This window comes from Anolis sagrei, chromosome 11 (assembly GCF_037176765.1).
Source record: "Anolis sagrei isolate rAnoSag1 chromosome 11, rAnoSag1.mat, whole genome shotgun sequence".
NCBI lineage: Eukaryota > Metazoa > Chordata > Lepidosauria > Squamata > Dactyloidae > Anolis > Anolis sagrei.
In genome coordinates, this window is record NC_090031.1 from 13,764,469 (window position 1) to 13,836,557 (window position 72,089).

The window sequence follows — 72,089 nt, forward strand, 5'->3', positions numbered from 1 at the left end:
TCTGAGTGATACAACAATTGTCCTGAATCAATCTGTCAACCTTTTGCTTGTGAAATTTAGTGGTTGCTGTCACAGGACCTCCAATTTATTTATTTACAGCTTTTATATTCCACCCTTCTCACCCCGCAAGGGACTCAGGGCGGATTACAGTGTACACATATATGGCCAACATTCAATGCCAATTTTTGACATACAAATATATACAGACATAGACAGAGGCTATTTAACTTTTTCTGGCCACCAGGGGAGCTGTCGCTTTCATCGTCCATCTGCGATGCTGATGAAGCACTTCCACATTCCCCGCATGCTTCCCCACTGGAATGCTTTGCTGGAGTCTTCTTTATGGCCTCATAAATCAGTTAATTTAGCCTCCCCACACTTTAAGGTGATACCTAATTTTCCTACTTGACAGATGCAACTGTCTTTCGGGTTGCAAAGGTCGACAACAGGCTACACACAATTGGTTGGAAACCCACTCCAACCCGGGCTGCCTTCGAACTCATGACCTTTTGGTCAGAGTAATCTTAATGCAGCTGACACTCAGCCAGCTGCACCACAATCCCAACTCTTTGTTTGTCACGCAAATCAGATGTTCCGACCTCAACATCTTTAAACTTTCTCGCCCAACAACACACAGTAGTCACATCAACACAATCACCATAAACAGTTTGCATTCTCTGATGGATCTCCTTTGGGGTAACACCTTCTGCTGTCAAGAATTCAATGATTCCATGTTGCTTAAGTCGCACTGGCCAACCGTCTGTGCAGGGTTCCATACTTCGCACTTTAACAACACAACCATTCAATGCTAAGGCTTCCCGCCAAAATGGAACTGTAGAGGAGAGTGTACTGGACAAACTAGTACCTGCCACATACCAGTACTGCCATCTGTTGAGGGGTTACGAAGGTGGAAACAATACCTTTCATTCAACCCTCGTATGTCATGCACCAGGAACTAAGCTGATGTGTAGGCTAGGCATATATGGTCATAGTCTCCAGAAATTTCATCGATCCTCAGGCTCTCTCCATCATTTATTTGAGTTGTTCACCATTGTATATAATAAGTATCAGGATGTTAGTATCGTCGAAGGCTTTCATGTCTGGAATCACTGGGTTGTTGTAGGTATTTCAGGCTATATGGCCATGTTCTAGAGCAGATCTTACCTCATTTGGGAGTGTGTGCCATAGGTGGGGGGCCACAGCCGAGAAGGCCCTGTCTCTCATCCCTGCCAGACACATCTGTGCTGTTGATGGGAGTGAGAGCAGGGCCTCCCTGGATGATCTTAAATTGTGAGGTGGAATGTAGGGATGGATGCATTGACCTTGAGTTTGGGAGTTGTAGTTCACCTACATCCAGAGAGCACTGTGGACTCAAACAATGATGAATCTGGACACTTGGCACAAATCTGGACACTTGGCACTTGGCACAAATACTCCATATGCCAAACACAGATAGAGTTTGTGGGAAATTTACCGTGACATTTGGGAGTTGTAGTTACTGGCATTTACAGTTCACCTACAATCAAAGAGCATCCTGAACCCCACCAATGACAGAATTGGGGCACATTTTCCACACTCAACCCCCATGACTAACAGAAAATAATTAAGGCAATCCAACTCCCTTCATCAGGGCAATAAAACATAATCAAAGCCCTCCTGACAAAGAGCCATCCAGCCATAGATATAGATAGATAGATATGATTCACACAGAGAGAGATATAGTATCATAGGTTTGCAAGGGACACCTAAAGAATGACAATTATATTGTCGAAGGCTTTCATGGCCGGAATCACTGGGTTGTTGTAGGTTTTTCAGGGCTATATGGCCATGTTCTAGAGGCATTCTCTCCTGATGTTTCGCCTGCATCTCTGGCAAGCATCCTCAGAGGTAGTGAGGTCCTCACTACCTCTGAGGATGCTTGCCATAGATGCAGGCGAAACGTCAGGAGAGAATGCCTCTAGAACATAGCCATATAGCCCAAAAAACCTACAACAACCCGATGTTAGTATTCATGAAAGTCCTGAAAACAAACTCAATGCATCTTCTTGTCTGAACTATTCCTCATATTGTAAAGGGTTTCCAGACCCTTTACAATATGGATTGCTCTTCTCTGGACCCAATTTGTCAATATCCTTATTGAACCATGCTGCCTAGTTCACACCAGAAAAGCTTCATCCAGGGGGTAGTATTCCTACTTTTCTACTTGGCTTTTGATCCCTTTCTTCAACAGCACCGGTACAGAAAATGCTAGCTTTCTGCATTTGCTTCCATTCAGTCAACAGATCTGTTAATAAACCTTCCTGCATAATTGTTTTCCTGGAGATTCAGAACAAAGACATGGGATGAGAAGGGCGAGGGAGGGATGCAAATTATAATAAGCTCCCAGAGACCAACTGGGCATTTCTGTATCAGCGGGTGAAGGGTAAACAGCATGCTGCTCTTTGGAAATAAAGAAATATTTATGGTGTGTGCATACAAACCTTGCAAGGCATAGGGAGAGACAAAGCATTCCAATGGAGCGGATACCACAGTCTCCATAATTTCATCCTTGTCTGGGCTTGGAAAAGTCCTCCAGCTGGCAGAGATGGCCCTCTGGCAAAGATTCTCCTGAATCTTTCTCTTTTCTTGTTGGAAAAAAAGCCGTCTCTCTGTTAATATTTGCATTATTCAGCATCAAATTGAACAAGGCTAGGGGCTTCCCACTGAGTTCCAGAAAGACTTTTCAGCTTCTTTAGTACAAACACCGAAGAGGAAGCAAAATATGCCATACAGAATCTATCATAACTGTATTGTCGAAGGCTTCCATGGCTGGAATCACTGGGTTGTAGTAGGTTTTTCGGGCTATATGGACATGTTCTAGAAGCATTCTCTCCTGACATTTCACCTGCATCTATGGCAGAGATTGTGAGACCTCATGTCATGAATGACTTTTCAATAACTTTGAAGCATAGGTTCTTTTTATTGCAATTTCCAGTGTGAGAGGGTGTATCAGATTACAGAAAAACATTTAGATAAAAATCACATTGGACATTAGGGCTGGGCGGTTTTGTTTCGTTATTTCGTAATTCGTTATTAATTCGTTATTTTTTTTTATAACGAAGCGATTTTGAACCATTCAGGGGCAACTAAAAAATGAAACAAATTTTTTCAATTCGTTTCGTAATTGTTTCGTAATTGTTTCGAAATCGATTCGTAATTGATTCGAAATCGATTCGTTATTACTTCCGCATGTCTGGTGCAAGTCTTATAGTCGTTGTTTGTTTTCTCAGTGAAAAAAAATAAATTATCACACCAACAGTCAATAACAGAGGGAGAGGGAAGCTTCCTGTCCCATTTGGAGGTTTTTTTAGCGTATTGCGCGATCGCGCCCGCCATTAACGAATCGATTCGTAATTGTTTCGAAATCGATTCATAATTGATTCGTAATTTACGAAATTTCGTAAATATTGAAATTTTTTAAAGGAAAATTTCGGAATTAATTTAAAAAACAAAACGCAAAAACCCCCTAAAAACGAATCGAGTTTAGAAACAATTTTTTCCGTGGTTGCCCAGCCCTATTGGACATACAGACATACAGATTCTATGCAGCTACATTGGATTCACAAGCAACTTACAGTTACATGACTAACAAACAGACAAAGAGGAGTTACATTTTCACTCAACATTCACACATATGTACATGCATTCATCCTCATGTGCCCAGATATTATTATATCCTTTTCTCCCTCCTTGGAAAAGCACCTGTTAGGCCAGACACTACTTTCCTGGAGCCCTTCCAACGCATAGTTCCAAAACTTCCATAACTTCAAAATACCAAAACATCTTCCCTAAGCACAATGCTAAGGACCAGATCTCTGTTTTCCATACAGCAGAACCTGACACCCTGCACAAAATCTAAGTCCACAAAAGCACACTTCTTCCTTGAGAAAGAAGCCCTAAAGTGACCAGACTGCTTCCGTGCAGATCTGCCACTCTCCAAATACACCATCTCTCTCCTTCCCATGGAGCAAATCATAGCGGGTGGAACAGACTCCTCAGGTCTGCCACACTTTGAGTATTATTACTTTGAGTCTTTTATAGGAATAGTCTGCTGACGTAGTCCCAAAGTTGTAAATTAATGATAGACTTCTTCCATCCTGGATCCAGGAGAGTGGAAGGTGCAGCCTACACACCAACTCTCTTCGGCAGTGTCTACACCTCACTGCCTCCTCCCTCCAACAGCCAGCAAGGAGGAAGTAAAAAGGAAGCCAGGAGACTTCACCTCCTCCAGAGTGGAAGGTGCAGCCTACACACCAACTCTCCTTGGCAGTAGCTACACCTCACTGCCCCTCCCTCCAACAGTCAGCAAGGAGGAAGTGAAAAGAAGGCCAGGAGACTTCAACTCCTCCAGAGTGGAAGGTGGAGCCTACACACCAACTCTCCTCAGCAGTAGCTACACCTTGCTGCCCCCCCCCCCCCCAACAACCCAGCAAGGAGGAAATGAAAAGAAGGCCAGGAGACTTCAGCTCCTCCAGAGTGGAAGGTGCAGCCTACACACCAACTCTCCTCGGCAGCAGCTACACCTCACTGCCCCTCCCTCCAACAGCCAGCAAGGAGGAAGTGAAAAGAAGGCCAGGAGACTTCAGCAGCTCCAGAGTTGAAGGTGCAGCCTACACACCAACTCTCCTCGGCAGCAGCTACACCTCACTGCCCCTCCCTCCAACAGCCAGCAAGGTGGAAGTGAAAAGAAGGCCAGGAGACTTCAGCAGCTCCAGAGTTGAAGGTGCAGCCTACACACCAACTCTCCTCGGCAGCAGCTACACCTCACTGCCCCTCCCTCCAACAGCCAGCAAGGTGGAAGTGAAAAGAAGGCCAGGAGACTTCAGCAGCTCCAGAGTTGAAGGTGCAGCCTACACACCAACTCTCCTTGGCAGCAGTTACACCTTGCTGCCCCTCCCTCCAACAGCCAGCAAGGAGGAAGTGAAAAGGAGGCCAGGAGACCAGCTCCTCCAGAGTGGAAGGTGCAGCCTACACACCAACTCTCCTCGGCAGCAGCTACACCTCGCTGCCCCTCCCTCCAACAGCCAGCAAGGAGGAAGTGAAAAGAAGGCCAGGAGACTTCAGCTCCTCCAGAGTGGAAGGTGCGGCCTACACACCAACTCTGCCACGGATGCAGGTGAAATGCCAGGAGAAAATGCTTCTAGAACATGGCCATACAGCCCGAGAAACCTACAACAACCCAGTGATTCTAGCCATGAAAGCCTTCAACAAGTGATGCATGGATTGTGTGTTCCTGCCTGGCAGAATGGGGTTGAATGGATAACCCTTCTGTTCTCTTCTAACGTTATGATTCTATCATTTTACAACTTGGGCAGGTTCTTATGGGGATCTTCTCTAGTTGGAGACACAATTGGATTTAAGTCAACTTGTCTAAGATCAACCATGTTTGAGCAGGGATTGAAATCTTGGCCTCCAGAGTTGTAGTCCAGCACTCAAGTCAGTCCACCACACCAACATCTTTCAGAAATTGCTGTTCAGATCTTCACTTTGTCAGTGGGGTGTCTACTTTCCGGGCCTTTTTCTATCTGACTATTCTGAATTGACTTGAAAGAAACCCATCCCTTCTAAAGCAAAGCTGGACTCTTGAACACAACTCTTTGATATGAACACAACTCCGCGGAAAGCTTGGCCAGTCCTGGTCTTGAAGGTGGAAGAGGATCCGGTAATGATTATAGCAGACGCAATGCAGGATGGAGAAGAGGGGGTCTCGGGGATGGCGCTCCCCCTGCTTTGACAGCCAATTACCGCCTGAACCGACCATGTTGCGCTCCTCACAGCATTTAACAAACGCAGCAGGAGCTAACCTTCAAGAGCCAGCAGCCTCCCTCCCACGGACATGAAATAAAAACAAAAGAGATTCCTCATTAACGGGCTGGAAACCAAGACAGGCCTTGGAAAAAATAAGTGAATTTCATATATATATATATATATATATATATATATATATATATATATATATATATGCTCAGAATAATAACACTATATGTTAGCAATGTAAAGTCATGTCTCTTTAAAAGAAAATGTCAAATATAACCCTCTGCGAATGCAATTTTGAACCGCAGAAGGGGAGAGTAAAATGAAATGAGATTGGACTGCGAAAGGAACCATTGTCTTTAATATATTTTTAAACCGTATTTTAGGAGTGTGGCCACATTTGCATTGTCCGTAAAGAGGACAAACATCCCCAAAAAAGAAAAGGAAGAAAAGAAGGCATAAGGGTCAACATCCTGTGCATTTGTCCTACAAACTAGCCATTTAACCAATTGTTTGCACCTCTAGTTGGCACTCAAAGCTAATTTCTCCTTCTAGAGTTCCTGGAGTTCACTCTTCTGGATGAGATATTCAATATGGGAGGCACATAATAAAGATAGAGGTATGCTCTCTCCTCTCACGGGATCCATCACTTTCTTGTGGCAACCTCTAATGGACAGGTCCGCAGTTTGGGAGTCCTCTTGGATTCATCGCTTACGCTTGAGGCTCAGGCATCGGTAGTGTCTGGGAGGGCTTTCGCACAATTGAGACTCGTGCGCCAACTGCGACCGTACCTCGCGAAGGCGGATCTGGCCGGAGTGGTCCATGCCTTGGTTACCTCCAGATTGGACTACTGCAATGCGCTCTACGTGGGGCTGCCCTTGAAGACGGCTCGGAAGTTCCAACTGGTCCAACGATCAGCAGCCAGGATGTTAACTGTCGCTCCTTACAGAGAGAGGTCAACCCTCCTGTTCAAGGAGCTCCACTGGCTGCCGTTTATATTCCGAGCCCAATTTAAGGTGCAGGTGCTTACCTACAAAGCCCTGAACGGTTTGGGACCAGCTTACCTGCGTGACCGCATTTCTATCTACAAACCCACACGTTCACTTCGGTCATCTGGAGAGGCCCTGCTCGTGATCCCACCTGCGTTGCAAGCGCGCTTGGTGGGGACGCGGGACAGGGCTTTTTCAGTGGTGGCCCCCCGACTCTGGAACACCCTCCCCAAAGACCTTAGACAGGCCCCTACATTGGCAGTTTTCAGAAAGAACTTGAAGACCTGGCTTTTCCGATGTGCCTTCCCAGATTAGGAAATCTCCACTACCAAGTCCCATAAGCACTTTACCAGAACCAATGATTGCTGCACATTGCACATTGCACATTGCACTTGCCCTAGAAGCCTTATATACACCTCCTGTCACATCAGCACTTTTAATCCTTGTACCCATTACTCTGGCCCAGCCCAGTTTTATTGTTTTTTAGTGTATTGTGCCTGTTGTTCATTTTGCTTATGCTGTTTTTAATTGTTTGATTTGCTTAGATTGTATTGTTATGTTGTGTGTTGAGGCCTCGGCCTGTGTAAGCCGCATCGAATCCTTCGGGAGATGCTAGCGGGGTACAAATAAAGTTTAATAATAATAATAATAATAATAATAATAATAATAATTTTGTGGCTGGCAAAAAGCAGAGAATATCTGGCTAGCAGCTGCATTGTTTATCCCTTCAGTATGTTTCTCCCAGATGTTGCTGTAGACCATTAGTTCCCAACCTTTTTTTGACCAGGGACTACTTTGACCAGGGACCACTCTCCAACATTAGTACCAAAAGGGTTACAAATTGGTTTTTGGTCAACTTTAGATTTTATTTGCTTATTTTGGGTGATGATTCAGAAAATTGCATTGGATAGACCACGTCAGCTCCAGTTTCTGATACAGAACATTTGCCATCCAGTAGTCACCATCTGCTCTTCCGCAGAAAGCCATATATAATAATCTAGAGCTGATGTGGTCTATCCAAGGGGGCAAGGCTGGTCAGTGACAGGGAAGGAGTGAAAGAAGCAGAAATAAAATAAAATAAAGAGGAAGGATGCTTGTGGATGATATTTTCATCCTTGCGACCCACTGGTGTTCTGTGGCCCAAGAGTTAAGAACCACTGCTGTAACCCATTGGTTCCCAGCCTTTTTTGACCAGGGACCACTTGACCAGGGGCCACTTTGAGCAGGGACCACTCTCCATCATTAGTACCAAAAGGGTTATGAATCGGTTTTTATTCAACTTTAGATTCAGTTTGCTCCTTCTAGGGCTTGATTTTCTGGCCATTCACCATTTTGGTTGCCCTCCTCTGGACATCTTCCAGTTTGTCTTGAATTTTGTTGCTTAGAATGGGATACAGAATAGTTCCAGGTGATGTCTGACCAAAGCAGAAGAGAGATCACCTGGCATGTGGTTGAGCGAATATCTCCACTGGAGGTGCCTGGCTGGTTGACACAGCAAGTGTATTTTGGCATTTGCGCTGTGAGCTAAATATCTAAGACACTCTAACTGGACCATATGTGCACATTTTTTAACAGGACTCTGGAGATCCTCAACAAGCTGATCAGGAGCTCATGGAGGCAGAAGTAATCCTGATGGATGACATAGCCATAGCCAAACGTGTTGGGCCTCCTTGCTGATTGTGATAATTTCCCTCTTTCTCTTCTTAAAATACATTGAGGATCTTACCCAATTAAGCACCTGCAATGCACAACTGCAGATGGGCAACCAGTTTCCTTGTTTGTAGCAAATCTCCAGCAGCTGCATTGTTTATCCCTTCAGTATGCTTCTCCCAGATGTTGCTGTCTGACACCATTAAGTTGTTAGGAACTGTCTCCTCCCACCCACTAGGCCCCTTTCCCACCTCCTTCCATTTCCCATATTAGATAACTTTCCAAGGAACTCCAGATGCCCTCTTAGTAGTTTTGCAAGAGCCTTCCATGAACAAGTGGGCCGCGAGAACCAAAATATATGTTACTAGCCGTTCCCTGCCAATCGTTGCTGTGGCCCACATGAGGTTCTGTTTTGGATGTTTGGCCCAATTCTATTGTTGGTGGGGTTCAGAATGCTCTGTGATTGTAGGTGAACTATAAATCCCAGCAACTACAACTCCCAAATGTCAAGATTATATTTCCCCCAAACTCCACCAGTGTTCACATTTGGGCATATTGAGTATTCGTGTAGAGTTTGGTCCAGATCCATCATTGTTTGAGTCCACAGTGCTCCCTGGATGTAAGTGAAGTCCCAAACTCAAGATCAATGCCCACCAAACCCTTCTAATGTTTTCTGTTGGTCATGGGAGTCCTGTATGCCACGTTTGGTCCAATTGAATCATCAATGGAGTTTGGAATGCTCTTTGATCGTAGGTGAACTATAAATCTCAGCAACTACAACTCCCAAATGACAAATTAATTTTTTTGAGTGATGGTCACTCCTTGGGTTAGTAGGTGTCTTGTGGCCAAATTTGGTGGCAATTCGTCCAGTGGTTTTTTGAGTTATGTTAATACCACCAACGAACATTACATTTTTATTTATATAGATTGTTGTTGTTGTTGTTGTTGTTGTTGTTGTTGTTAGCTTTGAACTCTGGCTCTGTCTCCTAAACTTCCTTCCTTCCTTCCCTTCTTCTGAATTGAATGTTTACAGCTACATGCTCATGTGAAAAGCCAGACTCTTTTGAGTCGAATGACACTTGCTTTCCCATGCCCAATAGTTATTGAACTGGGCCACAAAGTAATCTTTGAAGGCTGTCAAAATGGCACCCGGCATTTCATGGGTGATTTACCACAGTGACCGTAATTAAACCTTGAGTTTCTCTCTGCTCTTGGTCCAGCTGCAGTCCCCACCCGCTAACCGGGACGGGGAAAAATTGCCATCACCTTAATGCCCATTCCTATTGTGGAATTGGGGATTTATTTCTCACACTTCACATTGCTTGAATGAGTGGCGTTATTTACGGTGCGTCGGCAAAACACTTTACATTTATGGGGGGCCATGAATTTCCCTAATGGCTTTTTTGTGGCAATTTAATCAGCAGCCACTATAAGCTATTTTACAATGACAATTAAATTATTATTTTTTATTATTATTATTACCCACCAGGAGAGGGGAAAAAGGTATCGGAGAGGAAAAAATGAAGAACAAAATAAACACCGAATAATGTTCTTTAATATTTATCAACATATCAAATGTTTCTCTGTGTCGCCTCTCCGGCCATAAATATTTCCCTATGCCGTTCAACAAATCTTTGCAATAAACTCTCAACATTCTTAATTAACTTCTACTGTAAATTCAAGAGGCAAACCTTGGTATGCGTTCCAGCTTCCCTTTGCATATTCCAGCTCCTTGTCGGAATATCGAATACTGGTTCGGAAAACGCAGAGGAACGAGAGACCAAATTGCCAAATCCTATCTGTAACTGGATTGATATGCAATGTACCTGTATGCTGAATACATGAAGTTTGTGAGTAAACCAACTATGATATTTTAATGAAGACTAGGTTCTTGTGGGTTTTTTCGGGCTATAGAGCTATGTTCTAGAGGCATTTCTCCTGACGTTTCGCCTGCATCTATGGCAAGCATCCTCAGAGGTAGTGAGGTCTGTTGGAAAAAGGACAATGGGTTTATATATCTGTGGAATGGCTGGGGTGGGGCAAAGAGCTCTCTGCTGAAGCTAGGTGTGAATGTTTCAGCTGACCACCTTCATTAGCATTTGAAGGCCTGGCTGAGCCTGGGAAAATGTTCTGTTGAGAGGTGTTAAGATGTGCCTGGTTGTTTCCTCTCTGCTGTTTTGCTGTTGTAATTTTAGAGTTTTATAATACTGGTAGCCAGATTTTGTTCATTTTCATGGTCTCTTCCTTTCTGTGAACAAAATCTGGCTACCAGTATTAAAAAACTCTAAAATTACAACAGCAAAACAACAGAGAGGAAACAACCAGGCACATATTAACACCTCCCAGCAAGAGATTTTCCCAGGCTGAGGCAGGCCTTCAAATGCTAATGAAGGTGGTCAGTTGAAACATTCACACCTAGCTCCAGCAGAGAAGAGCTCTTTGCCCCACCCCCAGCCATTCCACAGATATATAAACCCATTGTCCTAATTCCAACAGACCTCACTACCTCTGAGGATGCTTGCCATAGATGCAGGCAAAACGTCAGGAGAAATGCCTCTAGAACATGGCTCTATAGCCCGAAAAAACCCACAAGAACCTAGTGATTCCAGCCTTGAAAGCCTTCGACAATACATTAATGAAGACTACTTGTTCTGTCACGCGCTGGGCCTGTAAAGAATTGTCTTTAAATTAGGATGCGCAACTTGAGCCCAGCGGGAAGCCAGGGGCCCCCAAAGAGAAGCTCTCAAGGATTCTCCACCACAAATGGTCTTTAGATGTCTTGTGAAGTATAACAAAGTCCTTTATTAATAAACAATCAAACAGAAACTTCTCTTGTCTTCAATAAAGTTAAACAAATGCTTCCAGGCTTTTATGCAACTGGTGGCTTCCTAATCTTGTCCACGAAGGACTGGCAATTGTCTTCAGTAACTGTTACTTTACTTTCAGGAAAATCCCTTTTTAACTTCTCCCAGGCTGACTGTAATCTAATCCTTACTGATGTGGACTCCGCTACCAGGTTGATCTGCGTTTTGAGCACCGAGTGGACCTACCAGTAAAGCTAGTAGATTCTCCAACTGGAGTTTTGTGGTCTTCCAAACTGTTTACCCTCTGAAATTCCTCAAGGCTTTAGAGCTGTTTCCCTGGAAATCTTTGGAGGTCTTTGGATGCTCTTAAGACTGTTTTCCCCTGGAAAGTCTTAAGGGTTGAAGCTTTTGTACAGGGGAAGCTTGCACACGTCCTGTACATTAACTTTCCTTACTGAGACTAACTAAAAATGGCTCCCTTCCCTTCCCAATTGCCCTGAGCAAGGGGCGGAACCAAAACTTAATGATGATGGACAGGTGACTTGCCCTATGACTGCAACCAGAGGAAGCCACCTTTCTGCAGAATCCCAGGAATCTTGGACTGCAAGCAAACATTTAATACAAAGCAAACAAAGTTGGAGCTCCTGGTACAGCCATACCAGCACACTACTTTATTTTTGGGTTCTTGAGAGCATGATTTAAACCAAGATATTTTAAGGGAGAGTAGATGTTTTGGGGCAACTGAAAGAATACTTCTGAAACTCTGCTATATACTGTATATACTCAAGTATAAGCCTAGTTTTTCCAGCCCTTTTTGTAGGCTGAAAAAGCCCCTCTCAGCTTATACTTGAGTCAACGTTATTCATTATTATTATTATTATTAGTATTAGTATTATTATTATTATTATTATTAGCCCTGCTACGCGTTGCTGTGGCCCAGTCTGGTGATCTGGAAAATAAAATAATGAGAAAGTGTTGGTTTCTAATAGATACAATTTCTTTACACTTGTGGGTAAACAGTATTCGATTGCGTTTTCTTGTTCTGGTGAAGGGAGTTGGACTGGATGGCCTTAAGTATTTTCAGTTGGTCATAGGAGTTCCGTGTGGGAAGTTTTCCACAAATCTTTTGTTCGTGGGGTTCAGAATGCTCTGTGATTGTAGGTGAACTATAAATCCCAGTAACTACAACTCCCAAATGTCAAGGTCTATTTCCCTCAAGATCCATCTGTGTTCCTAGTTGGGCATATGGAATATTTCTGCCAAGTTTGGTCCAGATCCATCATTGTTTGAGTCTACAGTGCTCTCTGGATGGAGGTGAGCTACAACTCAAGTTCAATGCCCACCAAACCCTGCTAGTGTTTTCTGTTGGTCATGGGAGTCCTGTGTGCCACTTTTAGTTCAATTCCATCATTGGTAGAGTTCAGAATGCTCTTTGATTGCTGGTGAACTATAAATCCCAGAAATTACAACTCCCATCTGTGTTCCTAGTTTGGCATATGAAATATTCGGGCCAAGTTTGGCCCAGAGAGTTGCATAAATAAAGCTGTGGAAGAACCAAGGGTGCATCTGTACTGTAGATTGAATACAGTTTTACACCAATTTAACTGGCATTGCTTAATGCTGTGGAAACACGAGACTTGTAATTTGTGGAGACACCTTGCCAAACCCCCCCCCCCCCAAATAATTCAGGGCCAGCTACTACCTTCCAACAAAGGATTCCCCCAGGCAGGAAGCAACCAAGCCTTGAAGCTGCAAGGTGGCAGGGGCGGCTCAACCCATTTCACAAAGTAAGCATTTGCAGTATAGTTGGTTTTGCCCGGGCGCGCTCTTGAGGCGCTCTTGGGTGGAAAATAGACCTTGACATATGCGAGTTGTAGTTACTGGGATGTATAGTTCACCTACAATCAAAGAGCATTCTGAACTCCACCAATGACGGAATTGAACGAAATATGGCACACAGAACTCCCACGACGAACAGAAAATATATACCAGTGATTGGTTGCGGGGGGAGGCCAAAATACTGCTTGCTTACCATTGAAAATTACCTAGGGCCAACTCTGCATAGCAATGCAGTTAAAGTGGTGTCAAACTGCATTGATTCTGCAGTGTAGATGCACCCCATGTTGCAGCTTTGCTGTGTTCCAACCCTCACAGGGTGGGAAGCTTTCTATTTCCCTTTGGTCAGCAGCTCGAGGGGAAAGACGTGATTGAAAAAATGTCAAGTGTGTTAATTTACATGCCATTAAATTAATTTTAATGCAGGCCTGCTGAGGAGCTAATTCCCAAAGCAAAATGTCTTGGCTGTTTCAAAACACTTCTTTATCAAAATACCCAATGGGTGGCATTGCCTGGGATTACTCTCCCTGCCATTTATCATGGAGAGGAGAGGATTTCAAGTCCCTCCAAATGATGTTTACCGTGGGTTTGGAATCATTTGGATTCCGTTTCCCCCACTTCCATGTGACAGTTTCCAAGTATCTTCAAAAATATTAAATATGCCTTCTTGCAATTTGTATTCTTAGCTGATTTCCTCCATTATTATTATTATTATTATTATTATTATTATTATTGGAGGAAATCAGCTAAGAATACAAATTCTTTGTCGCAGGCAGATAGTATTTGTGGCAAAGGTTCTATTGAATTATTATTATTATTATTATTATTAATAATAATAATAATAATTCAATGGAACCTGTGCCACAAATACCATCTGCCTGCAACAAAGAACTGGTGGGATCGCAAGCCTGAAAAAGTTACAGAAAACGAACACGTCAAGCTACTCTGGGACTTCCAAATTCAGACTGTCAAAGTTTTGGAGCACAACACTCCTGACCTCACAATTGTGTTAAAAAAAGTATGGATTGTCGATGTTGTAATCTCAGGTGACAACAGGATTGCAGAGAAACAATTGGAAAAGCTGGCATGATATGAGGATTTAAAAATCGAACTGAAAAGACTCTGGCACAAGCCAGTCAAGGTGGTCCTAGTGGTGATCGAAACACTGGGTGCAGTGCCTAAAGACCTTGGCCTGCACTTAAACACAATCGGCACTGACAAAATTACCATCTGCCAGCTGCAGAAGGCCACCTTACTGGGATCGGCACACTGGGTGCAGCGCCTAAAGACCTTGGCCTGCACTTAAACGCAATCGGCACTGACAAAATTACCATCTGCCAGCTGCAGAAGGCCACCTTACAGGGATCGGCACACTGGGTGCAGTGCCTAAAGACCTTGGCCTGCACTTAAACATAATTGCCACTGACAAAATTACCATCTGCCAGCTGCAGAAGGCCACCTTACTGGGATCGGCACACTGGGTGCAGCGCCTAAAGACCTTGGCCTGCACTTAAACATAATTGCCACTGACAAAATTACCATCTGCCAGCTACAGAAGGCCACCTTACTGGGATCGGCACACTGGGTGCAGTGCCTAAAGACCTTGGCCTGCACTTAAACATAATTGCCACTGACAAAATTACCATCTGCCAGCTACAGAAGGCCACCTTACTGGGATCGGCACACTGGGTGCAGCGCCTAAAGACCTTGGCCTGCACTTAAACATAATTGCCACTGACAAAATTACCATCTGCCAGCTACAGAAGGCCACCTTACTGGGATCGGCACACTGGGTGCAGTGCCTAAAGACCTTGGCCTGCACTTAAACATAATTGCCACTGACAAAATTACCATCTGCCAGCTACAGAAGGCCACCTTACTGGAATCGGCACACTGGGTGCAGCGCCTAAAGACCTTGGCCTGCACTTAAACATAATTGCCACTGACAAAATTACCATCTGCCAGCTACAGAAGGCCACCTTACTGGGATCGGCACACTGGGTGCAGTGCCTAAAGACCTTGGCCTGCACTTAAACATAATTGCCACTGACAAAATTACCATCTGCCAGCTACAGAAGGCCACCTTACTGGGATCGGCACACTGGGTGCAGTGCCTAAAGACCTTGGCCTGCACTTAAACATAATTGCCACTGACAAAATTACCATCTGCCAGCTACAGAAGGCCACCTTACTGGGATCGGCACACTGGGTGCAGCGCCTAAAGACCTTGGCCTGCACTTAAACATAATTGCCACTGACAAAATTACCATCTGCCAGCTACAGAAGGCCACCTTACTGGGATCGGCACACTGGGTGCAGTGCCTAAAGACCTTGGCCTGCACTTAAACATAATTGCCACTGACAAAATTACCATCTGCCAGCTACAGAAGGCCACCTTACTGGGATCGGCACACTGGGTGCAGTGCCTAAAGACCTTGGCCTGCACTTAAACACAATCGGCACTGACAAAATTACCATCTGCCAGCTACAGAAGGCCACCTTACTGGGATCGGTACACTGGATGCAGTGCCTAAAGACCTTGACCTGCACTTAAACATAATTGCCACTGACAAAATTACCATCTGCCAGCTGCAGAAGGCCACCTTACTGGGATCGGCACACTGGGTGCAGTGCCTAAAGACCTTGGCCTGCACTTAAACGCAATCGGCACTGACAAAATTACCATCTGCCAGCTGCAGAAGGCCACCTTACTGGGATCAGCACACTGGGTGCAGTGCCTAAAGACCTTGGCCTGCACTTAAACACAATCAGCACTGACAAAATTACCATCTGCCAGCTACAGAAGGCCACCTTACAGGGATCGGCACACTGGGTGCAGCGCCTAAAGACCTTGGCCTGCACTTAAACATAATTGCCACTGACAAAATTACCATCTGCCAGCTGCAGAAGGCCACCTTACTGGGATCGGCACACTGGGTGCAGTGCCTAAAGACCTTGGCCTGCACTTAAACGCAATCGGCACTGACAAAATTACCATCTGCCAGCTGCAGAAGGCCACCTTACAGGGATCGGCACACTGGGTGCAGTGCCTAAAGACCTTGGCCTGCACTTAAACATAATTGCCACTGACAAAATTACCATCTGCCAGCTGCAGAAGGCCACCTTACTGGGATCAGCACACTGGGTGCAGTGCCTAAAGACCTTGGCCTGCACTTAAACGCAATCGGCACTGACCAGATTACCATCTGCCAGCTGCAGAAGGCCACCTTACTGGGATCGGCACACTGGGTGCAGTGCCTAAAGACCTTGGCCTGCACTTAAACGCAATTGGCACTGACAAAATTACCATCTGCCAGCTGCAGAAGGCCACCTTACTGGGATCGGCACACTGGGTGCAGTGCCTAAAGACCTTGGCCTGCACTTAAACGCAATTGGCACTGACAAAATTACCATCTGCCAGCTGCAGAAGGCCACCTTACTGGGATCGGCACACTGGGTGCAGTGCCTAAAGACCTTGGCCTGCACTTAAACGCAATTGGCACTGACAAAATTACCATCTGCCAGCTGCAGAAGGCCACCTTACTGGGATCGGCACACTGGGTGCAGTGCCTAAAGACCTTGGCTTGCACTTAAACATAATTGCCACTGACAAAATTACCATCTGCCAGCTGCAGAAGGACACCTTACTGGGATCGGCACACTGGATGCAGCGCCTAAAGACCTTGGCCTGCACTTAAACACAATCGGCACTGACAAAATTACCATCTGCCAGCTGCAGAAGGATACCTTACTGGGATCTGCACGCATTATTCGCCGATACATCACACAGTCCTAGATCCAATTCAACAGCCAGCAGAGTGATCTTGTCTGCTGTGGACTCATCTTGTTGTGTTTCGAATAATAACAATAATAATAATAATAATAATAATAATAATAATAATAATAATATGATAAATCTAATAATAACAATAATAAATCGAGTAAAAAATGTAATGTCAATAACAATAATACAGTTAAATTATTAATGTAATAATAATAATAATAATAATAATAATCTGTATAAACAAAAATGTAATGTTAGTTTGTAGGATTAGCATAACTCAAAAACCACAGGATGAATTGCTTCCAATTTTGGCCACAAGACACCTTCTAACCCAAGGAGTGACCATCACTCAAAAATTTGAGTTTGTCATTTGGAAGTTGTAGTTGCTGGGATTTATAGTTCACCTACAATCAAAGAGCATTCTGAACTCCACCAATGATGGAATTGAACCAAACGTGGCACACAGGACTCCCATGACCAACAGAAAACACTAGAAGGGTTTGGTGGGCATTGACCTTGAGTTTGGGAGTTGTAGTACACCTACATCCAGAGAGCACTGTGGACCCAAACACCGACGGATCTGAACCAAATTAGTCACACATACCTGATATGCCAAAACTTGATTACTGGAAGGGTTTGGGGGGGAATTGGCCTTTCTTTCTGGGAGTTGTAGTTCATCCACAACCAAAGAAACTGTGACCTCCCCTGACAATTGTGCAAACTAGTGCAAACTTGGCACAGTGAACCCTAATGACGAACTCAACCTACTGGAGGGGTTTGAGGGGACTGACTCACCATTGTGGGAGCTGTAGTTTACCCCACAGCTAGAGAGCACACCGAACCTAGAGGTTTGGGGGAGAATTCACCATGATTTATAGAAGTTGTAAGTCCTGGGGTGTGTAGTTCACCTGCAATCTAAGAGCACACTGAACTCCACCAATGATGGATCTGGAACTTACTTGGCACACAAGACCCCCATGACCAACAAAATGTACTGGAGGTCTTTGGCTACACTATTATTATTATTATTATTATTATTATTAAACTTTATTTGTACCCCGCTAGCATCTCCCGAAGGATTCGATGCGGCTTACACAGGCCGAGGCCTCAACACACAACACAACAATACAATCTAAGCAAATCAAACAATTAAAAACAGAATAAAGCAAAATAAACAACAGGCACAATACAGTAAACACAATAAAACTGGGCCGGGCCAGAGCAATGGGTACAAGATTAAAAGTGCTGATGTGACAGGAGGTGTATATAGGGCTTCCAGGGCAAGTGCGATGTGCGATGTGCAGCAATCATTGGTTCTGATAAAGTGCTTATGGGACTTGGTGGTGGAGATTTCCTAATCTGGGAAGGCGCATCAGAAAAGCCAGGTCTTCAAGTTCTTTCTGAAGGCAGCCAATGTAGGGGCCTGTCTAAGGTCTTTGGGGAGGGTGTTCCAGAGTCGGGGGGCCACCACGGAAAAGGCCCTGTCCCACGTCCCTACCAAGCGTGCTTGCGACGCTGGTGGGATCACGAGCAGGGCCTCTCCAGATGACCGAAGAGAACGTGTGGGTTCGTAGATGGAGATGCGGTTACGCAGGTAGGCTGGTCCCAAACCGTTTAGGGCTTTGTAGGTAAGCACCTGCACCTTGAATTGGGCTCGGAAAATAAATGGCAGCCAGTGGAGCTCCTTAAACAGGAGGGTTGACCTCTCTCTGTAAGGAGCACCAGTTAGCATCCTGGCTGCTGATCGTTGGACCAGTTGGAGCTTCCGAGCCGTCTTCAAGGGCAGCCCCACGTAGAGCGCATTGCAGTAATCCAATCTATAGCTCCCAAGATTCTCTAGCAATTGAACCACGGCAGTTAAAGTGGTGTAGAATCGCATTTATTGTACAGTGTGTTCCGCACATCTTTCTGAGATTTTTCCTTGTCAAATATTGCCCTTAAATAAAATAAAATCATATCCTACTTCTGGAAAAGAGTATTAACTCTCCTGACAGGGAGAAGTGGCATTTACAAGAAACAATTTTCAACTGTGATGTGAAAATGACATATAGAATTTGTTTGATTTTTATTTTTTCCTGCGCATTGCCGATGGCTACGGCAGAAACTGAACAGAGCGTCCTCAGCAAGGCTTTTACAGCAGAGCAGGAATGGTTAAGCCAACTAATCATCTTGTCTATTGAGTGTGAACTTGCGAGAGAAAGTGACCTTGGGGGACTAATTCGTGATTTTTGCAACGAGAAAGCCCAGAAAAATAATAATAAAGCTTTCTAGCTAATTGGCCTAATGTTTGCAGCCACATTTGTCCATTAGAATAAAACAAAAAAAAATCATACATTGACAAGGTAATCTTTTTATTAATGATCAGAAAGTTACTAAATAATTAGCAGACTTTTTAGGGCTCTCGGGAAGCATGTTACGCTTAAACAAAAGTAGGATAGAAGTATTCTTTGGAATTGTAGAGTTGGGGAGACTTTGGGTTCTGTTATTACAAGCTTGCTCCCTCACATATTTATTTATATACTATTTTTTATTTACTATACTTGTATACCAAATTTGGTATCAATTCGTCCAGTAGTTTTTGAGTTATGTTAATCCCACAAACAAACATTACATTTCGTAGAATCAAAGAGTTGGAAGAGACCTCATGGGCCATCCAGTCCAACCCCCTGCCAAGAAGCAGGAATATTGCATTCAAATCACTCCTGACAGATGGCCATCCAGCCACGTTTGGTTCACTTCCATAATTGGTGGAGTTCAGAATGCTCTTTGATTGTAGGTGAACTATAAATCCCAGCAACTACAACTCCCAAATGACAAAATCTATTTTTTTAGTGAAGGACATACATTGGATTGTTAGGTGTATGCTGTCCAAATTTGGCATCAATTCCCCCAGGGGTTTTTGAGTTCTGTGAATCCCACAAACGAACATTACATTTTTATTTATATAGATGGTCACTCATTGGCCTGATACATTTACTGTGTCCAAATTTGGTGTCAATTCGTCCAATGGTTTTTGAGTTATGTTAATCCTACAAACCAACATTACATTTTTATTTATATAGATGGTCACTCATTGGCCTGATAGGTGTCTTGTGTCCAAATTTGGTGTCAATTCGTCGAGTGGGTTTTGAGTTACATTAATCCCACAAATGAAAGTTACATTTTTATTTATATAGATGGTCACTCATTGGCCTGATAGGTGTATTGTGTCCAAATTTGGTGTCAATTTGTCCAGTGGTTTTTGAGTTATGTTAATCACACAAACTAACATTACATTTTTATTTATATAGATGGTCACTCGTTGGCCTGATAGGTATCTTGTGTCCAAATTTGGTGTCAATTCATCCAGTGGTTTTTGAGTTATGTTAAACCCACAAACCAACATGACATTTTTATATAGACTACTAGCTGTCCCCTGCCATGTATTGCTGTGGCCCAGTCTGTTGATCTGGAAAATAAAGTAATGAGAAAGTGTTGGTTTCTAATATATGCAATGTCTTTATGCTTGTGGGTAAACAGTATTTCTTGTTGTTTCTTTGTCAGTGCTGATGTGGAGATTGTCTGGTTTGCCTACTCTGGAATATGCAACATATCATAGTCCTTCTTTAGGGGTCCCTTTCAAATTTATGATACGATATCTCTGTGTGTGAATCATTTATATCTATTTATATTTATGACTGGATCAACTCTTTGTCAGGAGGGCTTTGATTACATTTTCTTGCCCTGGTGAAGAGAGTTGGACTGGACGGTCTTAAGTAGTTTCTGTTGGTCACGGGGGTTCTGTGTGGGAAAATTGCCCCAATTCTGTCGTTTTTGGGGTTCAAAATGCTCTTTGATTGTAGGTGAACTATATATCCCAGCAACTACAACTCCCAAATGACAAGGTCTATTTTCCCCAAACTCCACTAGTGTTTACACAATTCAAGGTGCTGGTTTTGACCTACAAAACCCTGTACGGTTCCGGTCCAGTGTATCTGTCCAAACGTATCTCCCTCTACGTTCCACCCCGGAGTTTGAGATCATCTGAGGAGGCGCTGCTCTCGACCCCACCGCTGTCACAAGTGAGGCTGGTGGGGACGAGGAGCAGGGCTTTCTCAGTGGTGGCCCCTCACCTGTGGAACTTACTATATCTGGGGAAATTAGGGCATCATCATCCCTCCTCTCCTTCAGGAGGAAGGTAAAGACATGGTTGTGGGACCAGGCCTTTGGGCATTCTGACAACTAGATAAAACAATCAGATGAGTAAGACCGACAGGACGGACAATGTGGAATTGAAATTGGAACTATTGGATAGCAAACGCTGACCATTTATGAGGAGGAATTGGGTTTGTATTGGTTGTATTGATTTTATTGGTTTTATGGTTGTAATGCAGGAATTGTTGTTTAACTGTGAATTGATGCTATTTTGTTTTATGACTGTTATGTGATGCGGGCATCGAATTGTGCCTTTGCTTTTGTAAGCCACCCTGAGTCCCCTTTGGGGTGAGAAGGGCAGGGTAGAAGAAACCGAAATAAATAAATAAATAAATAAATAAATAAATAATAGTGTTTACATTTGGGCATACTGAGGATTTGTGCCAGGTTTGGTCCAGATCCATCATTGTTTGAGTCCACAGTGCTCTCTGGATATAGGTGAACTACAACTCCCAAACTCAAGGTCAATGCCCACCAAACCCTTCTAGTGTTTTCTGTTGGTCATGGGAGTCCTGTATGCCACGTTTGGTTCACTTCCATAATTGGTGGAGTTCAGAATGCTCTTTGATTGTAGGTGAACTATAAATCCCAGCAACTATAACTCCCAAATGACAAAATCAATTTTTTTTTAGTGAAGGACATACATTGGGTTGTTAGATGTATGCTGTCCAAATTTGGCGTCAATTCCCTCAGGGGTTTTTGAGTTCTGTGAATACCACAAACGAACATGACATTTTTATTTCTATAGACTACAACCAGGATGAGTAACCTTCCAGGGCCATCAAATGTCTTCACACTTAATACAAAAAATGTATGGATCGGGGGAGAGAGCAAAAAAAAAAAAAAGAGAGAGAGAGAGAGAGAGAGAGATGGAAGGATATGAAATAAAATAGGTTTTTTTTTTTAAAGAAATCCTGCTTTTCCTGTAATTTTTCTCCTCTAGCTAAAGTTTTGGGTTTTGCTGGCATCGAAATTTCCGCCTCGGCAAACCCACATGAGGTATTTTCCAAGGATGATCCAGCCTGAAGGCGGAGGGCTTCTCCTGGCAATTTTCACTCTTCTGAAGGTTGACGAAAGCAGCAACGAAAGGCGAACAAAACCCGCAAAGGGTCCTTTTTTCAGTTCAAGAGAAAACCCTTCTAAACAAGTGTTGTATTGTTTCAGATCTCGGCTTATTGTAACATGCGCTCCGACTGTTTTTCTGCCCTTATAAAGCAGGGAATGGCAGCAATTATTTTCAGTCCCTGAGTTTTATGTTGACTTTTGGTTGCATCAATATCTATGCCCCGATAAAACGACATAATTAAAGAGAGTGTCAGAAAGCCGGCGCTTTGGAACATTTTGGGGGACTGCAGTGAAAATAGTAATGATGAAAAACTTTGCCAAGTTTGGAAATGAAGGACATAACTTTCATATATAGATATATATATTTAATTGTAATGTGTTTTTTGGCTTGATTAATTGTAAGATAATTATAGAATCATTATATCCAAGGCCCGTATTTTGCTAGCTTCTTTGTTTTACACTTTCTCTAATAGTAAATCCTATTTAAATTAGTGGGACATCTGAGTAGATAAACACACAATTATATCATTTCAAAAAATAATATGTACTTTTTTGGTTGCATGATGCAATTTGGTTGACTAGCAAGCAAAAAGTGGGTGCTAGAAATAATATCATACGAAAGCTGACTGTCACAACCTGGGGTTCACAACCAGACATAGTGAAGACATCTGCGCTAATGCTTTGCTGCTGAATACACATTTTTTTTTGTCATGTCAGGAGTGACTTAAGAAACTGCAGTCGCTTCTGGTGTGAGAGAGTTGGCCATCTGGAAGGACATTGTCCAGGAGACACCCGGATGCTTTGATGTCCCCGCACGAGGAACTGGAGCTGACAGAGGGAGCTCATCCACGCTCTCCCCGGATTCGAACCTGCGACGTGTCGGTCTTCAGTCCTGCCGGCACAGGGGTTTAACCCACTGTGCCACCGGGGGCTCTTGAATACACATGCCCAGTGTGGAATGCATCTCACCACATTAAAACAGTGGATGTGGTTCTTTAAGAGATATGCCACATTATCCCAGGGTGTCTATGCCCAATACCACTGAAGAAATTATACTGTTTAGTAGGCTTGTTTGATCCAAAAAGAAATGGTTCAAAACTCGTTTTGGTGGTTCGATCCTAAAGTCAATTCCAACTTTCACAGAAAAAAAATATGTTCAAAACTTTTGGAAACTTCCGAGACTTCCTAATCCTTTCGTTAATGGTTTGAAAGTGTTATTTCCTGTTTCATTAGGTGGTCTTTACTTTGAAAGTAGTTGTTTTAACTCCAGGAGTGGGGGAAAGCAAACAGAGGAAATTCCTTCCTTCTCTGGTTTATAATTGGCTTCTCTGGCTTGAGCCAGAAGTGGGGAAAAGCAAATGAGAGGAAATTCACCCTTCTCTGGTTTATAAATCAGTTCTCTGGCTTGAGCCAGAAGTGGGAAAAGCAAACAGGAGGAAATTCACCCTTCTCTGGTTTATAACTGGCTTCTCTGGCTTGAGCCAGAATTGGGGAAAAGAAAGCGGGAGGAAATTCACCCTTCTCTGGTTTATAAATCACTTCTCTGGCTAAAGCCAGAAGCAGGAAAAGCAAACAGGAGGAAATTCACCCTTCTCTGGTTTAAAACTGGCTTCTCTGGCTTGAGCCAAGGCCAGGGACCAGAAGCGGCAGAAAAGCTGAATCATTTCCCACTCACTTCCTGAGTCGGAGAAAAAATGGCAAAAATAGCTTCGGAAGGTCAAGGGGACTTCCGGTTTCCTAAAAAAGTTCAAAATTACTTCAAAAAAGTAATCTTTCTGATTTTATTCCAAATAATGAAGATTCCAACTGGACCTAAGCATGCCTACTGTTTAGTTGATATTTTACCACCTGACATTCATTGGGAAGTAGCAGCCAGTAGTGAAAGGACCAAGGCAGTGATATAGAATAATAGAATCATAGAGTTGGAAGAGACCTCATGGGCCATTCAGTCCAGCCCCCTGCCAAGAAGCAGGAAAAATACATTCAAAGCACCCCCAACAGATGGCCATCTAGTTTCTGTTTAAAAGTCCCCAAAGAAGGGGTCTCCACCACACTCCGGGGCAGAGAGTTCCACTGCTGAACAGCTCTCACAGTCAGAAAGCTCTTCCTATGATGAAGGCTTGATGAAAATACATAATTCACATATTGGAAAATATATATTTGATGTAACCATATTAGAAATAGGAGCCAGAAAATATATAAGAGAAATGTATGTATGTATGTATGCATGGCCTTCACTTCACTTGACTTCTTAAAAACTGCAAAATTAGAGAGGCCAGCATCTAGGAAAAGGAATGTCTAGAGGCCTGGCATATTTCAAGAGGCCCCATCTCGATAACAGGCACCTTATCGTAAGACTAATGAGGTGGCCATTAAGAGGTTTCAGGAAGACCTTATCTTAGGATGGATGGAGACTCTTGCTGTCAGGTCCAGTAGACATTCTGGCAATGGTCTTCATTAATAGCAACTCTTCAGATAGGGATGCCAATGAAGATTGACAAGGTGTTGAGTTTGAAAATATGCTATTGAAGTCAATGTAAAAGTAAAATTTTGTGACGCACATTGTGATGTCTGTATGATGCATGCATAATTATTTTAAAAGGTATATAAACCAAGGATTTCCTTTGTTCTGAACCCTTCTTTCCTGGGAGGGTCCATATCTGGTTGGCGCCAACCGAGAATAAAGCCGTGCTTTTCAATTCTCATGATCTCTCTTTGTCTCTTTTCCTCAAACCTTCTCCCTGCCATTTTACCTAATGTTCAGGTTGAATTTCATTTCCCCAACCCATCCTCTGTTCAGATATCAGCCAGCAAGGCAACACTGTAAATCAAGAAATAGCTTCCCAAGATATAAAGAGATACTTGCAGGAACACCTCAGCAAGCAAGAGTCCAAAAGTGGCAGGCTAAAACCCAGAACCTCAATCACAGGGTGAGACAGGATGAGAAACTCCCTCCTGGGCACACAGAAGATTGGGTAACGTGGAAGGCACTGAGCAGACTGCGCTCTGGTATCACGAGATGTAGAGCCAATCTTAAGAAATGGGGCTACAAAGTAGAGTCCACGACATGCAAATGTGGAGAAGAGCAAACCACAGACCACCTATTACAATGCAACCTGAGCCCTGCCACATACACAATGGAGGACCTTCTCACAGTGACACCAGAGGCACTCCAAGTGGACAGCTTCTGGTCAAAGGACATTTAGTAGAATGCCAAGTTTTTAACTTTGTTTGTGGTTTTTCTTTACATTATAGCCATATTCTCAATTTGCTTCTGACATGATAGATAAATAAATATACTTTTTTTGGAAAAGTATGGTTTTCAAAATGGTTTATAATACATATTTTTTTAAAAAAAACTATTTTTATTGAAGATAATTTGTCTCTAGAAGATTGGAGAGGGAGGAAATTAAGAAAATCACAATAGGTTTACAGCAAAAGTGTGGGAACAATATATGAAAGGAAAGTTGGAAAAGGGAGAGAGTGAAGATCGAGAAAAGAAAAAAATACATATTTTTTAATACTGAGAGTCTGCCAGAAATAATCCTAGACTCATGTTCAAGAATTATTCTATGTAAACATTTTCTCATGGCTGTTTTGTACTGAAAATGATATTATAAGTGCAGCAATACCACTTACATTTCATTTCATTATATTATGTGCAGAATATGCAGCCTATTTCAACCCACAAAATACTGTTTTCGTTGCAAAACAGTGATTTTGTGTGTGTGTGTGTGCAGAATAAGTCTCAAAGTGTGAACGGTCGATCTCCAAAGACAGTCACAGCTTTAAAATGCCTTCTCTGAGAAGAAAAATATGAAAATTACTCATTGCTTTAAGAAGAAAATTGCAAATAATTACATCTTTATAGTGTTTTGAGTCTAATCTGGTCGGCACAAGTTTGTACATAATTGTTTTGTTCATTTTCATGATCTGACATGATTCTCTATTGCTGTTGTTGTTTTCTGAATGAGGAATATGACTCGGTTTTTTGGCAACAGCCTTTGAAAGCTATGGCAGTTCTACAAAAATAAAGGGTCACACTCAGAGGTGACCCTAGGTAATTTTCAAGTGTAAACAAACAGTATTTTGATGCCCCCCCCCCCAACCAATCACTGATATATATTTTCTGTTCATCGTGGGAGTTCTGTGTGCCATATTTGGTTCAATTCCATCATTGGTGGAGTTCAGAATGCTCTTTGATTGTAGGTGAACTATACATCCCAGTAACTACAACTTGCATATGTCAAGGTCTATTTTCCCCCAAGCGCGCCTCAAGCGCGCCCCCGGGGAAAATCAGCCATACTGCAAACGCTTACTTTGCGTAATGGTTGAGCGGACCCTGGTCACACTTCTCCTTACGCCATCTAGTATAAGGACCCCATCACACTAGAGAATGAATCTATTTAAAATCTGGTTTCTGCCTCCTGCAGAATTCTGAGATTTGTAGTTTAGAGAGGAGACTTTAACAGCCTCACTAAACTACAAACCCCAGAATTCTGCAGGAGGCAGAAACCAGATTTAAAATGGATTCATTAAAGTAGATTCGTATTGCTTAAAAAAGGATATAGATATAGGCAACAAAAGCTTGACTTCATGTGAAATAGCAAGATGGCGGAGTTTTGAATGGAAAGCTACAACCTGTCAATGGGTGAACACGTTAAGATAACCAAAATTTTGAAAGGTAATCTTCAAAGACAAAAAATAGAGTCAGGAATGTTCTAAAAAGGGATAATTGGCCCAAGGTTATCCAATGGGTTCTATGTTTTGGTGAAGAGCAAAATCTGATTGAGTCCTATGGCCTCAATGAGAACACTGAGAACTTCACAATCTCTGAGGATGCTTGCCATAGATGCAGGCAAAACGTCAGGAGGGAATACTTCAAGAACATGACCATATTGCCTGAAAAACCTACAACATTCCACTGAAAACATCACTAGCATCCAGGACTTAGATGCTAAATTGGGAAGGATGGAAGTAAATTGTAAGACATGCTTAAAAATTGTGGACCAGCAAAGGGGAATATCTTAGTCCTTGGTCTGAAGCTTTAAGCTAGGGTATATTTCATCAACCATAAAAAACAAGACACATCCCAAAGTCATTTGGCCCATAGGACTTTCAGTGAAAGACAACCAAGAAAGTCAACAAGGAACATCCCAATGACTTTCAGTGATAGACAACTATGTCTTTCACCCAAAGACATAGTTGTCACTTGACCCAAAGGACCTTCAGTGAAAGGCAACCATGAAAGATAACCAGAAGCATCCCAATGTCATTTTGCCCATACGACCTTCAGTGAAAGACAACTAAGAAAGTCAACAAGGAACATCCCAATGTCATTTGATCCACAGGACCTTTCGTGAAAGCCAATCATGAAAGATAACCAGAAGCATCCCAATGCCATTTGGTCCATAGGACCTTCACCGATAGGATCTTCAGCCCCATGGGCTAAGTGAGGGCCTCCTGGAGAACTCAATATGACCCTGTAGGGTTTCCTTGATGTCCCTGATTTTCCTCACTCATTCTAATAAGTGGAATTGTCTCTCCAATGGCTTTCTACTGGAAGAAAGAGCTTTAAGGTAGAAGATAGTATTATCCTTCGTCCCATCCTTTTATCTTTGGCTTGTCCTGCTGCTGGAATATGGGATTTAGAGGATAAAACAAGGATGAGATCACCATGGGTCATGTAGTTCAACAGAATGGTCTACAGCAATGGTGCCTAACCTTTGGCCCTCCGAGTGTTGAGGACTCCAACTCACAAAAGCCCTGGCCAACTTGTCCAATGGTCAGGAATTCTGGAAGCTGCCTCCATCTTCGTTAATTTGATGGGAATATTTTGATATTCTGGATGGGAATATTTTGATAAATCAAATGCAGAAATAATACTCAGAATGTGCTCTTTAACTACCACTATTCACTTTTCCACGTAATCACCAAACAATTGGATACATTTCTGCCAACGATGAACAAGTTTTCTGAAGCCGTCACAGAAGAAGTCGACACTCTGTTTCCGCAACCAGCGCCAGCATCCTGGGTACCCATTGTGCACAGATGTTCCAATAGCCAAGCAAAGCAATAATTTAACCCACATGTTCTTGTGAAATTCCGTTTATGCTTGAAATTTCTCTCTGAGTGATACGATGATCATCCTGAATCAATCTGTTAACCTTTTGTTTGTGAAACTCAGTGGTTGTTGTCACAGGACGTCCAACTCTTTGTTTGTCATGTAAGTCAGACGTCAACATCTTTAAACTTACTCGCCCAATGACGCACAGTACTCACATCAACACAATCACCATAAACAGCTTGCATTCTCTGATGAATCTCCTTTAGAGTGACACCTTCTGCTGTCAAGAATTCAAAGACTGCACGTTGCTTAAGTCACATTGATCGACTGTCTGTGCAGGGTTCCATACTTCGCACTTTAACAGTACAACCATTCAATGCTAGGGCTTCCCACCAAAATGGAACTGTAGAGGAGAGTCTACTGAACAAGCTAGTACCTGCCACATACCAGTATTGCCATCGGTTGAGGAGTTACGAAGGTGGAGGCATTACTTTTTATTCAACCCTCGTATCTCCCCAAACCACATATCCCAGGATCCCATGGGATACAGCCAAGACATCTAAAGTGGTAGCAAAGTGCTGCAACTGTGTTTTGCAAATATGGCTTCTGTTTGACCCAGTTGCAGCATCTTGTGTTTGGTATTCTGGGAAAAGGCAGTGTTGTGCCTTCCCTTCATTTCATTCCTTTGTTAAAGTTACCTTTTTCACTTAAATGCATGGATTTTTTTTCAAGCTCTCTCTGTTGCCTGGAAAGAGGAGGGATAAAATATTTATTAACCAGTTTCAAGCACTTGGAATATTTATTGGGGACAAAGGTTAAAAGATTGCCCAGATATTTGAAGCTCTCGAATACATATTCAGCCAACCGCTTGCCTCATTCCTGACCACTAATCAAGACCCACTGAGAATCGCAGGGACAGGCAATTCCAAAGTCAGCTGACCTTTGGCTGTTGGGTGAAAAGATCACAGCCCAAGTCATACTTAAATCGCTTTCATTTGATGCAAATGCACAGGTTGCCTGATTGCTGTTAAGGGCAATGGGAATCGCCATGAAAACAGGAAATCTAATTGCCTCCGGAAGGAAGCAGCAATGCAAGGAAGCCTCATGCTGTGGATATTGAGGTAATGGGGACGGTACATAAGAAATTGGCCCTGGCATGGAACAACCATTCATCCAAGGTTGGACTAAACAATACACTGGAATCCACTTTGTATTGTATGCATGCATACCCACATTCCCTTTCTATGCATTTCTAGTCCAATCGTCAATGCCAAAAATACAGCTTAATGGTGTAACATTAGAAGATGTTGACCATTTCCGCTACCTTGGCAGCTACCTCTCCACAAAGGTCAACGTTGACACTGAAATACAACACTGCCTGAGCTCTGCGAGTGCAGAATTTTTCCAAATGAAGCAGAGAGTGTTTGAGGATCGGGACATCCGTAAGGAAACCAAGGTGCTTGTTTATAAAGCTATTGTCCTCCCAACCCTTCTGTACACCTGCGAAACGTGGACTATCTACCGATGTCACATGCAACTCCTGGAACGATACCATCAGCGTTGCCTATGAAAAATTCTGCAAATCTCTTGGGAAGGCAGGCAGACAAACGTCAGCATGCTGGAAGAAGCAAAGACCACCAGCATTGAAGCGATGGTCCTCCGCCATCAACTCCGCTGGACCGGCCACATTGTCCGGATGCCTGACCACCGTATCCCAAAGCAGTTGCTCTACTCCAAATTCAAGCACGGAAAATGCTGATGGGCAGGAAAAGAGATTTAAAGATGGGCTCAAAGCCAACCTTAAAAACTCTGGCATAGACACTTTGCTGGTACATCTGTACCAGGAGCTCCAACTTCATTTTCTTTCTATTAAATGTCTGCATGCATTCCAAGGTCTCAGGCATTCTGCAAAGGTGACTTCCCTTGGTTTGCATTTATAGGGCCAATGACCCATCAATCATTGTTAGGTTTTGGTTCCACCCCTTTCCCCAGGGCCCTGGGAGGAGAGACAGCCATTTTTAGTTCAGTCTTACAGAAGGAAATTAAGCTACAGGACATGGACCAGCTCCACCTGCAGAAAAGCTTCATTTCTTACAGCTTCGAGGGAAACAGTTTTACAGACCCTAAGAACTCCAGCTGGAGAATCTACAAAACCTTGACTGGTAGGTCTACTCGGGACCCAAGACGTAGTTTGGAACCAGTAGTAGGACCTACATCAGCAAAGCCTTAATAGTAGATTGCCTGGGAGAGGTTTAAAAAGGGCTTTCCTTTCAAAAGAAAAGAAACAGTTCTCAAAGCCAGTTGCCTGTCCCTTGTGGACAAGATAAAGAAAGCCACCAGTCATTTGTATGATTGTCGTTGAAGGTTGATGAAGTATTTGTTTAATTTGTTCAATAATAAAGGACTTCATTAAACCTTTCAAGCCTCTAAAGACTCTTCCAGAGGAAAATCCTTAGGGCCTCTCTATCAAGGCACCCTGGTTTCCCGCTGGGCACAAAGTGCACGTTCTGATCAAAAGACAGTTATTACAGGCCCAGCGCGTGACAGCACAGACACTGAGAACTGGGAAGCCCTGGCCCTTGAGCACTCCAGCTGGAGGTCAGCTGTGACCAGCAATGGAGTGCAAAATAGAGAAATGTGCCAAGAGGAAGGTGCATCAAGCCAACCCTGACTAGAACTGCCTTCAGCCTTGAAACCAATGCCCTCACTGTGGAAGAAGATGCATATCAAAATTAGGGCTCCACAGTCACCTACGGAACCACCACCAGTACACCGATCTTGGAAGACAATCCTACTCAGACAACGAGGGATCACCTAAGTAAGTCCAATCATGAGGAAAGTAATACGTAATGTAGTAGTTCTCTCTTGGTGCGAAAAAGTCCATGTTTTGAGGAATATTCAGTCATAGAACCATAGAATCATAGAGTTGGAAGAGACCTCAAGCAACATCCAGTCCAACCCCATTCTGCCATGCAGAAAAACACAATCAAAGCACTCCCAACCCATGCCCATCCAGTCTCTACTTAAAAGCTTCTGGAGGCAACATATTTCATTGCCGAACAACACTTACCAACAGGAAGTTCTTCCTAGTGTTTAGGTGGACTTTTTGTCAGTACTGTTGTTTTAACTGGGATGAAATATTGCATATAGTTTAAACTCTATATGTGTGTTCGGTGTAGAAATGTAATGCTGTGCAAGGACTAAATGCACAAAGCTTTGATTTATGCCTAGAGAGTAGCTTTGGACAGTTCCTGTTGCGTCACGCATTCCAGAGTAGAGATAACAACTCCGGTGTCTTCCAGGATGTCCGTTGAATGGTGAAGACATGTCTGTAACTATTCTTGTATGTAGGTTTTATTTTTTTGTAATTTTTCTAGAAAGTAACAATAAGGATTTGGAGTTGAATGAAGGCTGCACGCTTCGTCTGTTTTCGTGCTTCTTAGCCGTCACTATGAGGCGAAATAAACTGACATTTTTTTCTCCCTGCAATTTAAATCCGTTGATTCATCCTAGTCTCTGGAACGGCAGAAAACAAACTTGCCCCCCTTCTGAAAGTGACATCCCTTCTAATATTTAAACATGCCTGTCATGTCCCCCTCTCAGCCCTCCAAAGTAAACATACCCAGCTCCCTAAGACATTTCTCATAGGCCTTGATTTCTAAACTTTTGATCACTTTGTTTGTTCTCTGGGCACATTCCACATTGTCAATATCTGTTACATCCCAGAAGGGACAGAGAGTTTCATCTATGCTGATGATCGTGCCATTACCGCTCAAGCAGCGAGCTTTGAGATGGTAGAACAGAAGCTCTCCGAAGCTCTAGGTGCTCTTACTGCCTATTACAGGGAAAACCAGCTGATCCCTAATCCATCTAAAACACAGACATGTGCTTTTCATCTCAAGAACAGACAAGCATCCCGAGCTCTGAGGATCACCTGGGAAGGAATCCCACTGAAGCATTGCAGCACACCCAAATACCTGGGAGTCACTCTGGACCATGCTCTTACCTACAAGAAGCACTGCCTGAATATCAAACAAAAAGTGGGTGCTAGAAACAATATCATATGAAAGCTGACTGGCACAACCTGGGGATCACAACCAGACACAGTGAAGACATCTGCCCTTGCGCTGTGCTATTCTGCTGCTGAGTATGCATGCCCAGTGTGGAACACATCTCACCACACTAAAACAGTGGATGTGGCTCTTAATGAGACATGCCGCATTATCATGGGGTGTCTGCGCCCTACACCACTGGAGAAATTACACTGCTTAGCCGGTACTGCACCACCTGACATCCACCGGGAAGTAGCAGCCAATAGTGAAAAGACCAAGGCAGAGACATCTCCAGCTCATCCCTTGTTTGGGCATCAGCCGGAACATCAACAACTTAAATCAAGAAATAGTTTTCTAAGATCTACAGAGACACTCGCTGGAACACCTCAGCAAGCGAGAGTCCAAAAGTGGAAGGCTCAAACCCAGAACCTCAATCAATGGCTGATACCCAATGAGAGACTCCCCCCTGGGCACACAGAAAACTGGGTGACTTGGAAGGCGCTGAACAGACTGCACTCTGGCACCACGAGATGCAGAGCCAACCTTAAGAAATGGGGCTACAAAGTGGAATCCACAACATGCGAGTGTGGAGAAGAGCAAACCACTGACCATATGCTGCAATGCACCCTGAGCCCTGCTACATGCACAATGGAAGACCTTCTTGCGGCAACACCAGAAGCACTCCAAGTGGCCAGCTACTGGTCAAAGGACATTTAATCAACTACCAAGCTTGCAAACTCTGTGTCTTTTGTATGTTTGTTTGTTCTGTCAAAAATGTAATACAACTGTTTGATTGCCTGACACGATAAATAAAAAACCCCAGGCCTGGGAACACTATGACCACAGCACCACACAAGAGTCCAGAATATAAACAAACAGTTTATTGTAAAAACACATAAAAGTATATGAAACATTCAGGAATAAAGAAATAAAGATGTATAAAAGATGCCCAGGGAAAACCACCTGGAGCTACAGAGATGGACAAAAGTCTTTGTTTACAGATCAGAGCAGAAAATAGGCAGCGCCGGTCAGAGCTATTATGTGGGAAAGTTGTAGAGAGAATTCATGGTTGAAGTCGAACATGAACCCCCCACCATAAGAGATAGTAACTTATAGTTTTGCTAAGGGCAAGGATGCCAGGCTGGATAATAAGGGTTAAGCCTCGGTCAGTTTGGTGTGTATCATTTAATCAAGGCTTTATGCTCTATTTTCATATGTTTACAGCATAAAGTAACCAATTTATTACTGAAAATCATGCCACAAAAATATTTGAATTTTTCCATCTGAGGCACACCTGGGCTCCTGAGGGTCCCCCATCTCACAAACAAGGGACTCTCTTTCCCCCTCATGGATATATTTCCCTTTATGGACCTTCCAATGAATAATGTGAACTATGGACACTGGGGGAAGGTAGTTGGGTTTAATCTCTGTATTATGATTTCTATATTTTCATATTTTCTCCTGTATTTCTATATTTCCCTTCATGTATTTGACCTTGCCCTGACCCCTTTGCCCCCTTCCCCTCTCCTTGGGGGAAATCGACAAGGAAGCTGCCCTGTCTCTGGAAAAGCAATCAACAATCATGAAAAGACGCTTATCTTTGGACATTCTTTGCATGGACAATAATCAAGGAAATCCTTTTGACTTAAGAGTTGGGCCACCATTAGGATTTCCGTTTGGCAGACTTTTTAATCATATAATAATGGGGGAAATATGACCTTAAGAAAGTCCTCTTTTCCTCCAAGCCGTTTTCCTTTCAAATCTTTCCACTAAGGACATTCACAAAAGTTTCTCCTTTGTGCCCTATCTGATTGTAAGGGGTAAACTCGGATTAAGCCATCAATGCTTATCACACACCCATCTCAGGACAATAAAGTGGCTTTTCTGGAAGGCCAATCCCCGGACTCAATAATCCACTCCATAATCCACTCCAGAATGCATTGTCTCCTTTCATCCCGCCTCCCTCCCTTCTGATTCACTGGAGTGTCGAGGCAGCAGGAGCCTCCTGATAGGCTCTGGTGCCTCACGAAAGCCCTGTGATTGGCCCTAATGCATGGGGGACAGCCAAGCCTCCTCCCAGCTGTTTGTGTGTCAGCCAATCCCCTTCGATCTGGGCGGAAGGGGGGAGCGGGAATTTTGAAACTCACAACTCTGTATTTTCTATAAAAATGGCCTTTACTTGTGTAACCACATGCTCTGCTTGGCGAATGATTGCCGCTCTGCATCCTTTTCAGCTGAATCCTAAATAAAACTTCTCAGTGGCACTTCCTTCAACTTGGTGAGACCTTTTATTGGGAAAAATCAGGGATTGGGTGCTTCTCTCTGTCTCGCCAGGGTAACGAACTCTTTAAAGAGTCTGATTGGTCTCTGCCTCCTGGCAAAGACTCCCAAATTCCTCCTCTATAACATGGTGATAACCAAACAAGAATCCAAATGTCTCATACAGATCCAAAAATAACACAGTCAAGGAATAGCCAAAAATCACAAGTACATCTTAAGTCCACAAGCAAAAAAGGTATACTTAGTAACTTGAGCAGGAATACAAAAACAAGAGCATAGAAAACTTCCAGGATATTTCAATCCACAACCAGGGCTTGACTTGAAACAAGAACCAGTGAACCCAGGCCTAGCTTCTCACTTGTTGCCTGAACTAACCCTTAGGTAAACAAACTTGCTATTTAATAGACACCCATGAAACCATTCCTTTTCCCACGAATTCTCTCTACAACTTTCTCACGTAATCACTCTGACTGGCACTGCCTATTTTCTGCTCTGATCTGTAAATGAAGACTTTTGTTGAACTCCGTAGCTCCAGGTGTTTTTCCCAGGGAGCCTTCCATATCAGTTCTTTATTTTATTTATTTATTTATGCCATTTATATGCCGCTCTTCTCACCCTGAAGGGGACTCAGAGCGGCTTACAAGTCATATGAACATACAACATACTACATTACTAGCATAGTACTAATACATCATTCATAATATTAGTATTATATAATATTATATTTTTCCTGGGGGAGGGGCCCTGATGTAACAAAGAGAAGATTGAACTGCATTTCCCAGCTCCCCTTCTTTACTCTGGCCCCAGAGCGGCCGTTGGTGCTGGCGGAGGGGCCCTGATGTAGCAGGAGAAAAGATGGAACTGTCTTCTCAGCTCCCGTTCTTTAACCTGGCACCAGAGCGGCCATTGGTGCTGCGGGGCATTAATGTTGCAGAAGACAAGATGGAACTGTCTTCTCAGCTCCCCTTCTTTAGTCTGGCCTCAGAGCGGCCATTGGTGCTGGGAGAGGGGTCCTGATGTAGCAGGAGGCAAGATGGAACTGCCTTCCCAGCTCCCCTTCTTTACACTGACCCCAGAGCAGCCATTGGTGCTGGGAGAGGAGCCCTGATGTAGCAGGAGACAAGATGGAACTGCCTTCCCAGCTCCCTTTCTTTACACTGACCCCAGAGCTGCCGTTGGTGCTGGGGGAGGGGCCCTGATGTAGCAGGAGACAAGATGGAACTGTTTCTCATCTCCCCTTCTTTACTCTGGCCTCAGAGCAGCCATTGGTGCTGGGGGAGGGGCCCTGACATCGCAGGAGACAAGATGGAAGTGCCTTCCCAGCTCCCTTTCTTTACACTGCCCCAGAGCTGCCGTTTGTGCTGGGGGAGGGGCCCTGCTGTAGCAGGAGACAAGATGGAACTGTCTTCTCAGCTCCCCTTTATTCTGGCCTCAGAGTGGCCATTGGTGCTGTGAGAGGGGCCCTAACATCACAGGAGACAAGATGGAACTGTCTTCTCAGCTCCCCTTCTTTACTCTGGCCCCAGAGCGGCCGTTGGTGCTGGGGGAGGGGCCCTGATGTAGCAGGAGAAAAGATGGAACTGTCTTCTCAGCTCCCCTTCTTTAGTCTGGCCTCAGAGCGGCCATTGGTGCTGGGAGAGGGGTCCTGATGTAGCAGGAGGCAAGATGGAACTGCCTTCCCAGCTCCCCTTCTTTACACTGACCCCAGAGCAGCCATTGGTGCTGGGAGAGGAGCCCTGATGTAGCAGGAGACAAGATGGAACTGCCTTCCCAGCTCCCTTTCTTTACACTGACCCCAGAGCTGCCGTTGGTGCTGGGGGAGGGGCCCTGATGTAGCAGGAGACAAGATGGAACTGTTTCTCATCTCCCCTTCTTTACTCTGGCCTCAGAGCAGCCATTGGTGCTGGGGGAGGGGCCCTGACATCGCAGGAGACAAGATGGAAGTGCCTTCCCAGCTCCCTTTCTTTACACTGGCCCCAGAGCTGCCGTTTGTGCTGGGGGAGGGGCCCTGCTTTAGCAGGAGACAAGATGGAACTGTCTTCTCAGCTCCCCTTTATTCTGGCCTCAGAGTGGCCATTGGTGCTGTGAGAGGGGCCCTAACATCACAGGAGACAAGATGGAACTGTCTTCTCAGCTCCACTTCTTTACTCTGGCCCCAGTTCTTTGCCCAACTCCTTATCTAATGTTGCAGTTTCTGGCACCTTTGACTGTCCTTGAAGCCTTGAACTTTCTAAGTCAGGTTTCTCAGAGGGAGAACCATCATTTCCCTAACTTGAATATTCATCACTTTGTGCCCAAGAAATCCCACAAATCTCTCTAAATCATCAGTGAACGCATCATCCTCAGGCTGTGCTGCAACAATATTCTTCATGGATTGTGGTGCTCAAAACTGGCCGCAATACTGTAGATGAGGCCTGACCACAGCAGAGTAGAGTAGAGCTATGACTATGAGACAGAGTTACAATGGAGAAATGGAGTCAAAATTCTGGAAAAGAGATTTCACCCAAATATTAGGAAGAACTCCTTGATGTTAAGAGCTGTTCAGCAGTGGAATTATGCTGCCTGGGAGTCTAGTGGAAATTTCTTCTATTGAAGTTTTTAGGCAGAGACTAGATGGCATGCTTTGATTGTGTGTTCATGGCAGAATAGAGTTGGACTTGATGGTCTTGGGAGTTTCTTCCAATTCTTTGAGTCCAGGACTCCATTTATCCATATTTTTAATATACCACTTGTTTCATTGAGATAACAGAGTGAGCTACTGCATATTTCCCATTGCACAGCAGGGGAATATGCAGATAGATTTGCAAATATATAATTGGCTGCACAGCGCTGCTATTTGGAAGAAGGGTGGAGTAATACAACCACCAATTTGCTACATGTTTGTGTATTTTCACTATGCAATACCTTAGCCGTTTCTTTTAATGTCTCCATCTTAAGGACTCCTCAATAGGACATGAGAGACATTTATGGGTATTTTTTTTTGTCATGTCAGGAGCATCCTGTTGTGAGAGAATTGGCCATCTGCAAGGACGTTGCCCAGGGGACGTCTGGGACGCCCGTTGGACCATTTGAAATTTCCGAGCTGTTTTCAAGGGCAGCCCCACGTAGAGCACATTACAGTAGTCCAATCTAGAGGTTTTGTTTTTTGGGGTTTTTTTTGTTGTGTCAGGAGCAAGTCGCTTCTGGTGTGAGAGAATTGGCCGTCTGCAAGGACATTGCCCAGGGGACGCCTGGATGATTTGATGTTTTTATCATCCTTGTGGGAGGCTTCTCTCATGTCCCCGCATAAGGAGCTGGAGCTGACAGAGGGAGCTCATCCGCCTCTCCCCGGATTCGAACCTTCAACCTGTTGGTCTTCAGTCCTGCCGGCACAGGGGTTTAACCCACTGCACCACTGGGGGCTTCCTAAAAACATATAAGCGGAAACTCCTTTGGAAAACGTGCTTGGCAATTCACTTCTTTGAAAGTGAAAAAATGAACAATCCATTGTGGAAATGGAACAAAAGGAACTAGACCGAAGGAAGCCGAACGAAATCTAATATTGCAGGTTCACAATGTGAAATCAGAAGCCCCTTCATAATTTGACATGCAGCTTGAGCGTCTTGCACCAGTGGTGAGCATGGATTGAACAGAAGAAAACATTCAAATCAAAGAGAAAATGACCTCCCCACCTCCGAAAATTACAATTCCCAACCCTGCCGAAACCCCTCTGACAACCGTCTTGGGGGATCCCCCGATTCTGGGCAGGCTTCCATTCAGTTTTCTGCTCCACTTTCCCAGGGCGAGTAGAAAGTTCAGGGTATAGACTGTGCAAAGTGATTTCCCTTTGGATGTGAGAACACTGGGGAAAGGAGACGAAGGAGATTTTGTGGCATAATTGGTTTCTTTGCAAAGTTTCAAAGCTGACACAGCTATTATAGCACTGTGATGGCAAGTCCTGGGTTGATCTTCATTTCATAGAAATATCAGTCTGGAACTCAAGCTGAACGGAAACTAAGCAAGGCATTTGATCCAAGGAAATGTCTATATTTTTTCCTGCTGCTCCTCTCCCACTTCTTCTTGGCAATCAGCTTTGGGAGTTCTTGGAGAACGGGACAATCCCAGCAGATTGGAGGAGGGCTCTCCCCGGATTCGAACCTCCGATCTGTTGGTCATCAGTCCTGCCGGCACAAGGGTTCAACCCAGTGTTTCTCAACCTTCCTAATGCCGTGACCCCTTAATACAGTCCCTCATGTTGTGGTGACCCCCAACCATAACATTGTTTTTGTTGCTTCTTCATAACAGTCATTTTCCTACTGTTATAAATCATAATATAAATATCAGATATGCAAGATGTATTTTCATTCACTGGACCAAACTGGACACAAATACCCAATGCACCCACATGTAAATGCTAGTGGGGTTGGGGGAGGAATGCTTTTGTAATTTGGGAGTTGTAGTTGCTGGGATTTATAGTTCACCTATAATCAAAGAGCATTCTGAACTCCACCAGCGATGATTTTGAACCTAATTTGCTGCACAGGACTGCCACGACCAACGGAAAACACTGGAAGGGTTTGGTGGGCATTGACCTTGAGTTTGGAAGTTGTAGTTCACCTATATTCAGCGAGCACTGTGGACTCACACAATGGTGGATCTGGACCAAACTTGGCACAAATACTCAATATGCGCAAATGTGAACACTGGTGGAGTCTGGGGAAATTAGACCTTGAATTTTGGGAATTGTATTTGCTCGGATTTATAGTTCACTACAATCAAAGAACATTCTGAACTCCACCAACGATAGAATTGGCTCAAACTTCCCTCATGGAATCCCCATGACCATCAGAATATACTGTTTTCTGATGGTCTTTGGCGACTCCCTCCAACACCCCTTCGTGACCCCCTCAGGGGTCTCGACCCCCAGGTTAAGAAACACTGGTTTAACCCATTGCACCACAAGGGGCTCCAGAAAACAGGGTACAAAAACACTACTCTTTCTGAATGAAAAAAAGAAAATGAGTAACTATAACAATACTAATAATAATAATACTTTATTTATATTCCGCCCTTCTCACCCCAAAGGGGACTCAGGGTGGATCACAGTACACATACACGGCAAACATTCAATGCTGCTTTGTATAAACAATACACAGACAGACAGAATAGAAGGACGTGCCATGAAAGGTTGGGCTCGAGTCCAGGGGGTGCTGTTACTCCATCCTCTATGATGAAGGGCCATCAGGACTTCCTCCTTTCTGTTGGTCGCTCAGCATTTTCTGATCTTCTTTCTTTATGGTATCGTAAAACACCTCCCCTGCTTTTAGCGGTACCTAATTTCTCTAATCACAGCTAAAGCTGTTTCTGAATTTCTTGGGTAAACAATGAGCTAGGCTGACAGTTGGCAGCTCACGCCAACTTGCGTCTTCGATCTTGCAGTATATGTGAAGTCCTCATTGGGAGTCCTCATGGACAACAAGTTAAACATGAGCCAACAATGTGATGCGGCAGCAAAAGAAGCCAACATTAATGTCTAGTGTCTAGATCCAGAGAAGTCATGCTACCCATGCTCTATTCTGCCTTGGTTAGACCACACCTGGAATACTGTGTCTAATTCTGGGCACCACAATTGAAGAGAGATCCTGACAAGCTGGAATGTGTCCAGAGGAGGGCGACTAAAATGATCAAGGGTCTGGAGAACAAGCCCTAAGAGGAGCGACTGTTTAGCCTGAAGAAGAGAAGGCTGAGAGGAGACATGATAGCCAGGCCCGTAGCCAGGATTTTGGTTCGGGGGGGACTGAGTTTGATTCGGGGGGGAGGGGCTACTCTAGCAAACCTTTTGTATTGTTACCCCAATACCCCCATGCATATGGGATACATTGAGTATGGTGATCAGATCATGATATGAATAAACATAACAGTTTAAATAATGTACCAGTAAGGCCTTCTCGTGGACCACCCTGAGAATTTCGGGGGGGGGGGGGCTGAAGCCCCTAAAGCCCCCCCTCCCTGGCTACGTGCCTGATGATAGCCATGTATAAATATGAATATAATGTATTAATGTATAAATAGGAAGTCATAGGGAGGAGGGAACAAGCTTGTTTTCTGCTGCCCTGGAGACTAGGATGTGGAAAGGAGATTCCATCTGAACATTAGGAAGAATTTTCTGACCGTGAGAGCTGTTCAGCATTGGAACTCTCTGCCCCAGAATGTGGTGGAGGCTCCTTCTTTGGAGACTTTGAAACAGAGGCTGGATGGCCATCTGTCGGGGGTGCTTTGAATGCAATTTTCCGGCTTCTTGGCAAGGGGTTGGACTGGATGACCCATGAGGTCTCTTCCAGCTCTATGAAAGACAACCAGAAACATCTCAATGTCATGAAAGGCAGTCAAGAAAATTAACAAGGAACATCTAAATGCCATTTGGCCCATAGGACCTTCAGTGAAAGACAACCATGAAAAATCACCAGAAGCTTCCCAATGTCATTTTGCCCATAGGACCTTCTTCTTGGCAGAATGGGGTTGGACTGGATGGCCGATGAGATCTCCTCCAACTCTATGATTCTACTTTGCATAGTTAACTCACCGCATAGCTCAAAGCGATTTTCCAGATCTCTGAGAATAAATCCAAACTGTAACATGAGTAGGGAGATGCAAGGAGGTGAAAATTGCACCAGGTGACACCATCAGAGTGCGTGACACCAAAAGTACAATTACATTTTTGTGCAGTGTTTCAGCTACGAGCCTATGAGTCACCATGCCGGATGACACCAACTCTAGCGAAAACAATGGAGAGAAGAATGGGAGACAGGAGTGAATTAGCTTGTCCCCAATAGCAGACTTTCTCCAGAGATGAGAGGTCCCAATCCCTTGATCTTTGCTTTGAAAGATCTTGTGTGAAAGACAGGATCTCTATCTCTCTTCGTTTCCTTCTTTTCTTCTCTCCATCCTCACTGAAAGCAATGGGTCAAAGCCAGCCAAAACAAACACTTTGATTGCTTGCATACTCCGCTCTCCTTCTCGTTTCCCTGTTCTTCTTTGAGGAATCCATTTCTTTTCCTGTGATTCCATATAGACCATGGAAGATCCCCCCTTTCCGCCCCTTTTCTGGTGCTACTCGCCTGCTTCTCTTCTTACACACCAGCTGCTGAATTCTAAGTACACAATTATACAGGCAGGATCTTTAGATAAAGCAGCTTGAAGACTTTTAGACATTAAACTCCAAATCAGATAACAGAAATTGGGAGGGTTTTTTTTAACACTGCGCTACGCATTATGCATCCGCTAAGTGGAAGCTTAAAAACAAAAAGAGGAGCAAAGGGAGACGGGGGTGAGGCGAGGAGGAGGAGAGAAATAACCTTCCAGAGACACAAAGCTAGTGGAGGTAGTAATAATAATAATCAGATGCAAAAACCCTTCAGATATAAGACGAGGGAGAGAAGATTAAACAGGCGGCATTTCTCCTCACCCTCCAACATGCAATGCGGAGACGCTGGGAAACTGAGGGGCTGTGTTTGATGGCATTCGCCTCTCTTTTGAGGAAAGGAACTAGCTATGCCTATATGACTTTAAAGTCTCAGATCATTCTGTTAATAAAAAGCTCAGTAGTGAAAGAGATGGGAGTCGGAGCATATAACCTTGGTTCTGTTTATGCAGCCCTCTTGACTCTTGTTTGTCCCAAAAATGGACACAACCAAGTCATAAGAGTTTTAGATCAGCTCCATACAGAGTAATGATCCACATATAGCCATGGATTAATTGTGCCATGAGTGGCAATGGCGCATAACTCAACTTAGATGAAAAAATTAGAGTTGTGCACAGGATTTGTTTCTTCCATTTCCTCTGTTTCTTTTGATACCTTCGCTGCTTCGGGAGCTCGTAATGGGAAAGGCCCTTCCAGTACAAAAACCTGCCTGATATGATAGCAAGCGGGAGCTGATCTTGGCTCTTCCTCTGCTTTTCAGAAGCTAAGTAGTGAAAGAGATGGGTGTTGGAGCGTATAATCTTTGTTCTCCTTTTATGCAGCCCTCTTGACTCTTGTTTGTCCCACAAATGGACACAGCCAAGTCATAAGAGTCTTACATCAGCTGCAGTGTAATGATCCACACAATAATTGTGCCATGAACGACAATGGTGCAAAACTCAACTGAGATGCCAAAAAATTGAGTTGTGCATGGAATTTGTTTCTTCTATTTCCTCAGTTTCTTTTGGTACTTTCAGTGCTTCAGAAGCTCGTAATGGGAAGTCCCCTCCCGGTACGAAAACCCGACTGACATGATAGCAAACGGGAGCCAATCCTGGCTCCTTCTCTGCTTTTCAGAAGATCAGTAGTGAAAGAGATGGGTGTTGGAGCATATAACCTTGGTTCTTAATTTATGCAGCCCTCTTGACTCTTGCTTGTCCTGCAAATGGACGCAACCAAGTCGTAAGAGTCTTAGATCAGCGCTATGATTCATAATGATCCACACATAGTCATGGATTAATTGTGCCATAAGTTTCAACGACACATAACTCAACTGAAATGAAAAAAAAATAAAGCTGTGCACAGAATTTGTTTCTTCCATTTCCTCTATTTCTTTTGGTACTTTCGTTGCTTTGGAAGCTCGTAATGGGAAGGGCCCTTCCAGTACGAAAACCCACCTGATATGATAGCAAGCGGGAGCCGATCTTGGCTCCTCCTCTGCTTTTCAGAAGCTCAGTAGTGAAAGAGATGGGTGTTGGAGCATATAATCTTGGTTCTCCTTCTATGCAGCCCTCTTGACTCTTGTTTGTCTCAAAAATGGACACGACCAAGTCATAAGAGTCTTAGATCAGCGCTATGCAGCGTAATGATCCACACATAGCTATGGATTAATTGTGCCATAAGTTTCAACGACACATAACTCAACTGAAATGAAAAAAAAAATTAAAGCTGTGCACAGAATTTGTTTCTTCCATTTCCTCTATTTCTTTTGGTACCTTCGTTGCTTTGGAAGCTCGTAATGGGAAGGGCCCTTCCAGTACGAAAACCCACCTGATATGATAGCAAGCGGGAGCCGATCTTGGCTCCTCCTCTGCTTTTCAGAAGCTCAGTAGTGAAAGAGATGGGTGTTGGAGCATATAATCTTGGTTCTCCTTCTATGCAGCCCTCTTGACTCTTGTTTGTCTCAAAAATGGACACAACCAAGTCATAGGAGTCTTTGATCAGTGCTATGCAGTGTAATGATCCACACATAGCCATGGATTAATTGTGCCATGAATGGCAATGACACATAACTCAACTGAGATGCCAAAAATTAAGAGTTGTGCATGGAATTCATTTCTTCTGTTTCCTCCATTTCTTTTAGTACCTTTAGTGCATCAGGAACTCATAATGGGAAGGGCCTTCCTGGTACAAAAAAGAGCATGGCACAAAAGCAAACAAGAGCTGATCTCGGCTCCTTCTCTACTTTTCCCCCAGCAAACAAAAAGAAAACTCTCACTCCATGAAAACTACTCTCCTCTTCCAGGAGGTCATCCCTCTTCCTTACCTGGAAGTGGGAAGCATCCTTAAAATGCCTTGGAAAGAGTGCATGGCTTCTGGCATGGTGCAGCCCACGAGAGAAAGCATGTGCACCTGCCTGCATCTGAGTGCCTTCTCTAAAGTAAGAAGCAGAGAACACGTACATCCTGACACTTAGGGTGCTATAGATATGTTTAGCTTGGAGAAAAGCAGACTGAGAGGGGATATGACAATTGTTCTCATTCCCCCAGCATGGGAAGATCCGATTCCTATGGGGTTTTTTAATCAGGAAAGTTGAGATAAATCTCCCGTTATCTCAACTGCTTCAACCTTGCAAGAAACTTCTTGAAGGCATGAAGTTGAAAATCACTGGACTCATCAATTCAGCTTTCAACGAAAGCGGCCCTCTTGCTTTATTTACAAAAAATCTACACCACATTCTCTGGTCATGTCCGTTCACATCTTAGCTTACTCCACAGAGCACATTGTCCTTCTTTTCCAGTTTGCACAGGAAACTCCAAAAGTGGCACTCTACCAATTCTACACATCTCTATTGTTTTAAACCATGCATTTCTGAAACCATACCGTTTAAACTATATGAGATTTTCACACCAGAAAACATTACATATTGACATTTTTTAAATCTGGAGTACAGCCACATTAAGTGGCTTACACCAGATTAATTCACATCAGCCTGTGTGAGTTGTGTTGATGCAGCCAAGTGCCTCCTCTAGAGTAAGAAACAGAGAACACTTAGATTCTGACAATTAGGGAGCTGGATATGTTAAGCTTGGTTAAAATCAGTCTGAGAGGGGATATGATGCAGTTATATACTCCCAACTCAAGATGGACAGGAAAAGAGATTAAAAGATGGGGTTAAAGCCAAACTTACAAACTGTGACATAGACATCGAGTACTGGGAAGCCCTGACCCTGGAGCGCTGTAATTGAAGGTCAGCTGTGACTAGCGGTGCTGCAGAATTCGAAGAGGCATGAATTGAGGGTGAAAGGGAGAAACATGTTTACAAAGCTATTGTCCTCCCAACCCTGCTATACACCTGCGAGACGTGGACTGTCTACAGATGTCACATGCAACTCCTAGAACGATTCAATTAGAGCTGCCTCTGGAAAATCCTGCAAATCTATTGGGAGAGGTGGCTGCCAAGGTAGTGGAAATGGTCAACATTTTCTAATGTTACACCATTAAGCTGTATTTCTGGCATTGGAGAGGGATTGGCTGACGATTGCTGGGAGAGCACTGATTTTCTCAATGTTCAATGAGAGGCCGAGCTTCTCGTATGCTTCTGCGAAGGTATTTAGAGTGGCTTGTAGGTCTTAACAATAATAATAATAAACTTTATTTGTACCCCGCTCCATCTCCCCAATGAGGACTCGGTGCGGCTTACATGAGGCCAAGCCCAAAACAACAATTACATGAAATAAAACAAAACTGAAAATGCAAATAATAAACAATAATAGCGCAATTACATAAGACAAAAGACAACATAGCAATATAAAATGACAATAAACACAGTTATGGTAACATGGGCGAGCTACATGTAATGGATAAAAGAAAATTGAGTAGAAACAGATTAAAAACTCAGGCGAGATAAACACGAGATAAACAAGGACAGATTATTTGCGGAGGAGAGCTCGTTTTAGTGGAGGTCGTGGAGCAAAACTTTCCTATGGGGGGAATGCACTACAATAACAAAAACTGTTAAACTAAACACTAGTATGAGGATGTAGATCTACTCATCAAGGTCTTCTTCTAAATGCGCACAGACGACGTTGTCATCAGCGTATTGGAGTTCTATAACAGATATTGTTGTAACCTTGGTTTTGGCTTTCAGTATGCTGAGGTTAAATAGCTTGCAATCTGCCTGATAGATGATTTCCACTCCGGTGGGAAGCTTCCCATCAACAAGATGAAGTGTCATAGCGATGAAGATGGAAAATAAGGTTGAGGGAATAACACATCCCTTTTTGACACCTGATTCCACCTTTCACGATGCACACAAACTCATGCAAACCCCATATTGTATCAAATGGCAGTGGAGAACTACCTTCCTTCTCTGCAGAGGCTGGATGGCCATAAGTCAGGTATGTTTGGATGGGTGTCTTCCATGCACAACTGAATAGAGTTGAATTGAATGGTCCTGGGAGTCTTTCCTAGCTCTATGTGTCAAGACCCAGGCAGAGCAATGAGGCAAAACAGCAGCTTAAGGGTTAACAAAGGGTGTTTAATGGCAAGTTAACAAGTCAAATGGCTCTTCTCAGCAGAAGAGCCTGCGTCTTGCAGGAATGTAAACAAAACAGCAGCCCAGGCAGTCTGGGCAGCAAAAAGAAAAGCAGAAGAAAAGCAGACAAAACAGTTCGAGGCTAGAACGGAATACAGTCAGTCCAAAAATCACAACACAAAAAGCAGTATGAGGAGTGGCCTGAAGTCCACGCTGGAGACAGGCAGGATAGTAGAATGGTCAAGACGGTCCAGAGGTCAGGGCAGGAGACAAGACTCACAGTTCCAAGCCAGGCAAAGTAGTCAGCACGATCACGGAAACACAATTCTGGATGCAAGGACTCAAGGCAAGAGTTAACAGCAGGGTACACGACGCTTTGAACTCTGCAACATAATGGACCCAAGGCTACTCCTTAAATCCCATCAGAATCACTAGATTCGCTTCCAGGTGCATCCAGTTCCACAGGTGAACTGCGTTCCCTCCATTGCTGCCAATCTGCACTCCGGGCTGCATCCTGAGAAGCAGTATCCGAAACCCATGAGTCTGTGAACCCTTGGAACTCCCCACTGGAGGTTGGAGCATTAATCACATCCTGAACCTCCTGGACCCATCATCACTTTCAGACCCGTAGCTATCTGCTATGTCTTTAAGACGCTTGGAAATGGATTCCTCATCTCTATCAGAACTGCGTGCTACTCGCTTTACACCACAGTAATCCTCCATCTCCATCTCCTCATGAGTAAACACCTGAAAGTCTTCCTCATCACTAGATTCTAGGAACATTTCCCTGATGCGCTTCAGCTGCTGCTAAGCGTCCTCCTCTTCCAAGCCTCGCTTCCTCCTACTAGCACTAGTAGATACAGAAGGCACATGCTGAGTTACAACACTATGATTCTATGAAGAGGGATAGAAATGGTGTGGGATGGAAAGCATGACGCTATTCCATCTTAGAAGGAGAAGACTACTCAAATACCCACACACGGTCCACAATCGTACTGGGATACAAAGGCCATGTGCAACCCTTGCCAAGTGTTGACTCTTTCCATCACTGCTGCCTATGGGGTTAATTTTTTTTTATCAGTGTTAGATTTACCAAAGCTGAGCCACATGCTGAGAGTGGAAATTAGCAAAGAGAAAGCGACGTTCATGTAACAATAATAAAGTTTCCTATAAGGTCTCTCCTCCAGTTTCACACTATCATTACAGCCTAAGATGAATCTCTCCAGGGAAGGTGCAAAGAAATATAAATTGCATTTGTGGACGATTGGGGGCAGGGAAGATGGAGAACATGCCAGATGGTGTGCAGGAACTGTGCAGGGAAAGAATTAATGGGGGAAAGGTGGTTTTGTTGTTGTGAGTTCATGTATACAGCAAAGAAATGTAGAGCGATCACCACCAGTCAGTGAATGGCATTTGATTTGGTTCTCTGTTTTGATCAAGGACGGCGTGGAGAAGGGAGCGCAATTCCTTTGCATTGCAAGGGAAGTGATGTGTGTGCTTAAATTAATGAGTCCGACTGGAGATGAAACAGATCGGGAAGAAAAATCATCTCCGCTGGTTAACATTCCCTGCGTCTGATTTATATATTAATCCCTTCTTTTCAACACGGGGCCCTTTCACACCACACAATTACAGAGCTTTGGTTCCACTTCAGCTGGCAGAGCCGCATCCTGTGCAATCTTGGGCTTTGTAGCTTGCTAAGGCATTCGAGCTCTCTGGCTGAGATTTCCAAGCTCTTCTCTTAAACTCATAGTACAGATGGTTTTCCATATCAGCAGTTTCAGCATCCACATATTCGGCACAAAAATATTTTTCAAAATCTGCCCCCCCCCCCAAAAAAATATTCAGGGTTAGCTACTACTTCCCAACAAAGGATTCCCCCAGGCAGGAAGCAACCAAGCCTTGAAGCTGCAAGGTGGCAGGGGCGGCTCAACCATTACGCAAAGTAAGCATTCGCAGTATAGTTGATTTTGCCCAGGGGCGCTCTTGAGGTGCTCTTGAAGGAAAATAGACCTTGACATATGCCAGTTGTAGTTACTGGGATGTATAGTTCACCTAAAATCAAAGAGCATTCTGAACTCCACCAATAAAGGAATTTAACCAACTCCCAGAACTCCCACGACGAACAGAAAATATATATCAATGATTGCTTGGGGGGGGGGGCAAAATACTGTTTGCTTACCATTGAAAATTACCTAGGGCCGCCTCTGACCCCCCCCCCCCAAATAATTCAGGGCCAGCTACTACCTTCCAACAAAGGATTCCCCCAGGCAGGAAGCAACCAAGCCTTGAAGCTGCAAGGTGGCAGGGGCGGCTCAACCATTACGCAAAGTAAGCATTTGCAGTATAGCTGATTTTGCCCAGGGGTGCTCTTGAGGTGCTCTTGAAGGAAAATAGACCTTGACATATGCAAGTTGTAGTTACTGGGATGTATAGTTCACCTAAAATCAAAGAGCATTCTGAACTCCACCAATAAAGGAATTTAACCAACTCCCAGAACTCCCACGATGAACAGAAAATATATATCAATGATTGGTTGGGGGGGCAAAATACTGTTTGCTTACCATTGAAAATTACCTAGGGCCACCTCTGACCCCCCCCCCTAAATAATTCAGGGCCAGCTACTACCTTCCAACAAAGGATTCCCCCAGGCAGGAAGCAACCAAGCCTTGAAGTTGCAAGAGCATTCAATGCTAATCAAGGTGGCCAATTACAACATTCCCAATTGCCTAGGGGGGGCTGGTGCTTTGCTTCTAAAGTGTTGCTAAAGTTCTGGTGGTGAAAATTTCAGAACTCTAACAAAACTTTCAACATCTCATTATTTATTTATTTATTTAAATGTGTGTTGTATTACTGTCATTGTATATTGCTTTTTTGTTTATGAGTTTTATTTATTTGTTTTATTGTTGTTGTTATTGCTTGTATTGATGTATTGTGGGCTTGGCCTCATGGAAGCCACACCGAGTCCCTTGGGGAGATGGTAGCAGGGTACAAATAAAGTTTTTTTTTTTATTATTATTATTATTATTATTATTAGAATCATAGAATCATAGAATCATAGAGTTGGAAGAGATCTCATGGGCCATCTAGTCCAACCCCATTCTGCCAAGAAGCAGGAATATTGCATTCAAAGCACCCTCGACAGATGGCCATCCAGCCTCTGTTCAAAAGCTTCCAAAGAAGGAGCCTTCACCACACTCCGGGGCAGAGAGTTCCACTACTGAACGGCTCTCACAGTCAGGAAGTTCTTCCTCATGTTCAGATGGAATCTCCTTTCTTGTAGTTTGAAGTCATTGTTCCACGTCCTAGTCTCCAAGGAAGCAGAAAACAAGCTTGCTCCCTCCTCCCTATGACTTCCTCTCACATATTTATACATGGCTATCATGTCTCCTCTCAGCCTTCTCTTCTTCAGGCTTCAGGCTTCAGGCTTCTTAAGCCGCTCTTCATAGGGCTTGTTCTCCAGACCGTTGATCATTTTAGTCACCCTCCTCTGCACACATTCCAGCTTGTCAATATCTCTCTTGAATTGTGGTGCCCAGAATTGGACACTATATTCCAGGTGTGGTCTAACCAAAGCGGAATAGAGCATGGGGAACATGACTTCCCTAGATCTAGAAACTATGCTCCTATTTATTATTATTATTATTATTATTATTATTATTATTATTATTATTTACTATATTTATATACCGCCATTCTCAGCCCGAGGGCAACAGGTCAGTTTACAAATGGCACAATTCCATGCCTGCAATAACATAAAAACAATTAAAACATTTAGCATAAATAACATTAAATAAAATAATAAAACCGATAAAATATGGCTCCTCAGCATCTCATGAATAAAATCATAGTCCAATCGCATTGTCCAGTCGTTCCGAAAATCTGAGTTTGTCTGCTACACTGCATTTGGGAAAACTTGCTCAATAATAATAATAATAATAATAATAATAATAATAATCTCTATTTGTACCCTGCTCCATCTCCCCAATGGGGACTCGGTGCAGCTTACATGAGGCCAAACCCAAAACAACAATTACATTAAACAAAACACCCCGAAAACGCAAATAATAAACAATAATAACGCAATTACATAAAACAAAATACAACATAGCAATATAAAATTACAATAAACACAATCACGGTAACATGGGCGAGCTACATGTAATGGATAAAAGAAAATTGGGTAGAAACAGATTAAAAAACTCAGGCAAGATAAACACAAGGACAGATTATTTGCGGAGGAGAGCTTGTTTTAGTGGAGGTCGTGGAGCAAAACTTTCCTATTGGGGGGGAATGCACTCCAAAAACAAAAACCGTTAAAATAAACACTAGTATGAGGATGTAGATCTACTCATCAAAAGCCAGGTTTTAACTTTTTTGCAAAATGTTAAGAGGGTGACAGCCAATCTGATGTCCCTAGGGAGGGCGTTCCACAGCTGAGGGGCCACTGCTGAGAAGGCCCTGTCTCTCGTTCCTGCCAGGCAAATTTGTGAAGAAGGCGGGACTGAGAGCAGGGCCTTCCCAGAAAATATTTCATTATTATTTCATTATTGGTGATTTTTATGATGGAACCAATTGTTGCTGTTGTTGTTCATTTGTTCAGTCATCTCCGACTCTTTGTGCCCTCATGGACCAGCCCACGCCAGAGCTCCCTGTCGGCCGTCACCACCCCCAGCTCCTTCAAGGTCAGTCCAGTCACTTCAAGGATGCCATCCATCCATCTTGCCCTTGGTCGGCCCCTCTTCCTTTTACCTTCTACTTTCCCCAGCATAATTGTCTTCTCTAGGCTTTCCTGTCTCCTCATGATGTGACCAAAGTACTTCAACTTTGTCTCTAGTCTCCTTCCCTCCAGTGAGCAGTCGGGCTTTCTTTCCTGGAGGATGGACTGGTTGGATCTTCTCACAGTCCAAGGCACTCTCAGCACTTTCCTCCAGCACCACAGCTCAAAAGCATCGATCTTCCTTCGCTCAGCCTTCCCTAAGGTCCAGCTCTCACATCCGTAGGTTACTACAGGGAATACCATGGCTTTGACTAGGCGGATCTTTGTTGCCAGTCTGATGTCTCTACTCTTCACTATTTTATCGAGATTGGACATTGCTCTCCTCCCAAGAAGGAAGCGTCTTCTGATTTCCTGGCTACAGTCTGCGTCTGCAGTAATTTTTGCACCTAGAAATACAAAGTCTGTCCCAGAAAATATTTCATTATTACTTCATTACTGGTGATTTTTATGATGGAACCAATTAGGAACTACAATTTATTACAAAATTTTGAAAGTTTTGTTATAGTTCTGAAATTTTCACCACCAGAACTTTAGCAACACTATAGAAGCAAAGCACCAGCGTTCTCTAGTTTTGTAAGTACTTTTGAACCATTTAGTACCATGGATTGCCCATGCCTAATAAGTAATACAGGGTTAGTCAAAATGCATAGGCCAATAAGCCATTCAATTGAATGGCTTATTGGCCTATGCATTTTGACTAACCCTGTATATTAGTTTGGGTTGTGACATAGATTAAAATTGCCCACCTTGACCTAGAACAACTCAACACCCAAAGGTTTCAAAGTTTTGTTTTTCTTTCTCCATCGCCTGGTGTTTCTGGTGCTAAGGTCAGAGACAAACAGCTCAACCAAAAATCCCTTTTAATCAAAAAGAGGCTTTTCTTTCCATTTGGCTGATAGGAGCCAAAGCAGCTTTCTTCGTGATAAAAAAAAATAGAAAATAAAATAAAAATAAAGTAACCTTGGAGCCAGAAACAGCTCAGAGTTGTTTTGATTTCATCAGCTCTTCCTTTCTATAAAGGGATGCAATCACTTATCAGGAATGAAAGGAACATGTCGCCTACACGGCAGTTAATTTAGTGGAGGGGGGGGGGGGGAGAGAGAAAGAAGAAAGTAAGAAAGAAAAGCCTACTTCTCCGACACACATGTCCAATCTGGCAACTTTTGGGGGGCATGTTCATTGAGCGATAACAATTAGATATCTACAGAACAAATTGTGTTTACACACAACACTGATATCGCTGAAGCTCCTGTGTCAGTGGGTCAGTGAATCCATTCCGTGTTTTGGCTATCCACGGTTCTGAACTTATTCAGAAACAGGGTTCAGCACCTTGGATAGCTCATTGAAAATTTGGGTTGATGTGAGTTTTTAAGGCTGTATGGCCATCTTCCAGAAGCATTAAGAGAAAATGCTTCTGGAACATGGCCATACAGACCGGAAAACTCATAGCAACCCATTGATTCCAGCCATGGAAGCCTTCGACAACACATTTAAAGGCAGATTTAAAATCTGGAAGTGATCCCCACTGACATGGAAGTCACCATCGCCCATTGCTTCAGTATTTTTGCCATTGCTAACTTCTCCTCTCAACAAACTAGACCTATTGAATGAATATAGCTTACCTACATGTTGGCTCACCATTCAATAATTGATTCACTATGTTTACTCTATTTGAGACTGTTTGTTTGTCGTGTCAGGGCAACCAGTCAATTGTATTACAATTCTAACAGAACAAAACAAACAAACAGACAAAATACAAAAATTGTAAGCTTGGTAATGTTTTTTGACCAGTAGCTGGCCACTTGGAGTGCCTCTGGTGTTGCTGCAAGGAGGTCCTCCATTGTGCATGTGGCAGGGCTCAGAGTCCATTGCAGCAGGTGGTCAGTGGTTTGCTCTTCTCCACACTTGCATGTCGTGGATTCCACTTTGTAGTCCCATTTCTGAAGGTTGGCTCTGCATTTCGTGGTGCCAGAGTGCAGTCTGTTCAGTGCCTTCCAAGTTGCCCAGTCTTCTGTGTGCCCAGGGGGGAGTCTCTCATTTGGTATCAGCCATTGATTGAGGTTCTGGGTTTGAGCCTGCCACTTTTGGACTCTTGCTTGCTGAGGTGTTCCAGCGAGTATCTCCGTAGATCTTAGAAAACTATTTCCAGATTTAAGTCGTTGACATGCTGGCTGATACCCAAACAGCGGATGAGCTGGAGATGTCTCTGCCTTGGCCCTTTCACTGTTGGCTGCTACTTCCCAACGGATGTCAGGTGGTGCAATACCGGCTAAGCAGTGTAGTTTCTCCAGTGGTGTAGGGCGCAGGCACCATGTGATAATGCGGCATGTCTCATTAAGAGCCACATCTATTGTTTTAGTGTGGTGAAATGTGTTCCACACTGGGCATGTGTGCTCAGCAGCAGAGTAGCATAGCGCAAGGGCAGATGTCTTCACTGTGTCTGGTTGTGATCCCCAGGTTGTGCCAGTCAGCTTTCGTATGATATTGTTTCTAGCACCCACTTTTTGCTTGATGTTCAGGCAGTGCTTCTTGTAGGTAAGAGCATGGTACAGAGTGACTCCCAGGTATTTGGGTGCGTTGCAATGCTCCAGTGGGATTCCTTCCCAGGTGATCCTCAGAGCTCGGGATGCTTGTCTGTTTTTGAGATGAAAAGCACATGTCTGTGTTTTAGATGGGTTGGGGATCAGCTGGTTTTCCCCGTAATAGGCAGTAAGAGCACCTAGAGCTTCGGAGAGCTTCTGTTCTACCACCTCAAAGCTCCCTGCTTGAGCAGTAATGGCTCATAGGAAACCTGCTACAAAACAGGAGCTTTTTTGTTGAGTTCCAGGGCCAGAGAAGCAGATGGCGGAAACAGAAGAACGGCCTGCCTCAGGGGAGCATGCTTGCCCCATCCATGTTCAACACCTACACAAATGACCAGCCACTAACTGAGACTAACAATAGTATTCAGGGTATTTGTCCATTATAAAGGAGTATAGTGCCAAGATTGAGGGAAGTCCAAATCTATTCTGTTTTGGTTAGACCTCACCTGGAATAAGATAGTATCCCATTCTGGACAAAGCAATTTAAAAATCTGGCAACTTTTGCGGGGCTCATCCACACTCTCCCTGAATTTGATCCTCTGTTCATTGAGCGATAGGAATTAGATACATATAGAACGAATTGTGTTTACATACAACACCCATATGGCTGTGGCTCCAATGTCAGTGGGTCATGTCAGAAGGTTCGGGGGGGGGGGGTTGTGGACACCCCCACCCCCCATAAAAGCACATGCTTTTTAGGGAATGTGTGGACTTTAACACGGGTGCACTCGCATTTAACAAACCGGATTGCTCCTGGGTTAAGGGGATGTGTGGAGTCACCGTAGGACACAATGGAACAGTGGATTCAAATTGCAGAGGTGGGAAAGATTCCACCTAAACATGAGGAAGAACTTCCTGATGGTAAGTGGAATATGCTGCCTTCGCTGGAGGTTTGTAAGCAGAGGCTGGGTGTGTTTATTTTATGCTTTGTCTTGGCATGTTGTGCCATATGTAAGCTGCCCCAAGTCCCTTCTGGGAGATGGAGGTGGGTACAAAAATAAAGTTGTTGTTGTTGCTGTTGTTGTTAGGAGCCCCTGGTGGTGCTGGCAGGACTGAAGACCAACAGGTCAGAGTTCAAATCCAGGGAGAGTGCAGATGAGCTCCCTCTGTCAGCTCCAGCTCCCCATGCAGGGACATGAGAGAAGCCTCCCACAAGGATGGTAAAATATCAAAATATCCAGACATCCCCGGACAGCCAATTCTCTCATACCAGAAGCGAATTGCAGTTTCTCAAGTTGCTCCTTAGATGAAATTATTATTATTATTATTATTATTATTATTATTATTATTATCTGTCAGAATTGTTTGCTTGTATTTTCCTGCCTGGCAGAAGAGGGTTGGGTTGGATGTCCCTTGGGCTTTTCTTCCAGCTCTAGAATTCTATTATTATTATTATTAAACACAACAAGATGAGTCCACAGCAGACAAGATCACTCTGCTGGCTGTTGTACTGGATAACACATCAGACACTTACCAAATGTCCAGGACTGTGTGATGTATCGACGAATAATGCCTGCAGATCCCAGTAAGGCAGCCTTTTGCAGCTGGCAGATGGTAATTTTGTCAGTGCCGATTGTGTTTAAGTTCAGCCAAGGTCTTTAGGCACTGAACCCAGTGTGCCGATCACCACTGGGACCACCTTTATTGGCTTGTGCCAGAGTATTTGCAGTTTGATCTTTGAATTCTCATATCATGTCAGCTTTTCCAGTTGTTTTCTCTTCAATCTTGTTGTCACCTGGGATTGCAACATCGACAATCCATACCTCCCCCCCCCCCCCCCCCCCACAATTATGAGGTCAGGAGTGTTGTGCTCTAGAACTCTAGAAGCAGTGTGATTGATTGACTGACTATTGGAACACGGAATATCGGATAACGAGTTTGGATTCTGATTACATTGATGAGACCTGATGGATTTGTTATATTGGTGTAGTGATGTATAGATATTGACATTTAATGATTTGTGATGCTATTGCTTTTAAATGCTTAATGATTTTATATTGTGTATACCTAAATTGTTGTAAACCGTTCTGAGTCGCCTAAGGGCTGAGAAGAGCGGTATACAAATAAAGTAAATAAATAAATAAATAGAACTTTTTCCGGCTTGTGATCCCACCAGTTCTTTGTTGCAGGCAGATGGTATTTGTGCCACAAGTTCCAGTGAATCATCTGAGCAATGGTGTTGTGCCTCTGCTTGTAATCTGTCTACACGATCTTCTTGCATCAGCTGAGGATGTGATCTATTGTTTCATCTGCTTCCTTGCAGATTGTACACTTGGGATCTGTTGCCGCCTTTTCAATTCTGGCTTTGATGGCATTGGTTCTAATGTCTTGTTCTTGGATTATTATTATTATTATCTGTCAGAATTGTTATTATTATTATCTGTCAGAATTGTATTTTCCTGCCTGGCGGAAGAGGGTTGGGTTGGATGGCCCTTGGGGTGTCTTCCAACTCTAGGTTTCTATGATTCCATGATTCCAGAAAGGCAAGAAGAGCAGCAATTTAGGCATGGATAAATCTGCCAGTTGTCCAACCTTGATCTTCCTTGCAGCAAGACAGCTGGAGGAGTGTACTAATGTTCTTAAGACGATTTGTGTGAATAAGCCATCATATCCAGAAAACAATACTTTATCTTGACATCAGCACAGACACAATGTTTCTTTAGTGGTTTTATGGTTTGTGCATTTGAATGCTGAGTTTTAAGTGGAGAGGGAACAATTGACATGTAGGCATTGCAAGCTGCTCCCTTGAAGGCGCGGCAGTGTTTCAGGCAGAGATTTCAAAGTGACAGAAGAGTTAACTTCCAAGGCAAATTCCCTTGTTGCTGCTTCTGTTTACAAAAAACCCAAAAAATAGCAACAAAACATTAGGTGGCATCTTGCTTCCCGTGAAATTTCATGACTGTTTGTTTGGGTAAATGCTCAGCTGAAACACCATCTGATCACCACTGGTGACAAGGCCACAGAGACGTGACGACTGGAAAGGCAAGCGTGGCGATGGTTTCCTGAGATTTTCCCCTCCCTAATCTGAACTAGGAGGGAGGGAAAACCATTGAAAAATAATTTTCAATTCTGCGCCAGCTTAGATCCGGCTGCGTCCTGACATAAAAGAGATTGAAACACTAAGATCTCCTTCTGCGTCGCCTGGTTTGGAATTCTGCGACTTTCCTCCGCTGCAGAAGCAACCTCTGAAAGTAAGATGTAGCAAAAGACGTCACCCCAGGTTGACATCCTTGCCACGGCTCATAACAAACCCTGAAATCAGTGTTTTCACCCTTGTTGGGATGATCAGGTGTAAATATAAATTTTAATTATTTGCATAATTAATCCAATAATTTGCTGCCTGTCCAAAATGTTTGATGGTGTTCGGGTGCCATCTGCTTTCCTAATTGATCTTAATTTCTAAAAGATGTGTTTGGAGGAGGGAAATCAACAAAGTAATAATTATTTGAGAACAAATTCCTATCTCCTCCCAGTCTCTTCAACATCAGATCTCCCAATTATTATTATGTTTCGCCTTGGAGGAAAACAAATAAGAAAGTGAGCAAATAAACAAGCGCGCAGATGTGCACTTTCCACAGAGGGATGCTTAGAAGTGGAAGCCAAGAGGCGCAGCAGAAAGTGTGTCAAGAGGCAAGCAAATGTGACAGAGAGGTGTGAAAATAATACAAAAAATTGACATCAGTATTCAGGGTGAGATTTACAACTTTGTAAGTGGACGTGTTTTGTGGGAAACAGAACTGATTGTAGTTTTAGCAAAGTAAAGGTTGTTGTTTATTTGTTCACTCACTTCCAATTCTTCGTGACCTCATGGACCATCCCAGGCCAGAGCTCCCTTTCGGCTGTCACCACCCCCAGCTCCTTCAAAGTCAATCCAGTCACTTCAAGGATACCATCTGTAAAGAAGCGTAAAATTACTGCCACCAATTTAAATTGTGGCGAGGGAGGGAGACTATTTCTTTATTAATGAGATAAACCTCTTTACCCTTATAAGGATTCAGTTTCTCCCCTTATATTTGCTGGGACTTTCTGTGTGCTGTTTAACCTTTGTACAGGCACTGAGACACACTTCTGTATAACGAAGTAACACAGTTTATTTATAACTTCAGGCTCCAAATGCTTGTGGTTACATTGTATAATATACTTGGTTCACTTTTCTGAAATAGACTTTCAATATTTCTCATTCACAAACATGTTACTTGCTTTGCACACTCTTGACTGAAATTATGTTCGGACTAAAGCACCACTGGCTTTCTTTATGTTCCTAAAACGAGCTCCATTTAATTAACTGCTTCTATATGTCAGAAATTTTTAACACATCTTCATAACTAATTATTTTTAACAGGAGTTCCTAACTGTCTCTCGCAAACAGGAATCCCTAGCTCACTTCACAAACAGCAATTCCTAACTCTCTAATTGTACCTCACAAACAGCAAATCCTAACTAACTCTTTTGACTCTCTCACTGCCTATTTTTAAACTTTAAACTTTGGAATGTTTAGCTTCCTCCAACTGTCATTTTTGGCTTGGCAACCTGTTCAAATCCTGGGCCTACGCTAATCTGCATATGACCAGTTGGCTTCTATATGCAAATGAATCCTATCTCTGCTGTTGCTACCCTGTCTGTGCCTATTCTTCCCTATCTGTCACATGTAAACATAGAGCTACACACCAAATATTTAACATAGAGTAGCAATTTCGCTACACCACCCATCCATCTTGCCCTTGGTCGGCCCCTCTTACTTTTTCCTTCCATTTTCCCCAGCATCATTCTCTTCTCTAAGCTTTCCTTTCTTCTCATGATGTGGCCAAAGAACTTCATCTTTGTCTCTAATATCCTTCCCTCCAATGAGCAGTCGGGCTTTATTTCCTGAATTAATCCAGTCTCTGCCTGATTTTGATGGGGAAGTTATGGTTCCGTCTGCCACTGTTAAAAGCCTTGGGGTTGTGTTGGACTCATCGCTGACGATGGAGGCCCAGAACACTGCCATAAGTAAGCAGGCCTTTTTTCATCTTCGCCAGGCAAGGAAATTGGCATCCAACCTTTCGGTAGAAGCATTGGCAACAGGAATCCACGCAACAGTCACCACTAGTTTGGACTATTGCAATGCCTTATATGCCGGCCTTCCGAAGTCAACAACCCAGAAGATTCGGATGGTCCAAAATGCGGCAGCCAGGCTGCTAGTGGGATCATCTATAAGATCCCATATTACACCGATTCTGCAACAACTGCATTGGCTACCAATAGAACATCGGATCTCTTACAAGATACTGATCCTGACATTTAGAGCTCAAAATGGCCAAGGACCTTTATATCTTAGGGACCGCCTCATTCCTTTTCTCCATCAATGGTCACCTCGATCCACCCAGGAAAATCTCCTCTACATACCGGGCCCTAGGGAAGCACATTTGGAAGCTACAAGGCATAGAGCTTTTTCGACCTATGCTCCAATTCTGTGGAACTCATTGCCTCCATATATTAGAGCAATGTCGGAGTTGCGACCTTTTGTAAAGGCGCTCAAGACTTGACTGTTTGGTTGGGCATTTAAGTAAAGTGATCAGATCAAATCTGCCAAATAGTCACTGTTATATGTTTTTATGTTGAATGTTTTTATATTGTGCAAATGCTATTTTAAATTGTAAGTTGCTCGGAGCACCTTGGTGGAGAGAGAGACTTATTAAGAAATAAAGTGAAGCGAAGTATGGGCTGGTTGGATCTTCTCGCAGTCCAAGGCACTCTCAGCACTTTCCTCCAACACTACAGTTCAAAAGCACCTATCTTCCTTCGCTCAGCCTTCCCTACAGTCCAGCTCTCACATCCATAGGTGACTATGGGGAATACCATTGCTTTGACTCTGCGGATCTTCATTGCCAGTGTGATGTCTCTCTACTCTTCACTATTTTATCGAGTCTGGTCATTGCTCTCCTCCCAAGAAGGAAACGTCTTCTGATTTCCTGGCCGCAGTCTGCATCTGCAGTAATCTTTGCACCTAGAAATACAAAGTCTGTCACTGCAGCCAAGTTTTCTCCCTCCATTTGCCAGTTATCAATCAGTCTTGTTGCCATAATCTTGGTTTTTTTTTATGTTTAGCTGCAACCCAGCTTTTGCTGGGTTTCACCTTGATTAGGAGGCTCCTCAGTTCCTCCTCGCTTTCGGCCATCCTCGCTTTCGGCCATCAAAGTGTTATCGTCTGCATATCTAAGGTTGTTAATGTTTCTTCCAGCAATTTTGACCCTAGCCTTGCAATTGTTAAGGTAAAGGTAAGGGTTATAATTTTTAATTGTATCAAAATTCTCTAAAATTATAACAGTAAATAAAGAAGAAAACTCAAACACAGGAGAATTCCAGAGAAGAAACGTTATTTATTTATTTATTTATTTATTTATTTATTTATTTCTACCCCGCCCTTCTCAACTCCCGAGGGGGGACTCAGGGCGGCTTACAAAAGGCACAATTCGATGCCAACAACAGACAATAAGATAAAACATGTATCAACAGCAATTATAAAACAATTAAACAATCAAGTTATACATCACAATCAATAAAAACCAATCTAATGTTCAATGTTCGCCAGCTCAGAATCCATAAGTTCATTTCACATTGTCAAATCCTATCAATTCTAGTCGTCATTGTCCTTTGTCTATCTGCCAGATTACCCAAAGACCTGGTCCCATATCCATGTTTTTAGTTTCCTTCTAAAAGAGAGGAGGGATGTCGATGACCTAATTTCCCCGGGAAGTGAATTCCACAGGCAAGGGGCCACCACCGAGAAGGCCCTGCTCCTCGTCCCCACCAACCTCACTTGTGATTGAGGTGGGTCTGAGAGCAGAGCCTCCCCAGAAGATCTTAAACTCCAAGGCGGGATGTAGAAGGAGATGCGTTCGGACAGGTACGCTGGGCCGGAGCCGTATAGGGTTTTGTAGGTCAGAACCAGCACTCTGAATTGTGCTTGGAACTGGATCAGCAACCAGTGGAGCTGACATAACAGAGGAGTGGTATGTTCCCTGCATGACACTCTGGTGAGTAATCTGGCCACCGCCCGCTGGACTAATTGAAGTTTCCGAACAGTCTTCAAAGGCAACTCCACGTAGAGTGCGTTGCAGTAATCTATTTGGGATGTAACAAGAGCGTGGACCACTGTGGCCAGATCTGGCTTCCAAACATAATCACCTCTCAACAAAGCATTCCCCCAGGCAGTAACAGGACACACCTAAATCTGTCAGGCCATCAAACACTAATCAAGGTGGCCAATTGAAACATTCACACCTAGCTCCAACAGTTAAGTCTTCATTCTCCCACCTTGGACTTTCCACAGATATATAAACCCAATTTCCCTAGTTTCCAACAGACCTCTCAACCTCTGAGGATGCATGCCATAGATGCAGGCAAAACGTCAGGAGAGAATGCTTCTAAAACATGGCCATATAGCCTGAAAAACCTACAACGGGTGGTTGCCTCCCAGCTCCAGGGCTTTTTAGATTATATCAACTACCTAGATCAGTCACAGTCTGGTTTCAGGCCTGGTCACGGTACCGAGACAGCCTTGGTCACCTTGGTGGATGACCTCCGTAGAGAGCTGGACAGGGGGAGTGTGACCTTGTTGGTTCTCTTGGACAGCGGCTTTCGATACCATTGATCATGGTATACTTCTGGGACGACTCTCTGGGATGGGTCTCGGAGGCACGGTTTTGTCGTGGCTCTGGTCCTTCCTGGAGGGTCAATCCCAGATGGTGAAGCTGGGAGACACCTGCTCGGATCCCTGGCCTTTGACCTGTGGAGTCCCGCAAGGTTCCATTCTATCTCCCATGCTTTTTAACATCTACATGAAACCGCTGGGAGAGGTCATCCAGAGTTTTGGAGTTAGGTGCCACCTCTACGCAGATGGCACACAACTCTACTACTCTTTTTCACCCAATTCCAAGGAGGCCTCTCGGGTGCTGGACGAGTGCCTGGCCACTGTGTCTATCTGGATGAGGAGGAACAAGCTGAAGATCAATCCCGACAAGACAGAGGTCCTCCTGGTCGATCGCAAACCGGATCGGGGTATAGGGTGGCAACCTGTGCTGGATGGGGTTACACTCCCCCTGAAGCCACAGGTCCGCAGTTTGGGAGTCCTCCTGGATTCATCGCTTACGCTTGAGGCTCAGGCGTCGGCGGTGTCTGGGAGGGCTTTCGCACAATTGAGACTCATGTGCCAACTGTGACCGTACCTCATGAAGGCTGATCTGGCCGGGGTAGTTCATGCCTTGGTCACCTCCAGATTGGACTACTGCAATGTGCTCTACGTGGGGCTGCCCTTGAAAACGGCTCGGAAGTTCCAACTGGTCCAATGAGCAGCAGCCAGGATGTTAACTGGGGCCCCTTACAGAGAGAGGTCAACCCTCCTGCTCAGGGAGCTCCACTGGCTGCCGTTTATTTTCCGAGCCCAATTTAAGGTGCAGGTGCTTACCTACAAAGCCCTGAACGGTTTGGGACCATCCTACCTGTGTGACCGCATCTCCATCTATGAACCCACGCGTTCACTTCGGTCATCTGGAGAGGCCCTGCTCATGATCCCGCCTGCGTCGCAAGTGCGTTTGGTGGGGACACGAGACAGGGCCTTTTCTGTGGTGGCCCCCCGACTCTGGAATGCCCTCCCCAAAGATCTTAGACAGGCCCCTACACTGGCAGTCTTTAGAAAGAACTTGAAGACCTGGCTGTTCCGATGTGCCTTCCCAGAATAGGAAATCTCCAATACCAAGTCCCAGAAGCACTTTATTAGAACTAAGATTGCTGCACTCTGCACACTGCACTTGCCCTAGAAGCCTTATATACACCACCTGTCACATCAGCACTTTTAATCCTGTACCCATTACTCTGGCCCGGCCCAGTTTTATTGTGTCTTAGTGTATTGTTTATTGCTTGTTGTTTATATTGCTTTAATTGTTTTTAATTTGCCTTAGGTTTTGTATTGTTATATTGTGTGTTGAGGCCTTGGCCTTTGTAAGCCGCATCGAGTCCTTCGGGAGATGCTAGCAGGGTACAAATATAGTTTAATAATAATAATAATAATAATAATAATAATAATAATAATAATACAACCCAGTGTCTTGCATTTATTTTCAACAACTTTACATGGCTTGGAGAAAATTCAAAGAAAAGTGACTCCTAATCATCAACCAACCCCAAAATCGCACATCTAACACCGAAACTTCATTTTCCTCCCTTCTGTAGAAGTGGGAAAATATTCATAAAAATCTGGCTGCCTGAAGCTGGTTAGGAGAAACAAAGGAGACGGGTCGGCTGTTCTTCCAGGAATGATCTGTGTAGCCATTGAAGTTTGTTGCTGATTGAGTCGTTGGAACCAAGACTAATTTGATGGCTCCCTCCTGCATGCCACACAGTTGGTAAATTAAATTCACATCATTTGGCATCACTGGACATGGAGGAACTTGGCCACCGACGGCGGAGGTTGCCCATGTGTTTGAATGGCTCCGTTCCAGGACTCCCCACTTTCCTGCCAAAAGCAAGAATCTTGTTGACCACCTTGGGTGGAACAGGTGGCTTGCATGAGCATTTGCAGTCCCTGAAATGGAGTCTGCTCGTAGAAAGATGCAACCACTCAATCGATAGGAAGAATATTTGAAAATATTTGAAAAATTGTTTGTCAAAAAAATCCCACTGAGAAGAAACTTGGAGAGATGAAACTTTTCAGAGGTTGAGACTTCTTCTACACTGCATCCCCATCCAGTAGTTATGCAAAGAAATATTATTTCCTAGACATAAGAAGCTGTTTCCTGTGCAAAAATACTACGTGTGAAATTTTCTCAGAAGTCGCCTCGGATTGCGAAAAGTCTTTAGGAAGAGCATTTTTTTTAAAAATATTATCATAGTAAGTAAACTATTGCTAAAATCCTTGAAGAAGAAGAAGAAGAAGAAGAAGAAGAACAACAACAACAACAACAACAACAACAACAACAACAACTTTATTTTTCTACCCCGTCTCCATCTCCCCGAAGGGCCTTAGGGCAGCTTACATGGGGCCAAGCCTAAAGCAAAATACAATTAAAAACAGAACAACAACAACAACAACAACAACTTTAATTTTCTACCCCGTCTCCATCTCCCCGAAGGCCTTGGGGCAGCTTACATGGGGCCAAGCCTAAGGCAAATACAATTAAAAACAGAACAACAACAACAACAACAACAATTTTATTCTTCTACCCCGTCTCCATCTCCCCGAAGGGACTCGGGGCGGCTTACATATGGGCATTGGGCAAGCCTAAGGCAAAATACAATTAAAAACAGAACAACAACAACAACTTTATTTTTCTACCCTGTCTCCATCTCCCCGAAGGGACTCGGGGCGGCTTACATGGGGCCAAGCCTAAGGCAAAATACAATTAAAAACAGAACAACAACAACAACTTTATTTTTCTACCCCATCTCCATCTCCCCGAAGGGACTCGGGGCGGCTTACATATGGGCATTGGGCAAGCCTAAGGCAAAATACAATTAAAAATAGAACTACAACAACAACTTTATTTTTTTACCCCGTCTCCATCTCCCTGAAGGCCTCGGGGCAGCTTACATGGCCAATAAGGTGGATAGAAATGTGTAGTAGCATAGGAAATAGCCTAGAAACAGAGCAATTTAAGTACTTTAAGGCTTTCTTAACAGTCTATTGGCTCTCTCTCAAGCTTGTCCACAGGGAACAGGCACTATCTTCTTAACTGTAAATAATGGGGAAATCCTTAAATTCTAATCTGGGCAGTCTGTCTTTGCCTCTGTTGGCATGGAGCCCCTGCACCAACTACTTCTGGCTTCCGCGAGTGACCCTTACCAAGCAGAGCTTTGTAGACTTCCAGGGGAAAAGAACTCAGGTTTCCGTGATGGCTGACTGAAGTTCTTCAGCAAAGGAGATGTAGGGCTGTATAACCCCAGCCAAGCTGTGGGCTGTATATCTCCCCGGCCAAGCCGTAGAAGATGAAGCTTTCTACGGGAGCTCTTGGTATTATGCCCTGCATGAAAGGCTTCTCTGTGTGGACTGAACCCAAAATGGCTCCTATTCCCTCCAAAAACCCCAAAAGGGGGCGGGACCAGGGAACCTAACTATAATTGACAGGTGGCTTGCCCTATGATTGCAGCCAAAAGAAGCCACCTATGTGCAGAGTCCCTGAAACTTAGGACTACAACAAACATTTAATGCAAAGCAAACAAAATTGGAGCTCCTGATACAGCTGTACCTGCACATTTCCCTTGATTTGAGTCTACTGGGAAGAGGTGGTAGCCATGTAGTGGGTGTCTTTCAAGGTGTTCAACCTTATTTCTCTCACATTTAGCAGCAACTTCATGTCACACATCAGGGGGGCAATGCCAGCTAGCTTGTAGAGTTTATCAACAGGTGTAGGTTTAAGGCATCCTGTGATTATTCTGCATGTTTCATTCAATGCTATGTTCACCTGCTTTGCATGGGCAGACCTATGCCAAAACAGGGCAGGCATACTTGGCAGTTGAGTAAGACAACTTCCCATTGCACATCAGGGCAGGGGGCAATGCCAAGTAGCTTGTAGAGTTCATCAACAGGTGTAGGTTTAAGGCATCCTGTGATTGTTCTGCATGTTTCATTCAATGCTATGTTCACCTGCTTTGCATGGGCAGACCTATGCCAAAACAGGGCAGGCATACTTGGCAGTTGAGTAAGACAACTTCCCATTGCACATCAGGGCAGGGGGCAATGCCAAGTAGCTTGTAGAGTTCATCAACAGGTGTAGGTTTAAGGCATCCTGTGATTATTCTGCATGTTTCATTCAATGCTAAGTTCACCTGTTTTGTGTGGGCAGACCTATGCCAAACAGGGCAGGCATACTCAGCAGTTGAGTAAGACACGCTAGGGCTGATGTTCTTATTAATTTGGGGTCTGCACCCCATGTGCTGCCAGTAAGTTTCCGCAGGATGTTATTGTATGCAGCTACTTTGTGCTTGGTGTTCAAGCAGTGTTGCCTATATGCTAGTGTTCGATCTAAGGTGACACTGAGATATTTCAGATGGAAACAATGTTCAAGCTCTTGACCTTCCCAGGCGACTTTCAATTTCCTGTTGGCTTCACGGTTGCGTCAAAGTGATGTGAAACTGCTATACCTGCCCCACGTGGATATGTTTTCTGCCTTTGGAGAAAGAAAAGACAACCTTGAGGAAAACCCTGAGGGAAGCTCTCCAGCGCCAAGGCTCTATGGCCGGGTGCCAGATCATTTCAAGCCCAAGACCTAAGGAAATCAGAATGAAAAATCTTTTCCTAACATGCTTCCTTATGCCCTAATCTTGCTCTTATTCATCATTATTAAGCTTTGAAATTGGGTTGCATATTTTAAAGGAGGTGAAATGAAAAGACAAAGAGGTGTTACGGGAGTGAAGGGAGAAAGAGATTTAAAGAGCCATCTTGAATTCCCTTAATGAAAGAGAAGAGTAATCTCTTCAGACTCAGAGAAGGGCGGCAGAGGGGGGATTCCATCTCCCCAAAACGGAGGGATTTTTTTTTTTGAAATTAAATAAAATAAAACAGCAATTACATTCTTGGATGTATAATATTAGTCTTTCAAAAGCTTTTCCGAAACTTAAGCAAAGAGAAGAAAAAGGATTGTAGAGAATGAATTCATATTTGAGAAGATGAATGAAGAACGTAAATAGAGGAGATTACGACTTTGAAACCAAGCCAACGCTGGTCCTTAGCGGAGACGTTCCCACAGCCTCCAATTTCTAAAGGACTGGGATTTTCAAAGTCCATGTAAGGCAACCCCAGCTGGAAAACCATCAACAGCTTCTATGGGACCTTTAGAAGGTCTATTTATGAACTACACGCTGGATAGATGCAGGGAATGCCGTGGATGTGGCGTACCTGGATTTCAGTAAGGCCTTCGACAAGGTCCCCCATGACCTTCTGGCAAACAAACTGGTCCAATGTGGGCTAGGCAAAACTACGGTGAGGTGGATCTGTAATTGGTTAAATGGATGAACCCAGAGGGTGCTCACCAATGCTTCCTCTTCATCTTGGAAAGAAGTGACAAGTGGAGTGCCGCAGGGTTCCGTCCTGTTCAACATCTTTATTAATGACTTAGATGAAAGGCTAGAAGGCATGATCATCAAGTTTGCAGACGACACCAAATTGGGAGGGATAGCCAATACTCCAGGGGACAGGAGCAGGATTCAAAACGATCTTGACAGATTAGAGAGATGGGCCAAAACTAACAAAATGAAGTTCAACAGTGACAAATGCAAGATACTCCACTTTGGCAGAAAAAACGAAATGCAAAGATACAGAATGGGGGACAATGCCTGGCTTGAAAGCAGTACGTGTGAAAAAGATCTTGGAGTCCTCGTGGACAACAAGTTAAACATGAGCCAACAATGTGATGTGGCGGCAAAAAAAAGGCAATGGGATTTTGGCCTGCATCAATAGGAGCATAGTGTCTAGATCTAGGGAAGTAATGCTACCCCTCTATTCTGCTTTGGTTAGACCACATCTGGAATATTGTGTCCAATTCTGGGCACCACAATTCAAGAGAGATATTGACAAGCTGGACTGTGTCCAGAGGAGGGCGACTAAAATGATCAAGGGTCTGGAGAACAAGCCCTATGAGGAGCGGCTTAAGGAGCTGGGCATGTTTAGCCTGAAGAAGACAAGGCTGAGAGGAGATATGATAGCCATGTATAAATATGTAAAAGGAAGCCACAGGGAGGAGGGAGCAAGCTTGTTTTCTGCTTCCTTGGAGACTAGGACGCGGAACAATGGCTTCAAACTACAAGAGAGGAGATTCCATCTGAACACGAGGAAGAACTTCCTGACTGTGAGAGCCGTTCAGCAGTGGAACTCTCTGCCCCGGAGTGTGGTGGAGGCTCCTTCTTTGGAAGCTTTTAAACAGAGGCTGGATGGCCATCTGTCAGGGGTGATTTGAATGCAACATTCCTGCTTCTTGGCAGGGGGTTGGACTGGATGGCCCATGAGGTCTCTTCCAACTCTTTGATTCTATGATTCTATACAACCTTCATGAGATGCATGAACTATTAGCTTCAGAGAGTATGAATAGAGCAGAATCATAGAATCAAAGAGTTGGAAGAGACTTCGTGGGCCAACCAGTCCAACCCCATTCTGCCAAGAAGCAGGACAATCACGTTCAAAGTACCCACAACAGATGGCCATCCAGCCTCTGTTTAAAAGCCTCCAAAGAAGGAGCCTGCACCACACTCCGGGGCAGAGAGTTTCACTGCTGAACAGCTCTCTCCATGGCTTCCTTGATTTAGATGGACCACCAGAAATACAGCCTTCCTCTTTTCCTATTGCCTTCTACTTTCTTAATTGGCTTGATTGATAGAATAATTGAGAATAATTGGAATAATTAAGTTATCATATGTAGCAGTGTTTCTCAACCTTCCTAATGATGCAACCTCTGAATACAGTTCCTCATGTTGTGATAACCCCCAACCATCAAATAATTTTCGTTGCTACATACTTCATAACTGTCATTTTGCTACTATTATGAATCGTCATGTAAATATCGGATATGCAGGATGTATTTTCATTCACTGGACCACATTTAGCACAAATACCCGATATGCCCAAATTTGAATATTGCTGGGGTTGGGGGATTGGTGGAGCAACAGCACCATCCTGTGGTCAAAGTTGAGCACAGTCTCCAGATGCCAGAGATGGAAAAAGATGGGAAGCCTTTACCTCTGTTTATGTACTGTCTGTCTTTGTTAACTGTATAATTGCATTGAATGTTTGCTGTATATATGTATTGTAATCTGCCTTGAGTCTCCTCTGTGAGATAGGACAGAATATAAATTATTGACACACTCACACACACACGTTTGTGGGATTAACACAACTCAAAAACCACTGGACGAATTGACACCAAATTTGGACACAAGACACCTAACAACCCAATGTATGTCCTTCACTCAAAAAAAATTATTTTGTCATTTGAGATTTGTAGTTGCTGGGATTTATAGTTCACCTACAATCAAAGAGCATTCTGAACCCCACCAATGATAGAATTCAACCAAACTTAGCACACAGTTCTCCCATGACCAACAGAAAATACTGGAAGGGTTTGGTGGGCAGTGTCCTTTGGTTTTGGAGTTGTAGTTCACCTACATCCAGAGATCACTGTGGACTCAAACAATGATGGATCTGGACCAAACTCTACCCAAATACTCAATATGCCCAAATGTGAACACTGGTGTAGTTTGGGGAAAACAGAATCTTGACATTTGGGAGTTGTAGTTGCTGGGATTTATAGTTCACCTACAATCCCAGAGCATTCTGAACCCCACCAATGATAGAATTGGGCCAAAGCTCCCACACAGAAACCCCCATGTGGGCCACAGCAACGTGTGGCAGGGAACGGCTAGTATGTGTGTGTGTGTGTGTGTGTGTGTGTGTGTGTGTATATATATATATATATATATATATATATATATAATGATTCCTTTTCATCATTTTTCACCTGGATATGGGAACATAGGCACTTCATTGCCACACTCTCCATTGGGCATGAATCTGTCATTGGAGAAGGGTTGTCAAAGCAATGAGTTTTGGTGATGAGGGAATTTATTTCTTTATTTATGACATTTACATGCCACCTTTCTCATCCCGAAGGGGACCCAGAGCGGCTTACAAGTAATATGTAAATACAATATATTATATTATTACCATAGCACAATATTAGTATTATATATTACTATATTGTACTATACCATTATACTGTAATAGTACCAGTAATATAACATGTAACATATAATATATAATTATAATAACATTATTATTATTATTATTATTATTATTAGAATCATAGAATCCTAGAGTTGGAAGAGATCTCATGGGCCATCCAGTCTAACCTCCTGCCAAGAAGCAGGAAAATCACATTCAAAGCACCCCCGACAGATGGCCATCCAGTCTCCATTAAAAAGCCTCCAAAAAAGGAGTCTCCATCACACTCCGGGGCAGAGAGTTCCACTGCTGAACAGCTCTCACAGTCAGGAAGTTCTTCCTAATGTTCAGATGGAATCTCCTTTCAATCCTATAAGGATGGAAAGAATGTTCCCCAAATGCTTAAAATATAAATTATATATTTTGAGTATTGAGAAAGCCTTGTGTGATGAATCCTGGACTTATGGTTCAAGACTTTTCAAGTTATGTAAAAGTTAATATATGTCTGCCTATCTGTCGGTCTGTCTGACTTCGTGCAATGGCCGGGCTTTAGCACAGCAGATTAACCCGTCAGCTGCAGAAAATCTTGTCAATTGAAAGGTTGACAGTTCAAACCCGAGTTAGGATGAGCTCCTAACTGTCAGCTCAGCTGGTGCTCTAACAGTTCGAAAACAGTAATGTAAGTAGATATTTAGGGAACAATTAGGCGGGGAGGTAATAAAAGGCACCCATGCGGACATGCGAGTGATTCAATTGGGAGAGCATTTAAAGACAGCAAAGCTTCTAGGCATGGAAAATGGAGTGAGCACAGCCTCCAAATGCTGGAGTTGGAAAACCATAGGAAGCCTTTGCCTTTGTTTATGTACTATCTGTCTTTGCTAATTGTATAACAGCATTGAATGCTTGCTGTATATGTGTACTGTAACCCGCCCTGAGTCCCCTCAGGGAGATAGGGTGAACTATAAATAAAGTATATTATTATTATCTGCGGTGTCACTGGATTGACTGTTAGGTGAAGTGACCCTCTGTGATGTCTCTGCATTTGTTGTTGCTAGGTCTTCACCCTCAGTTTAGTCACTGGGAAAGATGTGTAACATGTGCATGAGAGGAAGAGCGGAAAGGAGGAAAGAGTCACAGAGAGAGCCATGTTGTCATGAAGCAGGAGAGGGCAAGGGAGGAAGGAAAGAAAGAAAGAGAGAGGGGAAACAAGAAGGGAAGGGAAGGAAGGAGAAGGGGAGAAAGGAAAAGGAAGGCAGGAAGAGAAAGGAAAGGGGGGGAGTAGGAGGGGAGGGAAAGAGAAAGAAGGGAAAGAAGGGGCAGACGTAATTGAAGTTCAACAACAGCTAGAGGCCCACAAATGGCTGGCGTCTGGCCCACTGACGCTTTCCCCATGACCTTTTCTTAAGCCCTTAAGCTATGATAGAGCCTTTCAAGAGGCTGACATCTGCTTTTAGGCTTGCGCTTTTTCACTTCCTCTAAGCAACATCTGTCCGTCGCAGAACTAAAACGAGCAAGACGGTGGTAATCTTCTGCTAGCTGTCGGCATCTATTAGACCTTGTGGCTGATCAATGTCTTCTACATTCACGACTTCAGCCAAACCCAGACACTCTGACCACATCAGGATGTTGACAGCACCCCTCCCCCCCCCCCAATTGAAGGAGCTCCGTTGCATACTGCCTTCAAGATGACCAAAAATGAAATGAAATATAATGAAATAAAATGGCTTCATTCCCTCCCTGTGCCACCAATTTGATGCCCAACACCAACCCCACCTAATTCTGGTCTGAAATCATGGAAGCCAATAATCTATATGTTATTGTGTGTTATTGTCTATGTGTGAGTTATATTAATTGCATTGTTTATTTTGCTTATTCCCTGTTGACACCAAATTTGGACACAAGACACCTAACAAACCAATGTATGTCCTTCACTCAAAAAAATGATTTTGTTATTTGAGAGTTGTAGTTGCAGGGATTTATAGTTCACCTACAATCAAACAACATTCTGAACCCCACCAACGATGGAATTCAACCAAACTAGTCACACAGTTCTCCCATGACCAACAGAAAATACTGGAAGCTGTTTGTACTCTAGAGGAGAGGTAGAGCAGGCAAACATGCACGCTATCTCTCCTGGGCCTAAACTACACCAGGCACTCTTTCCAAGGCATTTAAAGAAGGTGTCTTAAAGCTGTTTGTACTCAAGAGGAGAGGTGGTGCAGGCAAGTATGCATGCTATCTCTCCTGGGCCTGAACTACACCATGCACTCTTTCCAAGGCATTTAAAGAAGGTGTCTTAAAGCTGTTTGTACTCTAGAGGAGAGGTGGAGCAGGCAAGCATGCACTCTATGTCTCCTGGGCCTGAACTACACCATGCACTCTTTGCAAGGCATTTAAAGAAGGTGCCTTAAAGCTGTTTGTACTCTAGAGGAGAGGTGGAGCAGGCAAGCAGGCACGCTATCTCTCCTGGGCCTGAACTACACCATGCACGCTTTTCAAGGCATTTAAAGAAGGTGTCTTAAAGCTGTTTGTACTCAAGAGGAGAAGTGGAGCAGGCAAGCAGGCACGCTATCTCTCCTGGGCCTAAACTACACCATGCACTCTTTCCAAGGTGCTTAAAGGAGGCTTCTTAAAGCTGTTTGTACTCTAGAGGAGAGGTGGAGCAGGCAAGCATGCATGCTCTCTCTCCTGGGCCAAAACTACACCATGCACTCTTTCCAAGGCATTTAAAGGAGGCTTCTTAAAGCTGTTTGTACTCTAGAGGAGAGGTGGAGCAGGCAAGCATGCATGCTATCTCTCCTGTGCCTAAACTACACCATGCACTCTTTCCAA